This window comes from Balaenoptera ricei, chromosome 5 (assembly GCF_028023285.1).
Source record: "Balaenoptera ricei isolate mBalRic1 chromosome 5, mBalRic1.hap2, whole genome shotgun sequence".
In the NCBI taxonomy this organism is placed as follows: Eukaryota; Metazoa; Chordata; class Mammalia; order Artiodactyla; family Balaenopteridae; genus Balaenoptera; species Balaenoptera ricei.
The window spans coordinates 122,747,744-122,804,441 of NC_082643.1; the positions used below are offsets into that span (position 1 = coordinate 122,747,744).

The 56,698-nt window shown below is 40.4% G+C and overlaps 1 protein-coding gene across 1 annotated transcript; it reads right to left on the reverse strand.

Moving 5' to 3' along the window:
* Positions 1-14,597: 14,597 nt before the first annotated feature.
* On the reverse strand, positions 14,598-52,172 carry NDNF (neuron derived neurotrophic factor). The gene is made up of 4 exons (XM_059923523.1): positions 51,652-52,172; positions 23,686-23,873; positions 18,135-18,259; positions 14,598-16,496 (listed from the first exon to the last, which is right to left on the reverse strand). The coding sequence occupies exons 2-4, from the start codon at positions 23,871-23,873 to the stop codon at positions 15,103-15,105; spliced, it is 1,707 nt and encodes a 568-aa protein (XP_059779506.1). The 5' UTR covers positions 51,652-52,172; the 3' UTR covers positions 14,598-15,102.
* Between the last annotated feature and the right edge of the window lie 4,526 nt (positions 52,173-56,698).

The window sequence follows — 56,698 nt, forward strand, 5'->3', positions numbered from 1 at the left end:
GTCTGACTGCTCGCTGCTCAAAAGCCAATAAAGAGGCAAAGTTGGTGGAAAGGAAAGTTGCTTTAGTTCAGATGTCGGCAAGAGCTTTTATCGATGGAGGGAGGGGGCTATATACAGAAACAGCACAGTCAGCTCTGACGGTCATCAGAATCGTGGCAGCTTATGTCATGGCTACAGTCTGGTCATCATGCAATTAACTTCTTCCACCTGGTGGGGATTCCAGTATCTATACGACAGCTCACAGGATGTGGCTCGGAATATTATCTATAGCCCTTGAGAAGGAACAAAAAGTCCTTGACTATGCTTAATGACTAAACTGTCAATATTATTATTTAGTCTTGTTGGACTGTTTTCTTTTGTTTCTGCATTATGTCACTTCTCTGATTAAACTTCTTCTTTGGCTAAAGTTTTTCCACTGACAAAAGGCAGGCTGAGGATATGGGGGGCAAGGACCACAGGGTCCTGTTCCATTTCATAAACTAGGCAAAGGAAATCGGTTTTAGTTTCCATTTTTGTTTCAATTTTTCCCAGCTCTTTGAGGGAATGGGACGGTGACCGCTCTGGCTAATTTCTGCTGAAATGGGGGGTAGTGCTACCTATTTGGGGAATGGACACAGAGTTGGAGCAAATCTCAAGTTCCAAGCTTAGAATCAATATTTTCTATTCTGAAAATATTACCTCTCTCTTCGATTACTTTGTCATAGTACCTAGACAAACATTTGAAAATGAGTTGACCTATTACAATGAGAATAATAATCAAAATTCATCTTTGTATCGTTCTCTGAATTTTTTTTTCTTAATGGTTAAAGCAGGTGTACAATGTATGCTTAATAGGCCACAAACAGGATGTTTTCGTTAGCCTAAAGTTCAAATTAAATCATGTATAAGCCAGAATGACTTCCCCATACCTCAATATGTGAAAATTTCCTCCATCATTTTCCCCTTTTAATTGTAAATCTTTTCATAGAAAGCACTGATAATTAATATATTTTTCCAGCATTGCCATAGTGGCTCAGTTTCCACTCAGTGGCTCAATTCCTGTCCGTCAGTACTAGGCCTACTTATTTGTTTCTATGTTTGCCTAGTCATCTATTTTGGGGGAAAACTAATCAGACATAACATACAAGTATAAAGAGGTATGCTGATAGGGAAACATTTTATAGGCTATACATTTTGTCAGTTATACCCAATTGTCACACAGACTTTGTACATGTGCTTCAAGCAGTAAACTTAAAGCCAGCAGTGATACACATCATAAGTAGTTATATTCTGTGAAAACTTCAGTAGACAATTTTTTCATCTTGAACACTGGAGTCAAAAGTATGGTTAGAAGTAAAACAATAGCTTTCCATTAGAGTTCTTTAAATTTCTTACTAATATTTTTCTCTGAGATGCCTCAGGGGCCCTCTGGAAAACTCAGTTAGCTAGAGAAAGAAACTTACAATCTGTTATCAAAAGCATCTCAGTATTCCAGGAAAACTTTGTTTTCTTCCCATAGAGAGAAAACCAAATTCAATCTTGCATTAGTTTACTGTTAGTAACAAAATTCACTTACCTAATTAAATTCAATCTAATCTTAATCCTGACAACATACACAATTCTTTTCTCAAAGTTCCTTTTTCACAAACATTTTATGCTTTCTGGATCCATATTAACTTGTCCCTATTTTCTCTATACATAAGTAACCAGACCTAGGACAAAATTATTCTCCTTCTTTTCCCCCTCAACAAAAATATCTCCAGTCTTTATATCTTCTCTCGCCGGCAAAACATGTCCTATTTGCTTTACATACGGAAATGCTTCCCTTATCATTTTTATGTATTACAAATTTTAATCCTTGAAAACGTTAACAAAACCAAGAAACAAGTAATTGAACTGTCATACCAGCACTTTTTGATTGGCAAACTTAAGAACATATTTTATAACCTTTAAAAACGTACATTTTTCTCAGAGCACAATCTCTTTTTAATGTGATACAAGATACATGTTTAATAAACCCAAACCCTCTTTCTTCTTCTTCTTCTTTTTTTTTTTTCTGGCTTGAAGTTCTAGTAATTAACCCAAGGTTGAAGTCTCAGGCAAAGTGGGTTGTGTTTGTATTTCAAGGACATGATGAGTGTTAACTTTAAGCTTTCTCCTAGGAATATTTTTATTCTCTCAGAGTCAGAATTCTGCAAAAAGTACTTTATCAAGCCAGCTTTCTGTAACTGCATATGCAAAAAGAACCAGTTTTGGAGTTTCAAAAGAGTTTCAATTTAACCAGTTTTCTCTGGAGTTGGAAGGATAATGTTGGTGGCCACACAATGCTTAAAAAAAAATCCTTCTTTTTCTTTAGTCATAGTTTCATAGCTAAAATCTTTCTCATGAACAGAACCTGAATTTCTCATTTTACAAAATGCAACAAGAATACCAACCACACAAACGGAATACACATTCACACACCAGAAGACAGAAGTGTCACAAATCCTCTAAGACAGTGGTACCCAACCTTTTTGGCTGGCACCAGGGACTGGTTTCCTGGAAGACAAGTTTTCCGCGGGCGGGGCGGGGCGGGGGTGGGCAGGAGAGGGGCGTGTGGGTAAGGTTCAGGCTCCAGAACTTAAGAGCCTCCAGAATTGTGAGAAATCAATTTAAGGGTGGGCTGTGGGTGTGGTAATAAGGTTCAGGCGGTAACACGAGCGATGGGGGGCAGCGGATGAAGCTTCGCTCGCTTGCCCTACGCTCGCCTCCTGCCGCGCAGCTCGGCTCCTAACAGGCTGCGGCCCGGCACTGGTCTGTGGCCCGGGGCTCGGGGACCCCTGCTCTGAGAGGAGTCCCAAACAAACACCTCCCCAACACAAATGGCCCTCAAGGTCAGACACACGTCAGAACCGATTGGCAAAATGCCCAAATAGCAGTTCAGGGCTCACAAATGGCCCTCAACGTCAGACACAGTCAGAACTAATCGGCAAAGTGCCCAAACGACACTCAGGGCTCAAAAGTGAAGTTTGGGGCTTCCCTGGTGGCGCAGTGGTTGAGAGTCTGCCTGCCAATGCAGGGGATGCGGGTTCGAGCCCTGGTCTGGGAAGATCCCGCATGCCGCGGAGCAACTGGGCCCGTGAGCCACAACTACTGAGCCTGCGCGTCTGGAGCCTGTGCTCCGCAACAAGAGAGGCCGCGATAGTGAGAGGCCCGCGCACCGCGATGAAGAGTGGCCCCCGCTCGCCGCAACTAGAGAAAGCCCTCGCACAGAAACGAAGACCCAACACAGTCATAAATAAAATAAATAAAAAAAAAAAAAAAAAAAAAAAAGTGAAGTTTGCCCGGATGCACACCGGTGGACTTACTCGGTCTTGGAGCTCAGCAGCTCGTCCAGATGCACGTTTCCGTTCCACCAAGGAAAAGTGTAAGAAGTTGGCAACCAGTGCCGAGCCAGGGAGAGCCAGGGAGAATCCCGGAAACAAATGGTTTCAGCAGCTCCTACGAATGCCCCCCAAAATCTCCCTCTCGGGGCCAGCTAGCCACGAGCAGCGTGCTCCTCGCGGCCGTCCGGTCCGGGCGTGTCGTCACGGCTGCGCGCTACTCGGGAAGCCCCCGGGGAGCCAGCTGTCACGAGAGCGCGGCAGCCCCACGCCGGACTCAAAAGCTGTTCCTGAAAGTGGGGTCCGGCTGCTCGCTGCGCAAAAGCCCATAAAGAGGCGAAGTTGGTGGAAAGGAAAGCTGCTGTAGTTCAGATGTCGGCAAGAGCTTTTATCGATGCAGGGAGGGGGCTATATACAGAAACAGCGCGGTCAGCTCTGACGGTCATCAGAATCGTGGCAGCTCATGTCATGGCTGCAGTCTGGTCATCATGTAGTTAACTGCTTCCACCTGGTGAGGGGTTTCAGCGTCTATAAGACAGCTCCCAGGATGTGGCTCGGAATATTATCTATAGCCCTTGAAGAGGAGCTAAAGGCCCTTGACTTTGCTTACTGACTAAAGTATTATTATTTAGTCTTGTTGGACTGTTTTCCTTTGTTTCTGCATTTTCTCACTTCTCTGATTAAACTTCTTCTTTGGCTAAAGTTTCTCCACGGACAAAAGGCAGGCTGAGGACATGAGGGGCAAGGACCATAGGATTCTGTTCTGTTTCACTAAGACAGAAACCAAGATCTGGGTGAGAGCTGTGTTTATTGCCACTGGGGTGTCACGGCTTCCACACTCTCTCATTGACAGAGCATAGAAATACATGTGTGTATACTAATCCATGTATATACATGTACTGATAAACTTTTCTATACATAACCATCTGTATTTATATTATTCTAAATATGAGTTTATACTGGCATCTCCAACTCTATTTCATCACCATCACATGGATTCTAGCCTCCTCTCCTTGTTTATCAGTAATCTCCCATTCCAACGGTGAAAAGCCAGCTTCCCCCATCTGCCATACATTTACCCAATTGTCCAATTCCAGTATATACTCATAGCAGTACCAGAATTGTTAATACTTACCCCCATGGGAAACAACTTTGTCAACTGGACTATAGTGCTCATGTAAGTTTCTTTTGCTCTTAGTTTTACAAATTCCATTTCATTTCCAAAGTTACGTAGGTCAGCAATTCCCTCCCCTCCCACCCGCCCCCCAGCAAAACCATCCCCTTCAGTGGTGTGGTTTCACATACATTTGTAATACAATTAGATCCTCTGGCCAAAATCTGTATTCCGTTTTGGGATCCCCTGGCCTCCTAGATGATTTCTTAAAATTTACATACATTAAGCTGTACAGTTAGAAAATAAAGTGAAAATATATAAGCTAAGTGATCAACTCATGCAATTAAATGCAAAGAAAGCAGAAGGAGGAAAGCAATAGAGATAACATTAGAAATTAACAAAACATAAAACAAAGAAACAATTTAAAAGAGTAATAAAACCAAAAGCTGCTTTTGTTGAGAAAAATAAAACAATTGACAAGCTCTTGGGAAGATTTAAGAAAACAAGACACAAATAATTTAAAAATAATAAAGGAAATGAAATTAAAAGTATGTAAAATATTTAAAGAACATAATACTATGAATAAATTTGGAGCAGTGCATTTGAAAATTTAAGTAAAATGACAAATTTTAAAGAAAATATAAATTAAATTTTTGATTTAAGATAAAATAGAAAACTTGAGAGAATACTATCAGTAAATAAATAGAATAGTCACAACGCTCCAAAGGATAATAGAACCAGATGGTTCACAGGTGTGTTTTATCAAATATTCAAGAAATCAGTAACTCCTAATAGTATACAAATTGTTTCTGAGGATAGAGAGAGAAGGAAAGCTTTCCAATCAATTTTGTGAAGCAAAGAAAACCTTTATAAGAAAACCAGACAAAGGCAGTCTGAGAAAGAAAAATTAGAAGACATTCTCATTCTGGGACATGAAAGCATAAATCCAAGAGAAATATATTATGGCTATAGTCTATATATGGTTTTGTAAATAACTTTATATTCTCTGTGTATTTATATAAAATATACATAATGTTTTGTAAATACATATAAAATCAGGACTTGTACAACAAACCAGATGTTGGCATTAACTTTGTATTTTGTCTTACCCAAAATGCAGATGCAATAATCATTTTTATTATATAGTCTTTAAAAATACTTTCCAATTCTTAGTTCAGTCCTCTATAGATCCCTTGAGAGTAGTTTCATTTTACTTTTTATGGTTACTTCATTTAACCTGAATTTGTAATGAGCATGAAATGGGAATTTTAAAGGTATTTGCTCCAGCTCTTGTCAGAGAAGAGTGTCACGACATTTAACCCTGAGAGGATCCAGATACTGAACCAGTCTCTGCCCTTGTTGGTGCCTGCCATTCAGTCCCCTACCTGAACGCTCCAAAGAGCTGCCTGCAAAGGAGAAAGCCTCAAGGTGGCTTGAAGATGTGTGTCGTTTTCATCTCTGACAGAATTGTTTGGGAGCACTGGGTGAATAGATAAGAGACTTTCCTTCCTCACTATTCTCACCCCTCCCGGGAAACTGATTACGATCCAAGACACATGTAGACTGAAGAACTGCTTTGATTGAAAGGACTTGGTTCCTTGCTCTCATGGTATTAAGTGGGTGGGGTGGGGTAGAGGTTTATGAGGGTGATCGTAAAAGACAAGCCAGGGAACGACCTGCTTTTAACCCAACCTCTGCGTCACGTGGACTCAGGGACAATTTCTACGTAGAATCTCAGCTTTCCTTGCCAATGTCAACTTGAGTAGTTTGGATCAGAAACACAGATCCTCCCAAGAGTGTTAAATATAAATGTTAATATCACAATCATGTCAACTGGGCTTTAGAAACATTTCCTTTGAACTTACGTTTGAATATATTTGCCTGATTGTGGGTATCATGTGTGCACGGACCCCTAAGCAGTATCCCACACGGTGGGTGAGCACTCCCACGGAGATACCGACAAGGCTGAAGATGAAGACAAGGTCTGGAAGGAGTTTGCTTGTGCTAAAAAAATGTATTCTGATACTTGTTCAGATAGGAAGGTGGACTGTATTCAGGACGGTTGCAATAGGTGTAGGGACTGCTGCAGTGGGGTTTTGCAGCAAGGAGAGATTGGGCTTAACTCAGGATACAACAAAGAAAAGTAGGGATTTACAGCCAAAGAGCAGGGTGGGAGGAGGGGGTCAGCGGATGAAAAATTATGATGAGGGTATGGTGATTCTTGCTAAACTGACCTAATGGGATTCTTGCTGAAGGCAGGCTGGGGTGATATGATATTATCTGGGGTTGGGGGGCGGGGTAGGGGATGAGAAATTTGGCCAGATGTCCAGAGTCATCAGATTCCAGGGTGGGGGATTCGGGCTAAACTGATTTAGCAGGATTCTTGCTAAAACTGGGCTATGCAGGCCCTCCCAGGATGGACACTGGAGATCCAAGCCTAGGCAGCTCAGACCAGCCTGACTACAGGTCAAGGAGAGAGTCTGTCACTTGTTGGGAGAGGACGCCCGTATGCAACAATGAACACAGGAGAGGTCAGCGATGGTTCAGTCCTGAATTTGAGGATGGTTTAACATGTAACTGATGGAGACCATCATTGTGTGTTCATATGGATACACATTTTACATATCTGAGGAGAATGGGAAGAAAGGATGTTTGAAAAAGAATGGGATCAAGCTGACATGGAATGTGGGCCCAAATATCAAATTCAATGAAAAAAGCCAGTTGCAAAACTGTGTGCTTAGTATAATTCCATATTTGGTAAAAATGAATGGTAATAATAAATAGTAGTTTATATACAGGGAAGGAAAAAGTATTGGAATGTAAACAGAATTGTTAAAAACAGTTTTCATTGGGGAATAGAATTATAGTGAAGGTTCAAGTTTCATGGTATAGGTTTGAGTAATTTTTTAGTTGTTGTAGTTTTCTTTTTATAACAAACACTACCTTCGCAATTAGGAAAAAAATATTTTTTAAATGGGGGAGGGGCTAAAGGGGCAACAGAGCCCTCGTCTCTCCTTAGCACTGTCTAGGAAAGAGTTCAACCAAAGAAGTCATATCAACTAACTCACTGGCCCCAAAGGTGATGCTCGAACCCTGTCGTCAGCTGCTTTTTCCCCAGGCAGGACACAGAGTTCACCAGCTTTCAGCCTGCGACTCAGGCAGTGGCTGTGTGAGCTTCTTAAATGCCAGGTGCATAGGAAAAATTTATATGGGAACAAAGGTATAAGAGAGCGAATCAGGAGAATGTCAATATCAAATACTCAATGTGCCAACAAAGTTAAGTCCTTAGTAGAATGAGCACAAGTCCAGCAAACTTTAAAAGTAAATCTGTGCCAGTGGGTTCCGTGGGAAGTCAGAGGATCTTTCCCAAAGGCAGGAAATGAGAATCACCCCTTCCAGCACTGGCTTTATCTATAACCCTGGATTTGACACTGAGTTGTACCCCTTATTAGCTGTGTGATATCGGGGAAGTTACTTAACCTCTCTGACCCTTGGTTTCTTCATCAGTAAAATGTGGAATAATAGTATCTACCTCATAAGACTGTTGTGTGGATTATCACAATATGCCTCAGCTCGGGGGCTGGCATATAAATGAAGGCCCAGTAAGTATCTGCAATTAAAAAACCTATAACAAAAGAAAGTAAATATGTACAAAACAAAATCCCAAACAACCACAGACAACTCTATATGCTAAAACACAAAAGCATTAAATAAAGGTTTATTGGCATCATATTACAGACACATTTTATCTTATGCAAGCATTACAGCAAATTCTGTATAATGAGATATATAAGCAAATAGCAAGAAAGGTTGTTGTGATATAGTATAAGACATCATTAAATGGAGAAATCCTACACAGTAAAAGGAACTTAGTGATCCTTTGTGAATTATTTCTCTTTTGTCTCTAGGTCTTCATATTTATCCACGTCAAAGATAATTTGTTGATAAATGTCCAGGCCAACCTTTGAATATGTTTTAAATTTTCCCCATTTTAATCAATTGTCTCCTCATGTATTCTATTCTGTAAGTTCATTAATAAGCACTAGAGCTCACACCACACAAATGGAAATAGAAAGATGCATACATTTGGAGTCAGATGTATCCATTTTGTATTCAATTTGTGACCTTGAGCACATTATGTAATTTCTTTGTTCTTTGGGATCTTTGTTTGTTCAATGAGACTGCAATAATGTCTTCATCTCAGAGTTGTTATGGGGATTAAATAATTGTATCTCACATGCCTGGCACTCAGTATGTGCTTAAAGGTTGTTAGTTTCCCTGCTTTACCAAAAGGAATCTTAAGAGATCATCACCCTTCTCATTTTACAAATGAGAAAGCTCAAGACCACAGAAGTTAAAAAAACCACACATCCTGAGTTCCATTTCTACACTCTTTCCACTGCTGTCCTTTCTCTTATTAGCTTGTTTATCTTCAGTAGAGAAGAGAAAACTCAGTGGAATCAAAAAGTATTGTTTTCTTTTTTTTAAATATAGGTAAGCCACCAAGAGACTTTTAAAGGAGGTATACGTTTTATGAAAGGTAATAAGTAGTTTAAGAACCGTTTTAAATCCTCAGAGATATTAAAAACAGAAGTTCTGTTCTTCCAAGATTTCCATAGCAGAACATAAGTATTCTGTATGCTTTGGCACCAAAAACTCCAGCACTGAGTATTTATCTGCACATTTGAACTCAGGCCTTCAGAATGCTTGCCCATGGAATCCGCAAAGGAATTGGAGTTCAGTATTCAGAGCAGTGAAGTTTGTTCAGCACACAGCTGTATTTGAAGCCCAGCTCTCTTCCATTAGTCAACGGAACTTGCACAAAATGCAAGTAATTTAAATGTAAGTGCTGGGATCTTACCCTGCTTTCATAGCTTTGTCATCTTTTTCCATACCTGAAGATCACCTGTGGATAAGCCAAGAGAACCCGTGATCATGTGCGTGATGGAAAAAGTCAAAACTGGGCAACCTGTAATTTAGACCTTGGCCTCTTTATTTGAGGAAGAATGGCAAGCTTTATTTGGCAGGAAGGAGATATTCAACACTACCATTAAAAAGAGCTAAAAGAGTATGTTATTTCTTTAAAAACATGTTTTTAAAATGACATTTTACCATAGTAAAATTGGTTGAATTTTATTTGGTTATTTTAAAAATATTTGTACCTTTATTTGTCTCTCTCAGTTGTTTCACTTGCCTCTTTGCTGGTCTCAAGTAAAGTTCTTACTACATCCAGAAGCACCAGGAAACTTTAAATGTCACTAAGGCTACTTGTGGGATACTTGGAGACACAACCATTGGAAATGGGCCATATCAGTGACTACACCAGTTGCTCTTAGCAAATTGCTCACACAGCAAACTATATCTGTGGTTATAACTCTTAAACGGTTCAGCCACAATCCAGGTATTTTAACCATATGGACCCACAGAAGGGCACAAAATTGGTCAGTCAAATGCAGAGGCCTATGTGACATCTCTGTGGCTTTTGAGGGTAACAAACTGCTTCCAAAAACTGCTTGTTGATTTGGCATTGGGGAAATTTTCCAACCTGCACGGTAAAAGTAGCAATATGTTAATTTTATTTAATAGGTCAGAGTTCATTTTATAGGAAGGGATGAGACTGAACAGTCAGACTTCTAACCCTGCTATGTATTAATGTACTTGGTTCCGTTTATTACAAATAATTTTTCTCAGAAGCAAAATCCTGTCAGAATTATAATTAAATATGGACATTTGGGAGTCTTGTCAAGTGTATCTTAAAACAACTGTTTATATAATTCTGTGCTGCCTTATTTACACAATGTAGAAAGATTACACCAAGGGCTAACCATAGACAAGAAATGGATATTTGCTCCTTTCCAAATTATGACAATTTGATTGGATATTAATATTGGCAAGTATTTACACAAGCAGAGAGAGACTGGAAACATTTTGAAATTGCTTCTTAAAGCTCACTTTCTGACAATAGCACCGGACTCAAAAACAAAGCAACGCATTCATTGCTTCTCTTAGTTGTAAGATGGTTATTATTATTATTTTTTTTACTGTTCTGTCTGGATCTCATCACCCATAACAAGAACCCATCTGCTGTGACTTCTTTGTTTTACACCTTAGTCTCAATTCATAAAATTATTTCAAATTCTGAAGTCTTGGGACATGTCCACATCCTGGGAGCCTGCTTGATGTGCCCCTGCTTCAAAGTTTCTAGACTCTAAGTTTCTAACAAGTTTCCAGAAAACCTTACACTTTTCTGAAAATTCTCCCCTGTGGGGCAATGGCTTGACAAGTTACATTCATTCTTTTCTCTGTTTACTAAGGGGTCCTTTACTAGGATGCAATGTCCCTCCCGGCACTACTCTCTTCCCCCTCTAACACTTGATGCCACACTGTCTTCATTAGAATCTGAATAATGACAATATAGCAACATAACTACCCCTAAGGCCTTGCACTCTTCCATCTGGGAACCAGTTATTTTTCTGTGACGGCGATCAATAGCCTTCTATATATTTTATACTTTGAAAGAATATTGTAAAATATCTTTGAAAGAGGTATAAGGGTGGATATGAAAAGCCATTCTAAGTAATTTCACTCTAAACTTTGATTACTAAGTTTATTTCTCAAAGGTTGAGGAAGGGGAATGCAAACGAACAGAAATGAAGGAAATCTTACCCAGATACATGATCAACCATTCCTAGCAAATAGCGGGATGCAATTTTAATACAGTGGATGATGATCTATCAAATTTTCCAGTGTCAGGTTGTGTGTAGAACAGAATCCAAAACCTTAATAAAATTAAGCTGTATTAGATCTCTCACTTCCCTTGATCTCTCACACCACTTTGAGAAAGAAATTAGATAAAACTATACTTTCCTCCATGCTCCATTTCCTCTCTCTGTTCTCCTCTCTCCCATTTCCCACCTTCACAACAACAAAGACCAAATCCCAAGCTACTGCATATTCTTCTGGCCAAAACTCTCTGGGAAAAACACAATGCTGAGTGTGTCCTGATGTCTCCCAGGTCCTGCGGACAACTTCAAACAGAGGACAGCTGAAATCGGGCTGAAGTCACTTTGCTTGGTCCTCGGGGAAGGACCCAAAGGCAAGTTCCCAGCTGACTTTATCTCTATTGCGCCATATCTAAGTGGGGAAGGAAGTGGCTGGAGAGCTCCAAATGACCTTGTTCTTCAAGTCAGATGCTGGTTTTTGTTTTGAAGCCAGCCAGTGAAGAGAGACAAAGGTGCATGGTCTGGGTGAGCGGCTGCATGCCTTCTGGAGTGAAGAAGTGTTTAAAATGAACTCCTGGAGTGAACATTAAACTGGGAGTACAGGAATCTGGGTTCTAGTCTTAGCTGGGCCTCAATTTCCTCATCTATAAATTGAGATAGTTGAACTAGGTGATCTCTAAGAGGCATTAGTAATGTGTTGGAAGAGATTCCTCTTGGTTTCAGGTCCAACAAATTCCTTGAACTGTATTCAAAACGTGTGTGTGTGTATGTGTGTGTGTATTTTCAATGGTGTCTGGACCTCCCAAACTATTAAAAGTCATTAAAACTGATTTCAAACTCTAAAGTTCATCTGAGTGATTTTTTATTTGAAGTCGCTTCATTTGGCTTTTCAGGATACAAAAATCGTAACTTTTCCAAGTGCATTCTGAGTAACTAAAATAAGCAATGCATATCTCCTTTCCAGCACTAATCCTCTGATGCATGTTTAAAAAATTAATCTAGACTTTGATTATAACTTAAGCAAGAAAATCATCTGCTATAAACTTTTATAGATTCTGAATAGTTTTAGATTAAAATAATTGACTAATGAACTTAACAGCCTCAGTTTGTGTGTACATGCAAACCTAGATTAGAATACTTTCTGTCTCTAAAAATAATCATAAATTTTTTTTTCTTACAAGTTTGAAGTTGTCAGTTATAGGTTACACACACAGTCTTAACGAAATTTGAAATGGTCTTTAAGAATGAGTTGCTTTGAAGTCATAAATAAGATAAAAATTTTATTTCTTTTGGAAAATAATCCATAAGTGACTTCTTTTCCCTAAGAATTGGTGATTTATATTCTAGTAAGGATTTTGGAGTCTAAGCAATTCTATTGCTTATTTGTTTCGACTATGAGAACTTTCTTTTTATTTCTCTGGTATTCAATTTCCTTTTGCACCTGAAAAATAAAGATAGTGAACTCAAATAAAATGTCCTTAGAGATTCCTCCCTCCTCAATGATACTATGGCTATACTTGGTATTCTAAATGCCCTGTTCTCAATATAGCTATCCCGGAGCTTAATGGAGAAAAGGTGGTGCTTTCATATTAGCTTTCTAGTTCTTTTGTTAATTAAGAACAAATTTTTCTTTCTTGTCCTCAGTTTACCTGAATGCTCCTAAAATCTAAACACATTAGTAAATAAGAGAGCTTTATTTTTAATAGGTTTCTCTCTTCCTTTATGAGTGATAGAAGTTTTACAATGTGTGTTTAATTTTCCCATAATTTTTAAAAGGCAAATTTCACTGGGACCATGAAAGAATTCTCTGGTATATCCAGACTACATAGAAACTGCCATCCCAGTTGGCTAAAAAATAAAAGCTTGGTTAAATTGACTTGGCCTGGCTCCCAGCGTTTCCCAGGCATTTAGCAATATCTGAGAGTTAAGTCCATCACCTTCAGAAGCTGCAATAACTCTTTGATTCACTGTAGTCCCATTTAGCACATTGCTCTGTAATAATATATTGGTGAGTAATATGAGAAAGTTGATTCTCCTTCCAAAGGCACCGTATTTATAACTTAGGATAAGAAGGTCTCTGGGATATTGTCAGTTCTAAAGTTCTCCTTCCAAGTTGGTTGGTTATGTGGTCACTGGGGACATGAGCTTTCTTCCTTTTAAAAAATTATTTCAGGTGTCATAATGCTTCATACAGATATGATAAATTTTGTTTTGATATCTTAACACTGATGAATTGGATGACACATTTTTAGGGGGGATATTTTCTCCTACGGTGGTCCTTTCATAAGGACCACCACTTATACTCCCCAAGGCATAGTGACTTTATACTCCGTAAGAATGCTACTCATGTACGCCCACCACATGAAAGGTGGTGCCAGCACATAGGGGAAATGTAGTGGTTAAGGAATTACACCTGCCCCACTTGTAGTTACAGAAACACTTTCTAATTTAGAATCATAGAATTCTACAAAAGACAACGTCTCATGATAGAAGGTATCCTATAATATCATCTTATCCAAATCTATCACCACCTAATTTTATAAATGGGAAAGAGGAACAAGGGGAGGTAACAGATTTTCCTAAAGCCACATAGCCTAGTTGACTGTAAATCCCAGACTCTTCTGAATCCTCCAGTGTTTTCATGACACATCATGTATAGAACCTGTGGAGAATGAAACTATCTAAAACTGCCCTCTGTAAAGAGTTTTTGATAAATGAAGGTTTCTATTATTATTTGCCTAAATTTTATCTTACACCTAAATTACTTTTTGAAGATTCATGAGAAATCAAAGCTAAAAGTAACAGACTGTTAATGTTACAAAACAGCAGCTTCCATATTTTTCTCATTACTAATTACAGTCCTAATTGGTAGTTGCTTAGTTGCTCCCAGTAGAAATCAAAACAATTATTTTGCTAATATTCAAGCAGCTGGAAAATATTTGGCATATCCCAATTTTGTACTTAAAATAGATGCTTATTTTTAAAATAAAGGTAATATATTTTAGGTTGTTAAGGACGATTTGTTGAATACTTATCGAGCTACAGTATTTTGAGGCTTGTCTTATTCTAAGTCCATTGGTGCGCTCTCAATTCTCACAACAGCTAGCTCCTATTCAATGTCAAAATACAAATTTCAATAACTGTCTCTAATGCCACAGTAACTTTAGAGAGATGCAGCATGCCTTTTAACTATTAAAAGAAGGGTCAAACCTGGTGCAAAATTACATAAAGGCGCAGTTTGGGGGACAGAATAGAAATTGAATACACCAAGGTAGCTGCTTGGGAAAATGAACAGTATATAATCTAATATCTTTAATTTTATATACATGAATATAATGTATGTCAACTTTGTACATGAGATACATACAGTATTTAAACATTTTACTCAACAGATAAGAATTTACAATAGCAATAGAACTGACTAAAGGGCTGTCCACTTAATATACTTAGATTAGATCCGTACTTTAACAGGAAAAGAATTTAATAGTTTACAATCATAGAAACACTGACATTTAAAACAAGACTTTATAAAATAATTTATATATATCCTAGCATCTATTGAGAGGAATAATTTGCATTTGTGGATGTGTGCAATGAATGGCATATTCAAAATTTTTAGGTGATAAAATAATTTAGAAGCAGTTCATGCAGTGGTCAAAGCAAGGGATGGCAGTTCCTTCAAGATGTCCTTTCTCTTTGACATCAGTGGATATCAGATGCACACTAGGTACCATTGGGGCACACTAGACCAAGTCTCCTCCAACAATTACTTATATAAACATCAATATACACCAGTTGATATCCTTTCTTCCATAGTACAAGTACAGGTCACAACTTCTCTCAGCTGTGGGAGTAGTCAGTTTATACTTAAAGTGATTTAATGTCTCTCCTGGAGTTCTAAGTGATATATCTCTATACAAGGTAACTAACAGAACTTCCTGGTTTTCACAACTTTACTCTGATACTTCACAGAGTGCCCCCCATGTCCTGTGACATAAACATCCAGCAGGTAAGATTTTCCAGGCTGAAGACCTTTAATTGTTTCTGTGGTCACTGCTTTTTGCAGGTTTTGACTGTGGAAATATTTACAGAGGACCTTCTCTGATTTCTTCCTTGTATCTGGTCCAAGGCATTGGTTTTGCTCTCTTTTCTTCTGGTCTTCACTGTAATTATCATTCACTTCCTTTTTGTAGATGCAAAACTTGTTCCTTTCCTGGGTGCCTAGCCAAGCCACGGTGGCCGAAGAACAGGTACGGAGCTTGTCGAAGGCTTTGATGCGTGTGTCTTCAGGAAGAGAGGGAAATGACTGCTTACTGGGTCTGGTGGTAGCTAGTATTTTCAACATAGACGCTCCCTTCTTGTTTCCTTTCAGTCGAATGAGATATTTGGCTTTCGGTTTTCCTCTCAGCTGAAACTGTCGAATGCCTTCCACATTCTGAGACAGAAGAAGTTTCCCATCTCTTCTCACTTGGATTTGGACAGCGTCCAGACAAGAGTGAATAAAGAAGGTGACTTTTTGGTGAGACGAGACTGGAGCAAACCGTAGAAACTTTGCCCCCTTCCTTTTAACAAACACATCTGTAACTTTCCCATCTTTCAGCTCAACTGTCTTCTGTCTCGCTTCTTCCTTGGTCCTGGCAAAGGTGCCCACGTAAGCAGTGCTCATGTTGCTGTTGCTGTTGGCCACGAAGACGTCAAAGTAGTACTGCGTGTCGGGTTTCAGATCCGAGACGGTGAAGATGTTCTTGTTTCCTATGCAGATTTTCTGAATGTCAGCCTTGGGCCTCGAGTAGGCATGCCGCCCCAGTTTCGGAGACGGCTTTGTCAGGAAGCTGCGCTCTTTACCTGAAGCATCCGAAGCAAATCCGAAGTGGGCAAAGTCAAAAGGGCTGAAGTCCAGACCGGGCTTTGGTGCCATCATGAAAGCGTCGTCCGCACTCAACTTCGCTTCCACCGCGCAGAGACTTTTGAAATTGTGCTCCTTGTTGATGACCACACAGTACTGAATGGGCTGTTTCAGCAAAGAGGCCGTGGGGCTCGGTTTCCAAGCCAAAGTGACCGTGGTGCATCCCAGGGAGGTAACGTCGACTCTTGGGTCATAAGGTAATTCAGGGTAGGGCTGGTCCGACTCTGGAGTTGTGGTGGCATATACTTTGAAATGTGTGTCTTTCTCTGTTGAAAGAAGCTCCAACTGATATAAACCAGATGGAGAACTAGAAGATATGAAATATTCCACGTCGTTGCCTTTGTAGGAGAATAACTCTGTGCCTTCCACATTAATGATCTGCTGCTTCTGCTGATCTAGAGGCTCTGGATCCCCTAAAAGACACAAGAGAAGCACAGCCTACACGTCAGGGCATGTGCTGTGGCTTGCTAACCTTAGATTGTGTTCTTAAGACAATTTAATTGAGTTTTTCTCCATTATAAAAGGAATACATGTTCCCAGTAGAAAACTGGGAGATAGAGAACAAGATAAAAAAAATCATCCATTCATACAAGATCCAGATAGTCCTTTATTAATAGTTTGGTCTATTTCTATCAGTCTTCCTTCTACACATGTTTATGCAGTTGGTATTATTTTCTCTGCAACTTTATAACATTTATTATCATGCATATACGTACCTAGAGAAACCTCCATTTTTCTCACTTAATATTATATCATAAAAATAAAACTGTTGGTTAATTTTTGACCATTATAATAATGCTGTTACATATGTAAGGCTTTTCTGATTTTACATTATTTCTTCAGGATAGATTCCAGCTGGTAGAATTTTTAGGTCAAAGACTGCAAACCTCTTAGAGACTAATCCCTACTGTCAATCTGCTTACCAGAAGGATTCTATCAGTTTGCACTTGGGTGGCTAGCCATTTCACTAATTTTGCTTTTGTTAGTAGGACTGGACAATCTCATTAAAATATAGAATATAAAGCACCAGTAAGAGGACCTAATTTTCAATGTGTAGAACACGTGCTCAGGAGGAATATAGGGAAAGTACTGAAACTAAAATAATGTTTTCCATTTTTTGTTACTATTAATATCAGATATCACACAGATATCAGTGTTAGAAGACCCAGAGAAGGACTGTGTAGCCAGAGTGGGAATGGATCTTTTCCAGCTGATCACTGCAGGTTGAGAGTGAGGTATGTAGAATTTCATATTCCTAAACCACGCAATTAACACAATCATCATGTGACTATTCATTCTACCTCAATCTCATCACTTCCCATGTGCCCTTTCAATATTTTCCTAATTACAGTGTTCCCACATCACTGTAAGTATCCAGCTTGCTACCATCCTGTCATGGCACCAATCTCAAGCCTTCACTTTAAGCTAGGATGCCTTTGCCCCTTAAAGGGAGGCAGCATCAACCCAGGGCCTCATACAGACTCTACTCATTTCTTTGTATCTGTTATTTGCTTTCCATCATCTGCATCTTCTTGAAATGCCTGACCTATTCCTCCTGACTTTCTTCTCAGCCTGGACTTTCAGTGGTGCTCAATGCCCTTTTGTTCTCTCTTTGTGGCTTCCCTTTATTCCCCTGAGATCAGAGGCTCTTCTCCTTGGGTGCATATTAGATTCACCTGGAGGGGAACTTTTACCATCCCAATGTCCAGACCCCACCCCAGGGCAATTATATCACAACCTCTGAGGTAGGATGCAGTCGTCAGTAGCATATATAGCCCCCAGTGGTGAGTCCAATGGTTAGACAAGACTGCAAACCACAGCCAGGGAAGCTCACCTCTTGCCTTTCCTCACTCCTTCAGCCCACACACCTGTCTCTCTCAACCTTTTATTTTACCAAATCACCACCATCTGATGTCATTCTCCATTTCCCTCATCTCCATCCCCAAATCTCCAGCTTCCCCCATTTTTCTTACTAAGAGAAGGCTGTCCGTCTCATAAGCCTTTCAGCTATCCATCCAGAGGTCTGGGGCCAGATCTGCCGCGCCGCTTACCTGAGCCTTCCCCGCTCGCGTCCTCTGGCAGCTCCTGGAGGCTCAGCGTCCACGCTAAGGGCGCATCGCAGGGAGTCACTGTGACTGACAGTGGGGTGTTGTCTTCTTCAACCACAAAGAAATACCTGGGTGAAAGTGGACCACTTCAGACCGAGGTAATTCATCCTAACACTTACAACCAAGATTACTGGGGAAAATCGCTTGGTTTAATTTGTATTCATTTAACAGAAAATCAAACTGGCTATCTGACACAAATCATGATATTTTCAGCAGTAACCGTGGAAGTCCAATAGCCCAAGGTTCTGCGACCAGACTTACCATCGACACAGTCTGAGATAATTGAAAGACATTGAACCAAAACGTGGAGTTTGGGTATTGCTCGAGTTAAGAATCAACACTTACCAGTTTGGGGGTGTTATTTAACACCAGTGCAAAGTAGGTCACAACCAAGAGGAATTTCCAGGTACATTGCCCTACAGGTACTGCATTTTCCATAAATTTGACAATAAATTTATGTTACCCCAAGGGCACTCTAAAGCACCAACCATTCCAAAAGATCATTTTCACAGCAATGTCCTTCTAAAATGCATGTTGGTCTCTGGCAAAATAACACTGTATTCATGCTTTTACAATCTTGACTTTTGTTCACAGTTTTACTATTCCACATCCTTTTGGAGAGAGGTATCTAATGACCATTTGAGAAATATTTTTAAAAGGCAAAGATAACTGTGTCAGTCAGTGGAAAGACACATTTCTCTATCACTAAGATTTTCCATTGAATTAATAACCTAGTGATTTTAAAACATTTTATAAGAACAAAACATTCTCCTCTACGCTTTCCCCTTAGATTTTTAAAATGATGTCTCAAAAGAACGTTTAAGTAGAATAAAAATATTGTCTATGTATAACAATGCTATATACTCTTACTCTGAATAATTTAGATGATTCTGTTTATCTTTCAAAGCCCATAATCTTGCAAGGGAGGAAACAGTGGTTTCCTCACTGGTTTCACGGCAAAAAATAAGCAAGTTTCACTTCCTAGAGACTGCACCTCCTGGGTACCTCTTTGCCTCTCGATTCTCTCTATATCCACCCCAACACCCTCTCCAAACTGACCACCATGGTCACCTGCTCCATCAGTCTCCTCTGCAGTTCTTCTCACCTCCCTGACCTCTAACCCATGGGGTGAACCAAGGGCCCGTGCTAGGACACAGTTTTCTACCCGTGCTCATTCCCTGTGTGATCTCACCCAGGCTCACAGCTTTAACCTCTTCTATTTTAATGATTCCCCAATTTAAATTGTCAGCCTGAACTCTTAGCTAAATTTTAGAGACAACTATCTTCTCGCCATCTTCCTTCAGATATTACTGAAAATTTCAAACTTAAGATGTCTAATCCAAACTTCTCATTCTCTCGCCAAACCAACTTCTCCTGCAGTCTGTCTCTACTCAGTAAATGACAGCCCTAACCTTCCAGTTGCTCAGGACAAACGTTTTAGAGTCACTCTTGACTTTTTCTTACTCTTCCACTCCACATACACTGAATCAGCAGTCATTATTTTTTTTTTTGGCTTCATCTTTAAAATATACCCAGAGTCCATCACTTTGTTCCACTTTCCCTGTTACCACCAGATCAAGCCACCAGTTTTTCTTGTCTGAGCATTGCAATAGCCTTCTGACTGGTCTTGTTTCCACTTTGACCCCCTTAGTTTATTTACCTCCTTCCAGGAGGAGATGCCCATGTACACCTAAGTCTGAACACACTCGCTGCAAACCCTCCAGGAGCTTCTTGTCTCATTCAGAACTTGCAATGATTTGCGTGCCCAACCAAATCTCTAAACTTGTCTCCTCTATTCTCTCCCTTCTTTACTCAGCTCCTTGCTCTCTGTGGAATGACTATGGCACACTCTTGCCTCAGGGCCTCTGAACTTGCTGTTCCTCCAGCTGAGATGCTCATCTTCCAGCTGTTGACCTTACGTGCTCAGTCACTGCGTCAACTCTCTTCTCTAGAGTCGGTCACCATCTCGCCATAGACCGACTCTGACCCCTTATGTAAGATATCACCTTCCTACCCGTGAAGCTCTTCTACTCCTCTTCATTTTTCTTCAAAGCACTTATCACTACCTGATGTATTATATATACCTTTGTTTATTTTTTTTATTTTCCCACCTCCCCCAACTAGAATGAAAGCTACAAGAGGGCAGGGCATTTGGTTCATTGATGAAGACTTAGAGACTAAAATAATTATTAATAAATATTTGTTTAATTAATTAATGAATAAGTTTAGCTTTTCACTTTTGAGGAAAAGTCCTTAATTGTTCAGAGAGTCTACAACTTCCCCAGCAGTGGGGCCTCCGCCTACCTCACTGTCATGTCATTATCCCTTTTGCTTTCTCTGCTTGAACCACGTAGGGCTTCTTTGAGCCATATCATGATGTCATATCATCAAGTGGGATGTTGTTTGCTCTGCCTGAAATACACCCCTTAGTCCTTACTAATATTTGTAAATAAATAAATAAATAATTTTTAAATTGAAATATAGTTGATGTACACGCCCTTATTAATATTTAAATGTCACTTCTTCAGGGATGCCTTCTCTTACTGTTCTGGCTCAGGTTCTCTCACATACTCCGAGTGTCCTATACTTTTCACTTTGGGCACCTATTGCAATTTGTGACTATATATTTATATTATTATTCGATTAATGTCATTTTCCCAACAAAGGCCCACTTAGGGTTCATTTTCCATGTCATTTTATTCTCAGCATTTAGCACAGATTTCTGCATGTAGAAGGTACTTGATAAACTTTTCTTAATGAATGCATTACTAAATGAATAAACAGAACCCAAGAATCATAACACCTACCTTATTCTAGCCTTAGGATACCTACACTTAGTCTGTTTCTACCTGAAGATACTGAATCTGAATGGAAATACGTGTGCTTTCCCCCCTTCACTATTCCAAGATGAATTAGGAGCTGGAGGGTGGAAATAGGGCTGTGGAAGGACAAATAAAGTGAAGATCCTATAAAAGCAAAAAAGCTTGTTTGGAATATAGTAAAGTTAGACAATCATCCAAACAAAATAACTAGATGATTGCACTCTTTACTGTATGGAAATTTTATGGACTTAAGCATCCCTAAAGACAGGTGTCAGATGGTTTAATTTTCAAATTCAGTCAACTTTTGGAGAGTAGAATTTTGTTCCTTTGGCCAGGTTGCATAGGTGATATTAACCACCTAAACATGACTGAACCTATGAACATTACAAACAATTAGGTAAGACAAAATAATTTATTTAGCATCGTGTAATTTTAAAAGTATTCAAAACTTCTTAGTTTTGTTTGTTTTTGGTTTTTATGTGGGTAGCAGAGCTAACCAGTGCTGAAATCAATGGGCATGTTCATCTATTATCTTCTGTTCTCATTTCAATCAAGAAAGTAGTTTATTTCCCAAAGTATGCAACTTTGTCTTAGTAACTTTAATACCGGCCATAAGCAACCAATAACAGAGAAAACAATGCTTGCATTCCACAGGGTAATCATTATACATAGAAAACATCAGAGAGTCCCTCTAAGTCAACATTTTCATATGGAAGCACTTATGATTAGGGATAAAAGACAATCTGAATAAACTTTAACAATTTGACAAACATTTATTGTCTACCATGCACAGTGCACTGGTGGAAGGCAGCTGCAATCAGAGATGATAGGGCACGATCTATGAGCGCCAGGTATTTACTGGCTAGTGAGGGAGATAGAAATGTGATAAATATGCTCCAAATTATAAGGCCAGAGTTGAGGGATAAACACTTCATGAACCATTTAGACTTTGGAATTTATGTATAAGCATAAGAATAATTAATGAATTTGTTTTCTTTTGCTATTCTCTGCTTCCAAACTTTATCTGGAATTTCATCTGTAGTTGTAATATCAACAATGTCTATGTGTGTTCTCCCATCACATATTTTACCCCTAGAAATGACTGTGGCCACAACTCTTTATTTAACTATTGTTAACATTGCATCCAAATGTAGATATCAAAGTCTCCAATCATGATTTGTGGGGGGGAAAAAAACCCAAAAGAATGAACAAATGAAAGAAATAAAAACAGAAGGAGGAAAGGAGCATGTGTTGTTTTGAAATGTCTTATAATAAAAACATGTTGCTTCAAAGAAAAAAAAATGTAATTTTAAGACAGCGCTTAGAACCAAAACTTATTTAATTTTTAAGAGACTGGAAGATCAAAGATAAACCGTTTATTTGATTAAGTGAAATGATTACCTAATGAGGAATGCTGTATTTTAAAGAACACTGCAAAGCAGTGCACAAGTACATTTGGGAAATCAAAGTAATTTTTAAAGAAAAATTTGGATTCACTCAAAAGTTTCAAGAGACAAAAGAATATGACAAGCAAAATGGTTCGGCATGAATTCAGCTGATATTTAAGACTAATTTGAATCGTTAAAACTGCCTCCTCTACCCTTCCTTGTTTTCACAGACTAAGTCTCTGTAAATACCAAGACATCAAGTTCCTTTAGTGTAATCATCCTTGCATTTTGTGCCTTCACTCTTATGAATGTCATTGAAAGAGTCATAATTATTTTATATATTACTGACAAATCAGTTCCTAATCTATTACATTCATGCAAACAAATAATTTCATTCAGATGGTGCTGAAATGATACCCAAACAATAGGTCACACCCATCAAAATATGAAAACTGATTATCTACTCTCACACAGACTGACCGGATGGTAACATGTCTGTGCCATTCAGTGGAAGAGGAGCACCACGTTCCATTCTTATTGTCAATTAAAACTGAAGTGACAAGAGAAAGACGACAATAATTTGATACACCTCAATCTTTAGAAAATGGATTATTGATGATATGACATAGTTTTATCCTTTGGAATGCCAAGGTGCCCTAGGTTAAAAGGAGAAACTGTTTTTGAAATATGATAAAGAGGAGTTTGGGTACTGCAAAGTAAGTAACTTTAAATATAATTAGTTTATATGATTGATTGATTGATTGATATGATATGTTGATATATGTAAGTTTTAAAGGCCAAAATACTTAGAAGCATTATGTGAGTTCAATATGTTGATGTTGGAGTGAAGATAAGCGAGAGGCCAGTTTTTATCTCTGCTTTGTTTGATGCTTTCAGAACCAATCATATTGATCAAAGAAATATTATCCTTACAAGCCAATGCAAACCCTTGAAGGATCATATGTGTTCAATTAATTTCATTAATCCTGTAGAGTCATTCTTAGAAATTTCCTACCATCCCGAAGAAAAGAAAATGATCATTCCAAAACGTTAGACATGCAAGGACTTCTCTCTCCACCCAAAAGATCACAATCAGCGAGAATCAAAGAGCTGTCTAACGACTAGATGTTGCACTGCCATTTTATTTTCTTACTTAGAGAAAAATAGGCAACGCTATCCAGAGGTTGATTGCAAATTACCTAAACTAAGTCTAAAAGGTCACTTTCTTTTTCAGAGACACCCTTTCTGAGCTTATCGATAAAGGAAATACTGCAGGGAGAATACCTTTTAGGTGTGTCTCTAAAGAGATAACTGCTCATTTCAGCTCCATCTGGAATTACTGACGAATCATGAAAAAACGCCTTGTCCCGAATTTGCATCTGAAAGAGCTCCTCGTCTCGGGTGGGTAGCTTCTGGGTCCTGGAGCTGAGTGGTAACAGCAACCACAGCATACACCAGTGGAGAGGCACCATCTTGGGGCAACAAAAAGAATTGCTGACATTAATTTTACAGGCAAAACACTTGGGCAACTTGCGAACTTTCTGAAGGGTTCACACTATTTGGTTTTGACAGAAAGAGCTGTATTATGTATTTTGGATACATGCACATGAGCTTCAAGGCAACTTTCCAGTTCTTTTTTTTTTCAAAGTATTTCAACAAGTCGATAATGAATTCACCAGAGTTTCAGATATTAAAAAGATTTTGAAACAAAAGGACTCTTGGTGCATTAACTTCCTCGGGTATTCGGAGAGAAAAGGCCCCCCTTCGTTATGGCAGAAGCCAATATGGTCATTGTAGACATCTCCATACAAATGTCTCAAAGCTTGAACCATAACATACGTCACAGAGACCCACTGAGAGCCAGAAAATTACCACTACACAGTTACTTTTCTTCTTCCTCAAAATTTGACGAAGGATCATATATAGAATTATTCTGCAAATCAGATTTTCATAAATCAGAGATTTTAAGAGATTATAAAGTTTAACTTTCTTATAGGATAAGCAATTTGTCCAAAATCCCGAGGTGAGTTATTTGCCAGTGTCTAATATTACAGATTTACCAGACTCTTCAACACAACACTTATATATAAACTTTTACCATATTAAAAAGTGGGCCTGGATTCCCACTTCAAATCAAGAAAGACCACTGGGGACTTCCCTGGTGGTCCGGTGCTTAAGACTCTGCGCTTCCAATGCAGGGGGTGAGGGTTCCATCCCTGGTTGGGGAACTAAAATCCCACATGCCCTGCGGCGCAGCCAAAAAAAAAAAAAAAGACCATTGGAAAGTTCTATACTTAGGTCATTTGTCTTAACCTCCAGCAGAGTTATATATTTACCACTCCAGTTTTCATTGAGTTACATTTTGGTATTTATCACTGACTTTCATAAAAAATCCTATAAGCAATCATGGATCATTCTCTAGGGCACCTTGCTGTAGGGATGTTTTCAAGGACACCATCTTCTACATGTTTCCCTTTCCCAACAGGAAGCCGCAGGTAGGCGAGTTCTTTTCACCTCAAGTGCTAATGAAAGGCTTTGCTTCCTTTGAGGATTTGGTGCCTGTTTTCCTCACAGAAAAAACTAGGTAAGGAGTTGTTTTCCCTTATCTCTTTGACAACGTACATCAGGGAATTCAAGCATTAGGGAAATATAGTGTTTTTACATTGAAGTACTTTAAATAGTGAGAACGTCAAATGCAAATATTTGCTATAATTTGAAATGAAGAGAATGCCAGTTTTATTTCTAAATAGTCATTGCTATAGCTATGAGGTCACCTCTACTTAAACCATCACTTGACTTTAGTTTTTCTTTGAGTGCTACCAAAAATAGATTCATACAACTGAAAATATTTTTTTGAAGGGAATAAGCTTTTCTTTTTTCTATGAGAGTCTGAGAAGTAATTTTTCCCAGTGAGCTTGCTCAGAAAGTTCCTTTAACTTACTTTTTCAAAATTTGCTTTCTGCCATGTGCTCTGCAATTTTCCATATAAATATCTGCAGTAATTAGGAGTTACTATGTGCAAAACACGGTGCTAAGTTGCATTTAATATTCACAATAACCTTGTGAAGTAGGTGCTATTCTTATATAAGTATCAACCTCCTTTAACATAAGCAGAGAAAGGATATAAACCCAAGTGAATCTGACTACAGAGCCCAAACATTTATTTCCATCCTTATTTCTCAACTGTATTGCCATTGAATGAGAATTTGACTGAGAGCTAAGAAACTTGACTTTTTAGTTTCAGCTCCTAACTAGAAGTGTAATCTTAGGCAATTCACTTAAAATTCTGGACCTCAATTTTGTGAAGGGTTTGGATGGATGACCTCTAAACTCTGAAAACAAATGATGATTCTGAGACTGAACACTAAAATCTTCTTCCCAAATAGCTAGCAGTTTAGGAATAAGACCAGGCCTCTTTGAGTTTCATTAAATAACCTGTCCCTCAGATATCCAGGTGATTGTCAAGGTGGAATCCAAGGAAAGTTGGGGATATAAACAAGAGCTCATGGGAGTTACTAACAGCAAACAAAGGTTATATCTACAAAAGATGGCTGGGGGGATCAAAAATCAAAGCTTAGTGAACCTATTCAAAACAAATAGGGGGTGCTTCCCTGGTGGCACAGTGGTTAGGAATCTGCCTGCCAGTGAAGGGGTCACGGTTCGATCCCTGGTCCAGGAAGATCCCACATGCCGCAGAGCAACTAAGCCCATGGGCCACAGCTGCTGAGTCTGTGCTGTAGAGCCCGAGAGCCACAACCACTGAAGCCCGTGCGCCTGGAGCCCATGCTCTGCAGCGGGAGAGGCCACCGCAGTGAGGGGCCCGCGCGCCGCAACGAAGAGTAGCCCCCACTCACTCGCCACAACTAGAGAAAGCCTGTGCGCAGCAGAGAGGACCCAACACAGCCAAAAATAAAATAAATAAGTAAATTTATAAAAAAACAAATAGGGACATGGTGGAGTAAACTGAATGGGACCTCCACTCACGACCCTCAGTCCCTCTCCTCTGATGCCCTTCATCCTGTAGCTAACAGAAATGGAAAATCTGAATAGAATTTGATATGCCGCCCCTATAAAGAAATACTTATTATTTCAGCATAATAAAACACATTCAGTTTACTTTGTAGTAGCGTCTCTGAAAGTTTACCTCCTGAGAGCAGAAGAGGCCAGATAATAAAATATGTCTCTTTAGAAATGGTTAGAATTTGGCTTTCCATATTTATTAGGAACTTAGAGCAAACATGCCATGGCAGCACTTGAGTGTGAGATACTTGGGCGTATTTGCCCTAGAACCACTCAAGGGCAGCCTTCTCTCATTAGCCCCATATTTGCCCTCAAAGCTGTCAATTGCACAGTACCACTGCACAGCTGAACAGGACAAGCCGCCCAATGCCCCTGGGTATTTGGGATATCTAGGTCAGCCCCAGAGTTAGAGAGCTAGCAAGTTATGACTGGTGGGAATTTTCCCAGCATCCTCAGCTGCCTGTGGGAGGAACCTTCTCTTTATTAAATCAGCAAATAAAAAGAGATGAATTTTGAGTTAATAACAATATTAATAAATTTGTTGTGTATGTGCTGCACTCTTCTAAGTGCTTCATATCTATTATCTCATGAATGCCAGCAACAAGCCTATGATGTAGGCCCTATTATTTATCTCATCTCATCTCAAAAATGATCAAACTGAGGCTTGGACGCGTAAGAACACATAGTGAATACAATATGATATAAGAAATATAAACTATCAGGAATGTGGTAAATATGATTATTATATATTCCCCCACGTCAGCTACTTAGCCATGTAATATTTAGTAAAGTGAACAACTTCAGATGATAGGATTATGCAGAGTTAAGTGTTAAAAAGACAATTCTTCATGGGTTTCTGTGCTTGTTTGTGCATATGTGGGGAGAAGAAGAACTGACTGCCTTTGTTCCAGATTATCTTTTCAAGGATGTTTGTGTAGTAAACAGCCTTGGAAGATAAAGCTTCTGGAGCAAAGAGCAGGCATGATTACTACCCATTATAAAAATCTGGGTTCCCTAAGCTCAGGGCTGCTCTCTTATAATAAACCCCGCTCTATGGGCTGATGCCATCAGGCCCCCTTTGCATCACCCTACGAGAATTGGGGGGTCAGGCAGTGGGAGAAAGTGCTGCCGCTGTGGATCTGTGGCTTCTGCTATTGTTCTGTGTAATAAAGTCCTTGGTCACTGACCCAGGAGTCTCATGCCATCTAACATCCGTGAAACTACGGCAGGCTAACTTGTTAGCTTGCAAGGAGGGTAAAATCTCATACTCTTCACAGTTATTGACACTAAGATTTTACTTGTTAAATTATTTTACTGGCTTATGGACTTTACTGGCTCAGGTAGACATTTTTATTTAGATAATCACCAATAGGGAACAGACTAAACTATCTTTTGCTTTCTTTAAAAAAAAAAAAAATCATATATCCTCAGCTAAAATTCTATCAGGTCACACTTTCTGTTTCTGAAACAATTTTAGCTATTTAAATTGCCACATCAACTATGGGCAAAACAGACACTTTTCAGAAAAGTGTTTAAAATTAGTATGATCCCTTTTCTTTTTATTGTATCTACAGGAGAAGCTGGGTGTTAACTGAACTTATTGTGGTAACCATCTCACAATGTACGTAAATCAAACCATCAGGATATATGCCTTAAACTTATACAGTGATGTATGTCAATTATTTTTCGATAAAACTGGAAAAAATTAGTATGATTCCCCAAACACAGGACTTTATATTCTGTAGGATTATTGTTTTCAAAATGTTATCTAATAACATTCATGTATTGCTGGGGAAAAACATACTCAGTTTTTAGGGAAACCTAATAATTTGTTCAATTTGATCAGGTTACAGGCAGCATTTTTTTAACAAGATGTACTTAAAAGCAGCATTGAATATGGCTAATCAAAAAACTATTATGCAGACATATTGTGCATGTTTTTGCAATTTATATTCACTTATTCAAATTTAAAGCTTTATGTAAGTATTGTTTAAAGGATGGAATTTTACAGATTTTTTTCCCTACCAAAAAAATGTTCTCTCTTAGCTTAAGAATTAGTCACTTTTAAATAAACAACTGAAAATACATTCTGCTTAAGAATAAGCCTTGGGTAATCCAGTCTATAAGAACAGACTTTTCTTCTAAGATTACAAAAGTGCCCTCTAATGGCATAACTTTTCCTCTCATTTCTTTTTGTTACTTCTAGGTATCTAGAGCTTATCTAGGTTTAAAATTTAAAGTAAAACTTCTCATTCAGCGTTATTACTTCTGTCATTGGCATCTTGTGGATAATCTAGGAAATGTGTCTGCACAGCAAGAAATCTTGCTATCTGTCTACAGTCAAGGGTCTAGTTCCAACAGAAGTAGAAAGTTGCTAGGATGGTTCCAAATATTTTTATTTTGCTAGGCAGATCAATCAACTTGGTTGCACAATGATTTTCAGCCCAGAAAAACTAGGTGGTTTTATCCTATTACTGAGAAGACTGACTTTGACTGTTTCGATTGAAAAGTTCTGGTGAATCATGTTCATAGATGCTAATCTAAAACTCTGAGATTGTTCATATTGTCAGAGGCCTTCCCCATATTTGAACATTCCTTCCTATCCTACCAAAACTGAAGTGAGAAAAGAAAAATGACCTAATGATTTGATATACCTCAAACTTTAATCTAGATTATTGGGAATCTAGATTATTGGAGATATGAGGTAGTTTTATCCTTTGGAATGCCAATGTGTCTTAGATTAAAAGGAGAAATTGTTTTGAAATATAATTGTCCAATGAGATGAACAATGTATTCTATACCTGGAAAGGTAGAGAGAGGTTTGGGCACTGAAAAGTAAATAACTTTAAATATTATTAAAGTTTATTAGTTTAACTAATAAACTAAACTATTATTAGTTTAGACTATATACACACACACACACACACACACAGATATTTAAATTCAAGCTAGTTAGACACACTATATGGATCCAATTATGATGTTAAAGGTACATGAGCAATGGTTCTAAAAGAACCTTTTATATATACAATTTTATTTTTATATTTGCTGCCCACTCTCTGGCGAGCGAGTGAACACTACAGCTCCAGGAGGGTGGAGGGGGGCTGCTTTTGAATGTTTGAGGACTGTGACGGCTGGAGCTGCTTCTCCCATTCGCCTCCTCCCCTGCTGGGCCCTCTGCTGCCCTACCCCACAGACAGAGCGTGGAGGAGCGTGGACCGCGGTGGGTGAATTGAAGACCAGTTTTAAACAAAATGCCAATGTAGAGATATAAAGCATTTGTATTGTCCCCAAATGGGTAGGGAGTAGAGCAGCTAATGGGTAACTGAAAACACATAAATAATTCTAAGACTTTATTTTCAGCATTAACTTGACCTTTTTTTTTTTTTAAATTTATTTGTTTAATTTATTTTTATTTTTGGCTGCGTTGGGTCTTCGTTGCTGCGCGCGGGCTTTCTCTAGTTGCTGCGAGCGGGGGCTACTCGTCGTTGTGGTGCGTGGGCTTCTCATTGCGGTGGCTCCTCTTGTTGCAGAGCACGGGCTCTAAGTGCGCGGGCTTCAGTAGCTGTGGCACTTGGGCTCAGTAGTTGTGGCTTGCGGGCTTAGTTGCTCTGCAGCACGTGAGATCTTCCTGGACCAGGGCTCGAACCCGTGTCCCCTGCATTGGCAGGTGGATTCTTAACCACTGCGCCACTAGGGAAGCCTGAACTTTTTATTCTACATGGCTTTTAAACAGTCAAACTGACCTGGCACATCCTTTTCCCACAAACCTGTGGAAATGCTTGAGAATTGTAAAATGGTCAAATGGTAAGCAAGAAAAAATATTAAAGGGGCCTGGAATAATTTATCAGTGTACCAACTAACCACCCAGGATGACCTCTATCACCACAAAAAAACCACAATAGGCCTAAAAGCAAATAAAACTTTCCCCAGGGAGTCAGCAGCAGCTCTCCTACCGTCATTTTGCAAAATTTATCTTCAGTTACATAGTCAACTTATCATCTTGGTTAATCCACTGATTCACTTAGTGAAAATAAAAATTTATTATTTGAAACTGTGTAAACAATGATAGTAAGTAAATAAATCTGGTTAATTTTTTTTTACTTTGAAATATGTATTAAATGAATTTAACCACAAATCCTAATTGAGACTCTTGTCTTAAGAGTAGGGAATATTTCAAACCATTAAAATGCTTGCCTTTAATATTTATAGACTGCTGTTTAGTTACATTATTTCACTAATCTAAGAAATTTGCAAGGCTGGTAAATAAAACGTTCTTTATGGTTTTCATGGAACTTCCAAGGCTCTCTGAATAGAAGATGTCATATAAATTAAGGCATTGCAACCTTTCTCAGTTCTGTAGTTTCCTCAGAACAGCAGCCAACAGCTCTACCTACCTGTGAGTAATATGATCAAAGCAAATTCCTCCATCCCTTTACCACCAACCACCAAGATCCTGCAAATTCCTTGTAGGACATGTGAATGTATTTGTAAAAAGTGTCATCAAGCTCCTATAGACATTACATGGTATAAAACTTAATAAGATCAGATTCATCAGGATAAACAGGCCACACATAGCATACAATTAAAAAGAAAATTCATAGAGTCATTAAGATGCACTTAAAAACTATCCAATGCGCCCAATCGTGTGTAGGCCACAAACATGAAATAAACTTACAATGACCAAAAAGAAGGATGGGGCATTCTGAATTTACTTGAGACAAATGCATCTGGAATAAATAAAATCTAATGTTTAATTACAGAGAGTGGAAAGTGCATGATTATAATTTAGTGAGGATAATTTCAAGGAATGGTCTGCCGCAGAGATTTCTGTTATTTTCTTTTCCTTTTTAAGTGCAAATATTTAGTCTTTTAACTTCTATTTTTAAACTTAAGGGCATTTGTTTTTGTTTGAATCATCCATGCCACATCTGATAATAAATCTGAAGCATCTGATCTAGCTGTAAAGAAAAAAAAAAATGTAGCCTTGGTCAGGGGCATGGCCCCCGTGCCTGCCAGGACGTGATCTGTGAGCAAGGAGAGGTGGGTGGGGCGTGGGGTCTGTCTATGCACTTGACGCAGTAGAATGCCCAGCCTGGACCTATAGATTCCCTCAAGGCAGAAGAAAATGAAAAAAGCTGAATTCCCAGAAGTCGTTTTGTTCTGCTGTCTTCTGCAAACAGTGAAAATGTTAACTGAAATTAGTTGGTTCTTCCTATAAATATACAAATAGCCTCTACTATGGTTGCAAATTTGAGGGAAATAGAGCATTCTGTGGTTTGGTATGTTTCCATAGTTGAAAAGGGTGAAAGAAGCAGGTAGAAGTCAAGAGCTTCTGGTCTGCGCTAAGGAGTGGTTTCCTGCCCGAGCTGGGTGAGCTGCAATATTTCTAACGCCCATAGCCCAACAGAGCAGAGCCAGCATTGGGCACAGAACACATAGGCTAAAGCTCTCTAAATGCAGGCTGTCATTGCAGAGTGGAATGATTATTAAGGGTTTTAGAGTTCATTATGTCAATAATCTATGGATTAGGGACCTTCACAGGCATTTCAGCTGCAATGATTCCAACCTCCTCTACTACTTCTCTAAATGATTGCCAACTTTCATTCTGGAAGGAAATTAAATTAGTATGAAAAAGCAATGTAAAATTAAAACATGCCAAAGATCTGAATAAAGTTTCCATTCTGTCATCCCCTTCCCTCTGATCCTCATGGTGTGCAGTTCACAGCAGGGCCAAGGCTAGGGCACTCTAATTTTAAAAGATGGCCAAGCCTACATAATACGAACAGCTTGAAAGAGGATAAGGTTTTAAAGGAAGTGACCCTGTATTCCTACCATAATTAATGCCAATGGAAGGAATAATGAACAATAGAAATGGCCAAAATAAATGTACTACAGATAGAGAGTAGTCTTTGATTCAGGAAGCCAGACTCATTTTACTAAAGGAAGGAGTAGATCACCTAAAATGTATCTGTTAGTTAGGTGATTCGAAGATATGATACATTCAAAAGCAATTTAGAAGATAATGCAAAATAAAGCTGGAACAAGATACTGAATATCCCCCTCCTATCCAAATTTCCTCTGTAGGTGCAACTGAGATACCTGGGCTCATTTCCACCGTCTTAGGAGAAGCTAATGATTCCTGGAATAATGAAAGCCCCTAAGGGAGGAGGAATATGCTCGGTTGCTTTTCTTACTTTAGTTTGGCAACTAAGCCTTATTTCCTGTTGATCTGCAACAAAATGGAAATGACTTCCTGTGCAATGTTCTCCAAAGCAGTTAATAAACGACACACGCCATCCTCAACAGAAACCTAGCTAAGATGGAACATGGCAATGTACCAGCAGCATCTAACAGCAGCACATATCAGTCTCAAAAGTGAATTGTCATGGTCAGCAGAGTCCCTGCTGTGTGAAACACGCTTTAAAAATACACTGAGAGTACAAGAATATTGAATACACATCCATATCGTCCGACTGTTTACCATCGAGTCGAGCGGACATTAATCATGCATAAAAGTGCCCTCCAATGTAAGCTAACACATACCAAGAGGAAAAGGGTAGCTGAGATAATAAGTGCTTAACAGAGTTGGAGTGAAGAATCACCAAGAGCTGGTGAGGACAGAATGGGACTCAGAGTGGAAGTGGGAAGAAGGGAGAAGAATGAACTAGATTTGGGGAAGGGAGATGGAGGTGGGGGAGGTCAGGGAGTTGAGGCAGAGAAGTAGAACTGCATCAGTAAACAAATGTCAATTGAGCCCCCTCCATGTGCTGGACACAGAACAGTGTGCCAGTAACACAAGACATCCTCTCCTCTTGAGGTATTTATGGTCTAGTTAGAAGTAAGGAAGAAAATATTCTTAGGCAGAGGTAAAGAGAGATCAGCAGGGAACTGCATTCTGAAGAGGGTCCTTAAAATTTCACATCATGTCCCTAAGATCACAGAGAAAGACTCCAGAGGCAAGGACAAATATTTCCTCAAGACAAGCTACTTTTTCGAAGATCACTGTTCTTTTCCACACAAAGTCTCCCGCCACCCCCAAGGTCAAGAAGCATGGTTCAGTGGAAAATTCACAGACTGAGAGTCAAGACACTTCCACTGTAGGCAGGAGAACTATTCATGTTGATGGCTTGTTGGCCCAGGTGTTCTCCAGGGTACCCTGTAGCTGTGAGCCCCTGAGTCTAGGGTTAGTTCAGCCTGTCTCTTACAAAAGCTGGTAGCATAGGGCAGAAACTAAGTTCCTCAAGGACGCAATGCAACTTGGGTTCCTCTGTATCTAATTCTAAGATAAGAAATAACAGGTTTAGGACAGAAGTAAAGAAAAATCAACCTACCTTTACGGAAACATGTACATCCATTTCATGTACTGAATGGTTATTGTTGTAGGTTAACCTTGAGAAAGGGTTTCCACAACCATGGTAACACCACAGAAGAATATTAATGTGAAATTCTACTGGCAAGTAAACCCAATTCTACTTTCTTGGAAATAATCGTTAAAACACTGGAGGTGAGTTGGTTGTAGCCCTCCTGGAGGTTGGGACTATAGTATATCAATTATAGATTTGATATTTTTACAGTTATTTTATTCAAGAAGGGAACTTTTCAGTAAGATACTCCATAGATTTCTTAGGATACCAAAAACTAAATATGGTCAAAAGAGCTAAAAATCAAGAGAATAAGAACTTTCCAAGCACTGACTCCATATTCTAAACTGAAGTGGGTGATATAAGGGCTCAAAAGAAATATCCTAGGAATTTATAATCTACTCATAAAGACAAGGTTACACAACCCAGACACCAGAGTCCAATCATGTCCGTATCACTCATTCACTATTTTGTTACTTAACATATATGTAATGAATCCTTGCTACATGCAAGGCCCTCTTCTGGGGACAGGGATGATCTCATGAATCCATGTTCTCATGGGGGTGATAGCAAGACACAGATGCATAAGTAAGAAAGCACTATTGGCTGGTAGTCATTGCTATGCAGAGAATTAAAAGAAGCCTGTGTGAAAGATAGTGTGGGGAGGGCCACTCTAGATGGTATATTTAGAGAAGATTTCTTGGAGAAAATGACATTTACTCTGAGATATGAAGGAAAGGAAGCAGTGAAACAAATGGCAGGGAAAAGAGCATTCCTGCAGAGAAACAGCAGGTGCAAAGGCCCTGAGTTGGCAGTAGGCCTGGGGTACTACGGAGAGGAAAGGCTATCAGTGTGGAACAGAGTGGGTGAAGGGGAGAGTGGAGGTCAAAGGGTAGATCACACACAGCCGTGCAAACCATATGAAGGAGTTAGGATTCTATCCTGAGTGTGATGGAAAGCCCTTTAAGCAGGCCAGGACCGTGATCTGGCCCATGGTTTTTCGGTGTAACTCTGTCTACTGTGTAGAAAATGGATTTTAGGGAAGGGATCATTGTCAAAGCAAAAACCAAGCTCATCTCTGTACAAGCAAAAAGATCAGATGAAGGCAAGGCTACTACAGCTGTCCACGGTAGACGTGCTGACGGCTTAAACCTCGGGGCAGAGATGGACAGTAGTGAAGAGACTGGGGATATGTTGTACAGGCAGGGTCACCAGAGCGTGCAGGTGAGTTGGAGGTAAGAAGTGAGGAAAAGAGAGGAATCAAAGATAACACCTTGATTATACGAACACAGGTACAATAAAACGACAAAACATAAGTAATGAAGAGATGGAAGAAAACAGAGGGAAATGAGATTAGTCAAGCAGAGTTTCCAGCTGGCATCAAATAAGTTTTTGAGCTGCTGGCCATCTTGATGCAGTTTTTCAAAGCTAATTCTTATACTGGATAAAGTATTAGAAAAGAGGAGAAAAGAGGAAAGGTGTTCTCTTCGTGTTATGAGAAACATAAAGGCGCGCAGGCCAAGGTGGGAAGTAGCAGGAGTTCAGTTGTCAGGGTGGGAAATGGGATCTGCTGGATACAGGGAAGGTGGTGAGACATACTGGGGAAAGGCAACACACACACACACACCCCAGTAGTTGCTTCAAAGGAAAGGATGCATGAGGTCAACTAATTTGTCAAAAGTTCTGGTAAGGGGTTGTTTGTGGTAAGTGAGCAAGAAACTAAGAGAGACAGATACAGAAGTTATGAAGAAAATTTGACAGGAAACCACTGCCATTTGGCATATATGATCAGACCCCTTTATAAGCTATGTCCCAATGGAGAGGCTAGATAAAACTCACGAACTTTCTGATGAACCCACACCTGCCAAACGTCACATAGCGGAGGCTACCAGGCACTTTTCTGGCGAGCAGCACCACGAGAGGAATCCCAAGACAGGGGGATAATATGAGATGGAGGTTGACTACACAGGCGTGGGCAAGGGAGCGGCAGGCCGCGAGCGCACCAACAGGCAGGAAAAAGCAGCAGAGAAAGCAAAGATGTGACCTCGGCAGGGTCATTAGGACAGACACCCAGCTCTGAAAGATAAGAGTCTAAGGGAGAAAAATTAGCAGTCATTTCAGATGTTTTGTAATACACAAATTAAGTGTTCACTAAATATTGACTGACCAATGGGCCAAACTGAATAATCACTACATCTTCTGAAATGAGATCATTACTGGTTTTGTGTGTTAGTGACAGCAAGGATAAAACTAAAAGACAAGAGCAAAATACTGTAGCAGGAACAAAAGATTCTAAAAAGTGATCAATCTCTTCACTCATCCATCAGCAACAACCTTGTCTATTTATGTCCTTTCCATCTATCTCAGGGCGGACATACTACCTTCTCAAAGGAACTTCAAAATCTAAAAGGCTTTTTTAGTTCTATTCACCCTACTAACAAAATCAGGTACTTAAATTATTCAAGTTCAAAGATATTCCTGTTCTCAGGACAAACCTGGTTTTACAACTTGCTTTGGGGGCTTCCTTGGTGGCACAGTGGTTAAGAATCCGCCTGCCAATGCAGGGGACACGGGTTCGAGCCCTGGTCCGGGAAGATCCCACATGCTGCGGAGCAACAAAGCCCATGAGCCACAGCTACAGAGCCTGTGCTCTAGAGCCCACGAGCCACAACTACTGAGCCCACGTGCTGCAGCTACTGAAGCCCGCGCACCTAGAGCCTGTGCTCCGCAACAAGAGAAGCCCGCACGCCGCAATGAGTAGCCCCTGCTCGCCACAATTAGAGAAAGCCCGCGCGCTGCAACAAAGACCCAACGCAGCCAAAAATAAATAAATAAAATAAATAAATTAAAAAAAAAAAAACTTGCTTTGGTAATTCTGCCAGCTATGTCTGCTGAACACATGGGCTGCATCTTCCATAAGTTTTGATCAAAGAAATGTTTTATAACCAAGCTTCTAGTGATGTAATAAAAAGCGATACTCATCCACAAGGCAATGACAACAGAAACTTTTTTTTAGGACAGCAAGCATGATGGAATTGCAGATCTCATTGGCTGATTCAACAAACAGTTTTGGGCACTTCCTCTGTACCAGGCACTGCTTGAGATCTAGAAATACAGTAGTGACCAAGACGTGTGCACAAGGTTCTCATGTTTGCAAAGCTTACACTTCGGCGGGTAGGAGAGAGATGATGGATAAGTAAATAACTACACATACTGATTCCAGAGAGCAGTAGCACTACGACGAAAGTGAAACCGGTGACGAGGCTGGAGGGGAGCCACAGGGAGGGCCGAGCTCGGGGGACAGAGCGATTCTAGGCTGAGTGGTCAGGGAAGACCTCTCGGAGGAAGTGACATTTCAGCAGGGGCTTGAATGGAGAAAATAAGCCATGGCAAGACACAGAATGTTGGGACTAGAAGGGACCTTTTACAGATGAGGAAACTGAGGAAGACAGAGGGGAAGGACCTATTTCATCTCCTGGGCTTCACACCCGGGAATCTGCCTCACCTGTGCATTAACTGCGACCCTCAGCAACCAAGAGGCTTTGCCTCCACGCTGGCAAGCCTTGGGGACCAGAAGACAGGCACTGAGGCCTGTGACAATCACATCAGGTGGGGGACGACTGGCCAATGTTAAACCCAGGGGGTGCGAGGAAGGGTGACACCAAATATTTTTAAGGCCCCTTAGCAGATAAAAGAGGGATTAGAAGCCCTCTGGCCAGCCCAGCAAGTCCCAGTGGTTGCCATGGCATTACAGGGAAGGAGACTGGGACTCAGTAAAATAAGGATTTCTCTGATACAGCCATTAAACTGAAGGGCAAAGGCGCAGTTTAAAAAGTAGGAGGTGTTCTGACAGAGGAAGGATGCTGCCTGACTTTCCCCAGGGAGATTCTTAATAGGATTGCAGCAGTGTGGTGTTTACTTAGATGGTTTGTTATCTGAACTCTCTCTGTACACTGTCAGTAAATGAGCTAGTGTTTATTAAGTGCCTATTGTAAGTTCCCTGGGGACATCAGAGGCGGACAAGGCAGAATCACAGCCCTCCGGTGAAACCAGAGACTTTGATTCTTCTGTACTTGATCTCACTTGAATTATAGCTATTTTTATATTTTTTCTCATCCCTAAAAAAAAGCTCTTCAGGAGGCTTACATAACATGAGTTTACTCAAGAAAGTGCCCCTTAGACAAAGATTACTTTTTTACTCTTTAGATCCCCTGCATAGACTTTTTTAGTTCTTGCACAAAGTAGGCACTAAATAAATATTTGCTTAATTATACTGTTTTCAAGAAGCTTATAGGAAAGAGTAAGGTAATCAGAAATGTCTCCCATCAGAAAAATCCCTAAATGTTTTGAACTGTGCAAGGCAGTTGGGGGTGGTTATTGGCCAAACCCTCAAGGCTGATTGCTAGCTCCAGACCCATTTTCCTTCCTTTCCCAGGCATCTAACCCTCAACGGTGTGGAGTGGCTCAGGGCTGGCCTCGCCAAGCCAGACTCAGGAGTCAGGCTCGAATCTGAATCTGGGTTCCTTCCTCTGTCGGGACCCCCGCGTACCATTGCCACCGTGGGCGGATGAAGTAAGCGGAACTGCTCTGAGCCTTGGTTTCCATGTTTGTTGTCTGAAATGGCACAGTAGCTCCTGGTGAGGCTGCTGAAGGGCTACCTTGAAATCAGTGCACGTTAGTATTACCTCAGCAGCCCGGTCCTGCCAGCTGCTAAACTAGAACCTCAACGTTATCTGATTTTTTTGATCCCCGTGTCCCATTACCCGTCAAGTCCTGACAATCTCCCTGCTGCATCTTCTCTCAAAGTTGCTCCCTCTTCTCTATCCAAATGGCCAATGCCTCAAAGTGTCCACTTGCCGCATCTCCCCTGACTGTTCTCACACTCATTTCCTGCATCTTTGCTCTATCGTTCCGCACAGCACTGTACTGTCCCCTTTATAAATGGAATCTGTTTCACTCTTCTGCTTAAAAAAAAAAAGTCAGAGGCTTCCCATGAAGTACAGAATGAAGGTCATGCATGCGAGGTCCTTTAGGTCCCTCCTCACTCTACGAACTCACTTCCTACAACTTCCCCGCACGCTGCTCACATCCCCAGCACGCGGAGGAGCTGCCACCTCCTTTGCCAGGATGCCACTGTCCCCTCTCTGGTGGCAAAGTCCCACTCATTCTTCAAGACTCCAGCATCTACAGCCACAGAGAAATTTAGTTGTGCACTAAATGTTCCATGCTCCTACTTCTATTGCAAACCATTCTGAATTCTTTGTCCGTATTCTTGAGACCTCCCACCCCCCCCCCCCAGGGTGGCAAGGACACATGCTCTCTCTACAACAGTGATATGCTGATCACGGAACCCAGCCCCTAGCAGATGCCCATGATGTTTCGTGAGTGTGTAACGAATAAAGGGAAATGAAAATAATAAAATTGACTGTTGTTGCTGATTTATGGAATCTGCTTCACAAGAGATAATACAAGCTAAACAGGAAATAAGTTATGGATGCTTTTGACAATTTTATGGGCACTAGACTTATAATAGTTACTGTGTGAAACCTAAAAAGTTGGGAAGAATAGCTTTAATCTTTTGAGGTGCACATCACAGACATCTGCTGGTGTGGCTGCCACGGACAGATGGTGTGTGCTAGGCAGTGCAAGGACTTCGTGTAAGGATGCATTTCTTTTGTCCTTAAGAACACAAGAATGTCCTGGTAAGAATAACATAGCGCATTACTCAGGAGGGCCTCTGTCTTCTGCAAACATGTAAAATATGTTTGGTTGGGATACATTCTGATCAGAGAATAGGAGTGGTACAGACTAGTGCTTCTCAAACCTCATTATGCACACACATCACCCAGCCTCCCTGGTAAAATGCAGATTCTGATTCCAAAGGTCTGGGGTGGGCCCTGAGACTCATCCTTTCCAACAAGCTCCCTGGAGATGCAGGTGCTGATAGTTCAGGGACCGTACTTTGAGTAGCTCTGACTCTTCCAATCCTATTATCCGGTAAGAGCAGCACTATGATTTTCATCTCCAAGATTTTCATTGTTTGGACTTTCTGATTTCTAATTTTCATTCATTACCAAAGTTTAACATTTTAAACATCTATTTAGGGAGAAGCATGGGTGAAATAGAGGTTGTCCACATCCTCTCTTCCTCTTAACTCGAGAACTATTATTATATCCACACAATTTCACAGCTTTCTCTTTTCTCTACCACCTTTAAATTAAAAAAAAGAATGACAGGCAGGTTTATTCCCTTTGGGGAATATGTCTAGGTTTATCTTAAAGCCCAATAATGGACTAGTGGACCACTTACCATTTGGGAAATTGTGAGAAGATTCAAAGTTATACCAAAGTTTCTAATTTGTTCATATAGTGATACATACTGGAGTTGGCAAATACAGTCCTAGTAAATAAATGCTATCAAGAAGAAATTATTTATTATTACCATAGAATAATAAATACCATAGACTAGGAAGGGGCATTTGATTCCATGGACCCAATCCCATATTTTCCCAAATATCTGATGGTCCTGAAGCTTTACTCCTTCCTCTCCCCTGGCAGTTGTTTTGATATGACAGCATTAAAGCCTGTCTGCTACCAAAGAGGATTTGAAGGGGCCTCCGGTGCCAAAGCCCAGGACAAGATCAAACAGCGATTTAGAAATAACTGTACTCACGATAATGTAATCGAAAGAGAGATGAGTGAGATAGATATACCAGGGACCTTAAAGAGTCAAAATGGTTTAACCCTAGATTATTCTTATTTCCAGAAAAAAGGGGGGCACACGAGTATGTTTTTCTTGTAAAAAGAAATAAGTTAAAGTTTTCAAACTGTTTGGCCTTAAAATCCAAGGCCAAAAACAAACTATAAACTTAGAGCCATGTCTTTGGAGAGATGAGATAATATTCTCCAAGGACACTGGTTCCTGACAATTTAGTAATTTAGAGATTCTCTCCTGTCTTTCTCTGTCTCACCCTCCTGTCTCCTGTCTCAGTGTCTCAGGTGACTATTCCCACATCTTGGGCTCCTATCAATTCAGGATTGAATGTTTTTACAAAAACTTGAATTTAGTTTTTGGTTTGTTCTTTATTCTTATCCATTCTCCCCCTGTCATGTAATTTTTATGTATGTATTAATTTATTTATTCAAGTTTGGGGACAGTTAAAAGGCTGCCAAAATTTCTATTTAAAATAGAAAACAATCACTGGACTTAGAGTAAGAAGATCTGGGTTGGAGAAGTTCTGACCAAACAATTATCGGCTTTTGTTCTTTGAGCAAGTCTCAATCTCTTTGAGTCTCAGTTTCCTCATCTACAAAATGAAGACAATTATTCCCAGGATTGTTATAAGATTAAAAAATCATAGACATGAATGATCTTTTTAAAGTAAAGAAGGCTCTATTTATTTACAAATACTATAATCCAGCTACCCAACTAGTTGCAAAATTTTATTCAATGGCAAAAGATACAGGTTTTGACTTGCTCTTAAAACAAGATATGAGATATGAGAAGGAGTTTCAACATCAGATTATTCTACCTTTATTTACCTAATCTATCAGGTAAAAGGTTAGGTTCCTATTTAATAGAGACTGACTAGAAACACGGAGGAAAGGCCAAGATGTTGGGTTTTTGAAAACAACCACACAGACAGTAGAAACTCTTAATATTCGTTTTGTTATCTTTGATATGCCTTATCTGAGGACATCAGTATTGTTTAATAAAAACAAAGCTGGATTAAAACTGATTCAAAGGTGAGTGTGCGCAGGCATTTTAGGCACTAGATCCAGCAAAGGATTTAAGATGCATGTGCTGAGATTAGAGAGTCGAGGATTAGGCTCAGTTCCTTCGACGTTCTGCATTATTATTTCTGGATTAAGAGATGATTGAAGAACAGGACAGTCAAAAGGCAGACGATGTGGACTGATCTCACAGTCACTTTTAATAAAGAGTTTATAGCAAATTATGATGAAATAATACAAACATATAAGCCTGCAACAATTAGGGAGATGACAAACCACAAAATACTGACCCAATATGGGTATTCAGACCCACAATTATTTCATTCCTTTCCTCCCCGAAAAGTAAGATGTATAGGTAGGTGTGTTTTTTATTCTTATTAAAAACTTTTTAAGGGAAACATTGAGGAAAGGCTGCAGCTGGTGAGTGTTGGGGGTCAACAGTGTTCAGTGCTCATTACAGGACAGAACCTGCCAAGAGAAAAAGATGTTTCCAAACTGCCTCTTTGTGGTCGTTGCTTTGTAAGTGTGAATAAACTTTAAATGTAGAGACTTTTTTTCAATTATAGACTGAATCTGGTGGCTGAAGTGTTAATATGGGGGTGTGTATAAATACTTTCATTGTCTGAACTTACTTATTCCTCATTGTGTTTTAAAGGGCTTTAAACTTTTTGGATATTTGGAACATCCTATCATATATGTCTATAATAGCTCTCATTATTCCATTGAAAAATAAAATTTCATCCAAGATTTTGGGAAATCACTGTTTAAAAAAATCTTAGCACTGAACTAACTTGAAATCTTACCTCTCAAAAATGTCACATTATTAATGGAATAATAAAATAACTGTAGTGCTGAATTACTATTAATTACTACTAATTTTAAAAGGGATTCTTAGCTTATTGATTTTTCAGTACTATACCTGCCATATATACTTGGAATATGTGTCAAAATCATAGGTTATATGTCTCTAATACACTTATAACTCATTTTTTAATCCCTAATTTTCTTATTAGACTCCACTTTCTGAGGAAAATGTTTTGTTTCCTTTTCCAGACAACTTGTCTCTAAAGTATGTTAAAGACTTTGTCTGTTATACACACACACATACACACAGACACTCACATACATACACATCACATGCAACAAATAGCGTATCTTAGGGCATTTTAACACCCAGGGTTGGATTGCTGGTCAGTGAGACTATAAGAGGAGAGCTGAAGAAAGGAAAAGAGATGTGCCTTCAAGAATTGATTCCATGGCTATATGTAGACTTAATAAAGCAAAGTGATGAACTAGTTTGCCTTTTGTGATTGTGGTAGAATCTGTGCAAACAGAGGTTGGGAATGTGGGGAGGCGGGGCAGGTTTACACCAGAACTTACACATATGGTCAGAAATCGATACCCCATTTCACTTTCAAAAATTCCCCTTATTAAAAAAAAAGTCTTTCACCTTCTAGAAGGACAGGTGTGGGGCATTGTTTTTCTATTTATCCTTGCTGGACCTTTGTGTTATTTTCAACTAGAATGTGTTTATTCTCAAAGAAAAGTTGTTTAGGCATGACCTTAAATAATGATTTAAAACTGGAAAACGTAATCATTTTCCCCTAAAAGATTCCCTAATAAGTTAACTATTATCAAAACAAACAAACATTTAGCACATAAGCAGCCTACGATTAAAGTCTTGTGGATTTAGACTAAATTAATGATATTTTTGAATCATTATATTGTAAAAAAATTCTAAGCAAATTGTGTCCTTGCAAATTAATTTGGCAATTAATCTAAATTTAAAAATTTTAGACATTTCCATCAATTTTCCTTCTGAAATCAAAGAGTTATCACTTTATTTTAAAAGTGTGTGTTTCAGTAAGTCTTTCATCCGAAACTGAGTCTCAGATTTCTCAGGAGAGGGAGGATATAATAACTTCCTCACTGAGTTCCTGTGAAGATGAAAGAAAACGATGGATGCGGAAGCACCTTGTAAACAGTCAAGGGCTATAATATTATTAATAAATAGAATCTTTTCCATTCACACTGTGAAAGCCAAAGCACAGAAACAACTTTAACACAGTTAATAACTAACTATACTGAAAAACAATAAAATTTCAAATAAAAATTTCAATATACATTTTTATGAGAGCAGTAAGAAGGTTAGATAACTTTTTTTAACTCTTAAAATACTGAAATTTCAGAATTCAGTATATACGGGAGAATATACTGGATATATATATCCAGTATATTCAGAATATAATGGAGTATAATATCTAATTATCGATAACAGAGGACTTGTGAAATGTTTGTACAAATAACTAAGAATACTCTTGAAGATAATGGCGGCTAATTTAATCAAGGGCTCTTTCAGCTACCTGCCCACCTCCTTTCAAGACCTCTGGCTCTGTAATGGGTTGTCTCCAAATCTCTTAGAATTCTGATTAAAATATATAGACATATTTCATTTACATAAAATAACTTAAGGCATTCTATACTGGAATGAGTATCATAATTAATTATAGCGGATGAAATTGTATATTTCAAATTTTTTTCTAGTTAATCTGTGGCAAGGGCTGACTTCCTGTAAAAGCTGATTAGAATGTCATTTTCACTTTGTCTTTTTACATCATAGAAGCTGTCACCTCTGCCATGTTGTTTTTATTGTTCAATGACCATCTGATATGCTGAGTAAGAGTGACTTTTTCAAAAGATATATTTAAAATAATATTAACAAAACATTTTCCTTCTTTATACATAAAAGTAAATATAAATAAAGCATCTGATATTATCTCCTTTCATCATAATGAGACATCGTGTGTTCTGTAATGAGGGGAAAAGGACACTCTCTTTCAGGGAATTTTGCTCTACAAGACTGACACTATTAGAAGCTGGATAACTATTCAGTGTAATTTTGGAGGCAATGGGAAACCTTTACCTCAAATTGTTTAAAGAAGTATCCTGTCGCTTTCATTTTAGTTAAAGACACGTTTTTAAATCAAATATTCACTGGACCTAACCTTGTAAAAATAATCTCAAATGTCCTTTCCAATTCCTTGACATTAAGATTCTGTCTTAAATTCACACCAAAGGAGAATGAAGGTGACTTACATGATTTGTGGGACACAATGCAAGATTTCTTGTTCATAAATTAAGAATTTCAAGATGGAAACAGCAGAGTACTCAACTGAGCACGGGGGTTCCTCCTAACTGCAGCCCATGAAGCTGGCCCTGAGTATAACTTATACTAGAGTATAAGAAACTGAGAATCGATTATCAGAGGAAGAGACCATAGGACAGGTACATACTAAGGGTAGGTTGTCTACAGAAGGAGAGGCTAAGAGAGTCCAAGATATACATCATTCCTCTCTAAAATTCTGACTAAAACTAGCCTCATTTCAATCTGGCTTTATCTAGCCATTAACATCTTTGGAAGATGTTGGCCAATTGCAGCTTACCCTGTTTCCCATCTTGGGGATATTTTCATATTTATAGGGGACACTGAAAAACAAAATTACTTTAAAAATGAAAAATCATCTTTTTTCAGGTGGTGTTTTAGTACCATGAGAGACCATACTGACATTTGGGGCAGGGTCCCAATACCTCTCAGGCCATCTCTCAGGAGACCCGTCTGTTGGTTCATCTACTAGTACCGTTAATCCTGCTACTGCAATTGTTACAGTGTTAAATTTGTATCTCCTATTTAAGAGGCAGTTTTATTTTTCCATTAAAAAGTAGTATATTTTCACAGCAATTTTTTTAAAGATTTTTTTTGATGTGGAACATTTTTAAAGTCTTTATTGAATTTGTTACAATGTTGCTTCTGTTTTACGTTTTGGTTTTTTGGCCGCGAGGCATGTGGGATCTTAGCTCCCGGACTAGGGAACGAACCTGCACCCCGCTGCATTGGAAGGCGAAGTCTTAACCACTGGACCGCCAGGGAAGTCCCTCACAGCAATTTTAGCAAATTTTGAAGGATCAGCCCTAGAACTGAGACTTGGAGAGGCCAAGAGGTAAGTGATTGCTGTCTCTTCTCAGTTTGCCAGGTGTTTTAGCCGGCACTGCTGTTTCTGATCTCTGTCACCACTGTTGGCAACAAATATCTCTCCAATTACAGGATCCAGTTACTTCTGAATCAATCTCTATTTGAAGCTTTTGATAATATCAGTGAATTTTAGTGAATGCTGTAATTTAATATGAAATTACAACATTTACTGAGTGTTATCAACATATGAACAATATTTAGATTTAAATCATGATAGATATACTAGTATTTACTATTTACCTTTAAATGTATTTTAAACAAGATAACTAAGAAGGATCAAGTACATTTATGTTCGTGTGTGTGTGTGTGTGTGTGTGTGTGTGTGTGTTTGGTATGACTGATAATTTAATCAGAAACACATTTTATTACTGGAATAAAATGCATAATGTTACACTTGGCAAGGCCTATGGGCTTAGAGTACATATGACCTGAACAAAAGAGAGTAATCAAAGCCATCTCCTAGGTTCACATGCATTGCTAGGGTTTACTTTTCACGGCGATGTGCTATAAATTGTAACCATCTATACTCCAAGAGGCACCTATATTGGAGAAATTAATCCTAAATAAATCAAGCCCTTTTACATTAGATTTTTCCCTTTTAAACATAATATCTCCAAGTAACTACCACAATGTTTATCATTTTGTCAACTGTCTAGATATGGTATTATCTATCTTTGCATATAAACACTTGTTCATAGTTTCTATAACTTTAAAACTAATCATGGTAATTTCAAAAAGAAGGTGTCACACCTCACAGATCTTTCTAATTATGGGCTCAGTTTTTACTAATTATTTTAGAAAATGATAAATTTCAGTCTTTTATTTTATTTAGATCTGTGTATATAAGGACGTTGCCTCAGCGAACAAGATGTAGTTATGATAATCTTTTGTTGTTGGTAAAACACTCATTTGAATATAGCCCATATTTTTTGGCTATGTCTTTAGATTGTGGAATATATGCTCTTTGATCACACAGCTGGAAGAAGAGGGCGTTTACCTTGATTTCATGTTAGGGAGAAGAAACACTAACAGACAAAAAAACTTACGTAGTCACCATTTACTTCAGTCGGTCTCCACTACTTGTGCTATTGTCTGAAATCATTCCAACTAGAAAACAGACACGAGTGCATGACTTGATTTTTTTGTTATTCGGTTATTATATATAAAATCTCCACGCTGCAGAGGCAGTGTCTAAGAGTTCCACTCAAATGAGCTGATTTTCAATCATGTGTAATCATGTTTTTTGTTGTGCTCCTTCCAAACTTTATATAACCCCGTTACTTCTAAAAATGTTTTTTCTTTTCTCATAACTATATCAAAGGCAGCAAATTCTTTCAAAAGAATAATTTAAAGAGATATTTGATAAGTTAACCATATGCATTCTGCCACATTTTTCTTTTTCAAAGAAAAGATTCATTTTAGAGTTTTTACAAGTGAAACTAAAAATAAATACTTCAGAGAAATATATGAAACATTAAATATATGTCATGTCCAAATTTGCTACAGGAAAAAATTAACAAATGAAAACCAAAAACTATTCACCAACTTACTAAAATAAATCAGTTTCCAAAGGATCCGGAACTTATTGAAGGAGTAATAACATGTAATTTTGGAAGTTTCTATACTTATAAACTTGAGGTCTGCAGACTTTAAAGTTAAGTTTAAATCAAATCTAGCTTGGTGAGTTCTTTAAAAAATTGACATTGTAACAGGACCCAATATCCAGCTGTTCTGTGGTCAAATCTGTTTCTTCATCCCAAAGGGAAAAGTCTGCAGAAACATATTGCTAGTTTGCTTTTATTCCATACTGATCAAATGCTTCACTCTTACTTTTTAAAATGCAAAGCAAGCAATGCGTTTTTTATTTGGGGTGAATTAAAATTATATATTTCACATGTTCCAAATATTTCAAAAGACTAAAATGTGTGGATTTGTTGGTTTGCAGTTTTTGGTAAAATACCAAAATGAAGGGGAAAGGTGCAGATATAGCATCTTTGGGTTTAAGAAGCGTGTTTAGGAAATAAGCAGCCACGAAACCACCTTCTTCCTATACTGGCTTGGGCATTGGTGGGATATAGAACAGCAAATCTCAGGTGTCATCTCAGAAGTGGCAATAGATATATAAGTCTGTAGGCACATCCAAACAAACACAGATTCACACTAAAAGGGTGCTGGTTTTCCCAGCAATATAACTGAATTTATGGTCAATATACCACTGTGTGATTCAATAAAATATTAGCAATTCTGCTTTTCCATGTCATACTATACGATTCTCTTTTTTTTTTCTTTAGCCACAATAACAACAGCAGTATTTACTTTTCTTCCTAGGTAGAAATTAACATGTGGAAACATAACTGCGTGTATCCTAGGTGTCAATTTGCATTGTAATACAGTGGGAAAATAAAGCAGAATTTAGCCTAAATTCAGGATTTAAATTGCAAAGTAGTTTTAAATGGGGTATTTAAATACTGGAGGACTTTAATTTTAAAATCAGTCTTCAAAGCACAGACTTGGTGTGAATGACTATTCAACTGTAACTTTTAAAGCTATTGCTTCTGCTAAATGATTGTGAACCAATGGGGAAGAATAAGTTACATTCTTCAGAATAATCATTCCAAAATAAATATTTAGAGGTATTCGATATCATTGCAAGGTCAAATGAATAATCTGAATGATTCTTGCAGGTTACGCTTGCCTTTGACCCAGTACAGAAGATCACAGGAAATGCCTTCTTTCTGGTGACTGTCTGATGGCAACTGACCCTGGCAAGTTTCATTCATTACAAGGCTGCTACTATGGATGTGCTGGTGCCCAAAGCAACACCTGACAAGAAGACAACGAACAAGTAAGTGTCAGAGAACCCTGCTTGGTTACTCGAATCAACCACATAATCATTGGGAAGACTAAGGAAGAGGGATTAAAATAATTTCAATCAATGCAAATTATGTGGAATCACACTGCTCCCATACTATCTGTTAATTCAGGCATAACCGTTCCATTTCCAATACCTACTCATCCATCATAGCAACATGCAAAGTAAGTTCTGTCCTAACAATGACAACAAAAACACAATCGGTTTTAAAATAAAAATTCTGACCTCTAGATAGACTGAATAGAAAAATGAACATAGGAAGATAACAGACAGTTTACGCTTTATTTCTACCTTTCCCCCCTTTATTTCAAATAACTTGTTGGAGCTTTACAACACATTTCCCCCACTATCACACAGAGAGCCTGGTCAGTAAATCCAAGTGAGGAAACTAAAATCTGAATCACCAGGCTCATGAAGCCAACTGAAAAAGTTGCTGCATTAAGTTATCTGAAGACTGACCCACTGTGGCTACTTCGAAAGTAGCATTCCCTCAGCATGCTATTATTCTTTACTCTTTAACATTCATACTTCACCACACGGATGTTCAATAAACCCAGGACAAATAAACTGAGGGCGGGGGCTTCCCTCATTCTTAGAAGGGTATTTTTCAATTATATATTTTGTTACATTTTAAAGAGATAAAAGCTGTATCTGCAAGTGATTAAAAGATGTTTTATATTCATGGTTTCATTTCTGCTGAAATAAATGCGTAATTTAAACCACACATAATTCATAGCAATTTAGGCCCATTACAGAGTTCTAGCTTCTTTTTTTATGATAGCTACTAATTAAAACAGAGTGTTATCGTCACGCTGAGCCTGTGACTTCGACATACAGGTTAATGAATAAAACAGTCTGACATAAAAATGAAAACAATAATACAGACAAAACTGCAAGCTGTTATGTTCCCAGTGTGTGGTAAAGGTTAAGTAGATTCACTGAAGTTAAGAACTGTGCAGAGAAAAAAACTTGTAATTTCTTTTTTTTTTTTTTTAAGGAATTAGTGAAGGATTTTTGAGAGAAATCTGAAATAGTATTAATTTCTCTAACTTCTGGGCCCCTCATTCCCAGCTCCCCCTCCAAGAATTTAAACTCATCAGAGTCACTTTTAAAGGATAAATGATGGGATAGTTTAATATAATCCTGAATATAGGTTTAGATTGAAAATGGGAATTGGGACCATAATTAATTATGTTGCCAAGTTTTTTGAACTTTAAGGAGACAGATTGAGGCAAATGAGGACATTTATAAGACTGCAACCTTATAAAAGTTCATGGGTTAAAACTTTGGTAAAACGACAGTATCTTTTTGACATTGATTAATTCCATGTGCAGAATGAGTGTGAGGAATTAATACCCTTTCGGTGTTTTCACTTTCTGAAACCACTGTAATAAGAGACTGACATAAAATTAAAACCAAATATAAACATAGTCTTCCGCCAGGGTTACGGCCTTATTATCACTCTTAATAAACAATAATGAGTAATAATAAATACTGATCGCCCTCAGTACCCTCTGCTCTGCACGCATATTTGCTCTCGCATCCATCCATCACGTCTTTCAGGATAATAAAACAATTCAATCCCATCAAATCCTCAAAACCCCTCCCTCGGGAGGGATGTTTTATCTCTACTTCTGCGAGCCCAGGGAGGATTTTACTTGTTTGAAGGGGGCGGAGAATGGAGCGGGGTCCTATTTATTTCCATTGACGACTCCCCTGGTTCTCACAGGCGCTCAGGGATCGGGTGGGAGGAAGAGAGGAGGGGGTGCGGAGATTCCCTCCTTCAGAAAAGAAAAAGGGTTCAGGAAGCGAGGCAGGAGGAGGAGGGGTGGAGGGGGGAGGAGAGGGTAGCGTGTTCGGAGAGATCGGCAACGAAATGAAGATATACACATACGTATTTTGCGTGATGTAGCGGGATCGAGGGATGAGGAATAAACATTTACAACCCAACTAAGTTGCTAAAAAGAACTTTGTTAAAAACACACAAACAAACCAACCCAGAAACATTTTCTCAGGTTCATTTCCCGCTCAAGGTCTTGGTGGTTTCAGGGAACTACTTTTACCGAGCAGGAGATGGACAGCGCCCCGAAGGGGACCGGGAGAGAACCGCGACCTGACCCGAAGGACAGCTCAGCGGCAGCGCCGAGGTGCCCGCGGTGAGCTCCAGGGGCCTTGGCGACCCGCGCGGAGCGCGGGCTGGGGGCTGCGGGGAATTCTCCCGCCTCGACCTCTGGGGGCGGGAGTGTGCAGCGAGGAAGGGGTACGAAGGGCGCACGAGGAAACGAAACTGCACCCCAAATTCAGCAGTTTGCGAAGCGCCCCCAAAAGAACAGCTGGGACCTAGAGCCAATCGTTCGGATTCCTGAGGGTCGGAGCTGCCCCGCCTGCAGTCCTGAAGGTAGCGCCAGACTCCCGCATAGACGGTGCTACGGCCGGATGCCCTGTCGCTCCAGCTGGGGCGGGAAGGAGCGTCTCCTCGGCGGCCGGTCTGCTTTCCCGGTAAAAGTAGGATCGGGTCCCAGGCCACCCCGCTGAGCTCCAGGAAGTTTCTCTAATGATGCTCGCCTACCACGCAGAGGACAAACGAGGAGCCAGAGCGGTGGGGGGTCCGCCGGGCGAGGCCGGCAGAGATCCCAGCGCCCCCGGGGGCTGCGCGGCTCCGGACCGCCCGCCAGGAACCTGCGCCCGGCCCGCCGGCGGGCGAGCCCCGCGCGCTGTCCTGACTTCTCGCTTCTCGCCTCACACGCAGACGCGCCCTGCAAGACCCCAGCCCCGCAGGCTTTCTCCAGCGGCCGGCGGAGGGCATGAACCAGGGGAGGGAGGCAGCAGCCCTCCCGGCGGGCGGGCAAAGAAAGTGTCCAGGCCGAGTCGGGGATAAGGGCTCGGGGGCGGCTCCCCGGACTCCGCCGCCCCCTGGGCACCGGACCCCGTGCCCCCGGCCTATGCACTCTCTGCGTCTCCTCCCAGCACCGCTGGGGCCGCCCAGCCACGAAGCCAGCCTGGAGAACTGAGGGAGACCTGCTCCACGCCCCTCACCCCCTCGGCTCCTCGGGAGCCGGCGCCCTCGCCCAGCTGTGACCGAGAACTTAGCGGGGCCCCACCAAGTGAGGAGACGCGCGCCTCCACCCCCATCCCAGACGAGCCCTCGGGTGCGAACGCTTCTTGCGCCAGGTCTCGGGTGGCGGGCTAACGCGTCGGACGTCGGGGGTTTGCTTTTCTCTCGCAACTTACCTTAAAAAACTGTTTTCCTGGGGGGAAGAGGAAATATCCCTTCCCGAGGTGTGATGGGGCCACGTCCCCGGCTCCGGCCAAGATGCTAAGCACCAGTACTCAGGAACCAAAGGGACTTGGGGGAGGTGGGTGGAGGAGGAGGCGGATAAAGGAGAAAAATGAAATGGGCCGAAGTGTCTCAACTTTGCGGCCGGCGCTGCAAACTTCAAAGGCGGGCGAGGGCTGGCGGCGCGCGGCCGCCGAAGTTGCTGCGAAGTGGCGCGGGGAGAAGCGCGGAACTGGGGGGATCCCGGGGCAGAGCGAGGGAGCGGCGGAAGGTTCTTTTAAAAGGCAGGGAGCGTGCGGGGCCGGGCGGCAGGAGGATGCTGCCGCTGAGCGGGGAGCCGGCGCGGGCTCCGCGGGCGGCCGCTCTGGGCACCGGCTCCAGGCTGGAGCGCCGCGCGGGGAGAGCTGGGCGCACGGGGCGGCGGCGTGTGAGCGGCTCGATTCGCTCCGCTCTCTCGCGGCTCGGAGCTGGGAGTGTGTGATCTCTCCCGAGTGTCACTGCTGAAGCCCGGAGCCGCTCCCCCTCCCGCCCCACCGCTGCCCGCCCGCCCCCTCCCTCTGCCCGCTGCCTCCCGCTCCGTTCCTCCCTCCCTCCCGCTGCGCGCCACCGCGCGCGCGCGCGTACACACACGCGCACACACACACACACCCTCCCCCCCTCCCAAACGGACCCTCGCGGGCGGCATCGCGGGGGGCGTAGTCCCCTCCTCACCTCCCAACCAGCCGCGGGGAAGCAGAGGGAGGCCCACCGAGACCCCCTCAAAGCTACGAAACCCAGAGAGACGCATAACGGGACCATCGCCCTGTCTGGGAGACCTGGGTGCACAATAAGGGGGAACTCGGGTTGATTTGAGGGCGGGGTGGGGAGACTAAATGGAGAAGGTTGGAGGCGGAAGCAGAGTGTGCAAACTGTGCATTCCTGTCCCACTTTTCACCCGGCCGCCTGCCTACCACAGCCTTCAGCCGGGGAGCGCTTGCCCCTCGGCGCGCTCCGAGCTTCCTCGGGTTTGAAACTCAGCAGCTGTTTTAACAATTGAAAAGCGGCCCTGCAGGACCAGAGAGACTGAGCGGAGTGTGTGAAGCCATTAAGGCTGACTAGGTAATTATGATAAGAAGTTACCTAATTTGCAACCTGGCCTGGGCGCAGGAAAACGCTGCGGGAGGGCGGGGGGCGGGACTAAGTGACTTCACTTCGGCAACTTGGAACCTAGTTTTCGGCTAACCTGGTTTGTAGACCCTTGCACTTTAAGTTCTCAGAACATATAGTTTATTACGATATAGTGTCAGGAATGAAAGCAGGAAAAATACTTGCCCGCTTCTCGTTGCCACAGAAAAATGAAGATGAAAATCAACCTTACCGAGGTAATATTCTTGTTAAATACCTGGTCACAGAGGGCAGCCCAATGCAGCTCCTTAAGTTTTGTGGCTCTTGGATGAGAACACTGCAGTAGGTGGATTTATGAAACCGATTTACTCCACAAAATCGCTTTATAAAAGCCTTAGAATTTTTAAGCGCTAAAAGGGACGTTGAGATCACTGTGCAAACGTTTTTAGCAGATGAGACAATGAGGTAGGAAAAAGGGATCTCTGGATCTCTGCTCAGAAGATCTGGAAGAGTGGCTTCTGCACTTCTGAGATATGGCCCCAAACAGGTCATTAGAGAACTCATTAACAAACATTTATTAAGCACCTACTGTGTACCATACGTGTCTTGGTGCCAAGATTTCAAGGTAAGACATAGTGCTGGGCCTTTAAGAAGTTTATAGCCTGGTGGGGAGACAGAGGCATCAATGAAAATGTGATTAGTGCTATAATATGTGTTTGTACCTGTTCCTGTAGGAGCATGGAAAGGGAAGCAGCTAATTCCCCTTTAGAAGTTACTCTTGGTAGAGATTTTAGTGTAGCGTTCTGAAGGATGAGGAAGAGAATGCCAGGCAAACAAGGATGGGGGAGGAAAGGGCTTCCACAAACAGAGAGAAGCAAGTGAAAAGGTTAGAAACTTGTCAAAGTACACGGTGTGTCCTGGGAACTGGGAGAAGTTAGAAGTGGCTGAATTGCAGCTGAAGCAAGCAAGGCCAGGCCACGCCACACACTTCAGGCCCAGAGAGCCAGAACTTTCTGGAGGTGGTGCGTGGTTGGGAAACTATTAAGGGTTTTAAGCAAGGACAGAGTTTAAGGTTTTCAAATGTCATCAAATATGAGTTTTGGAAAGTAACCTCTGGAATCATGGTGGAAGACAAATAGATAACAGTGAAGAGGTTATTTCCAGAGGAAAAAGTAGGCCCTAACTAAGGCAGTGAAAGTACCAGTTGGAAGATCGGGACAGCTCTAGAGATATTTAGGAAATAGTATAGCAGGACCTAGTGGTTGATTGCACATGGAGGGTAATGGAGAGGAGGAGTAGTCTAGACTGCCTCCCAGGTTTCTGGCTGGGGCAAGCAGGCAGGGGACGGTGCCATTTGTCAAGAGAAACAATGTATAGAGAGGAGAAATTTTAGGAGGAATGGGATGAGTTCTGTCTTAAACTTGTTGAGTAGGGGGTGCATTTGGGACACCTGAGTGCAGTACCTTGTAAGCAGCCAGAAACAAAGTTCCTAGGAGAGAAGATCCAAGCTGGAGGATCCATCAGGAATTATCAGCATTCAGATATTTCTTGAAGCCAGGGAGAGGGGGAAGGCAGCCAGGGAGAGAAGACTTAGGAAGGAACATGGCAGAACATCAATGTTCTAGGGCTGGATGGGGAAAGAGGAGCCTTTGAAAGAAACAGATGGAGACCAGAGAGGGAAGAGGAGACCAAGGAGGGAGCAGCATTGATGAAGCTGAGGAAGGAAAGGACTGGTGACCAAGGTGGAAGGTGGCAGGGTGAACAATACAACCAGGCTAAAAAGCAACTGCTACTCTTTTCAGAATGTCTCAGTGATCTTGACCCAAGCAATTGTAGTTTCTGTTGTATGTGTGTAATAGATCCAGATAATAGCAGGTAGAGAAGGTGAGATCATGGGGACAGAGAACATAGCTCATTTCCCTAGTCCTTTGGCCCTGAAGGGAAGGAGAGAGATGATGAGAAAAGCATTTTTGTAGTCGTACTTTTGTTTGTTTTCCTTATTTGATATACCTGGTCTTAATTGCACAATGCTGAAGGAAAAGCAGGTGGAGAGAGAAAGGCAGAGAAGTCTATGAAGTTCTCTGAGGATCTTTTCCTGCCTCAGTACAGTGGTGGCACCAATATCTACCTGGTGAATCTCACAGTGTTGATGGGAGTTCAGATAAATCAGGCATTAAGATAGTGCTTTAAAATTGCCACTGGGAAGAAACTGAGTCCAAAAGACGTTAAAGTGACTTATTAAATCAGCCAATTAATGACAGACTGAGTAGTCTATGGGGAAAGTTCTATAAAAACTCTGAAAGGTATTTTTATGAACGTTCCCCCAAATATCCCTGATTTTGAACATCAGGATTTGCGTATATTAATATAGCTGTCTTCTCAAAAAATGTGCCATTAGTAAAGCCAATGGCATTGTGTGTATTTATATTAATATATGTACGGATCCTCAGTGTGTTTTGAGAGACTTGGGAGGTGTGCCATATTAGTTAGAACATGCATTATTTAGTCAGACAGACTTGTATTTAATTCTAAACCCTGATAATTATTTGCTGTGGGACAAATAGGTTAATCTCACTGAGCTTCAGTGTTGTTTTTTCCAATATAGAAATGGAACAAATTATAGCTGACTTACAGATGTTTTGTGAGGATTAGGTACTATACTGTATTCGTGTTTGGCAGATATTTGATTACTTATATTTCAATTTACTTTTTTTTTAATATAAATTTATTTATTTATTTCTGGCTGCATTGGGTGTTTGTTGCTGCACGCGGGCTTTCTTTAGTTGCAGCGAGCGGGGGCTACTCTTCGTTGTGGTGTGTGGGCTTCTCATTGTGGTGGCTTCTCTTGTTGCAGAGCATGGGCTTTAGGCACGCGGGCTCAGTAGTTGTGGCTCATGGGCTTCACTGCTCCACGGCATGTGGGATCTTCCTGGACCAGGGCTCAAACCCGTGTTCCCTGCATTGGCAGGCAAATTCTTAACCACTGTGCCACCATGGAAGCCCTCAATTTACCTTTCAACTATGAAATTCATAAATATTCAGTCAATTGGGAAAAAATTAAAAGTCCAAGACTATTATAAACTTAAGAGTGTAATTTAAGTCTATTTAAGAGAAGTCCTAGTTCAAGCCCTTGTCTTAAGGCAGCAGTCCTCAAAGTGTGGTCCACAGAACCATGGGGGGGTGGGGCATGAGACCCTTTCAGGGAGATCTGTAAGGCCAAGGTATTATCATATTAACTTGAAGATGGTAATTTGCCTTTTTTACTGTGTTGACATTTGCGCTAATATCAATAGTACAAAAGCGATAGCGGGTAAAACTGCTAACATCTTAGCATGAATCAAGGCAGCGGCACCAAACCGTACTAGTAGTTACTGTCATCTCCACTGCTACAAATGTCAGTTTCTCCTAAGAATGCCTTTGATGAAGCAGTAAAATTATTCATTTTACTAAATTTTAACCCTTGACTTTGTCTTTTTTTTTTTTTTAAGAGCTCCTGACTTATTTATTTATTTTTTTTGGCTGTGTTGGGTCTTCGTTTCTATGCGAGGACTTTCTCCAGTTGCGGCGAGTGGGGGCCACTCTTCATCGCAGTGCGCGGGCCTCTCACTGTCGCGGCCTCTCTTGTTGCGGAGCACAGGCTCCAGACGCGCAGGCTCAGTAGTTGTGGCTCACGGGCCTAGTTGCTCTGCGGCATGTGGGATCCTCCCAGACCAGGGCTTGAACCCGTGTCCCCAGCATTGGCAGGCAGATTCTCAACCACTGCGCCACCAGGGAAGACCGACTTTGTCTTTTTAATATTCTGTAGAGCAAAGTGAGAGACACATGTAAAAGTTCTCTTCTGCATACAGTGTTTGTCCTGAATTAAGACCCTTGTGTAATTGAGTTGTGAACTAAACT

Bases quoted from the DNA above. Each gene is read 5' to 3' on its own strand.
- NDNF (XM_059923523.1), bottom strand. From the start codon at position 23,873: ATGGTGCCTCTCCACTGGTGTATGCTGTGGTTGCTGTTACCACTCAGC. The intron at 18,260-23,685 runs GTATTCTCCCTG...ACTTTCACCCAG, and splicing joins TTTAGAGACACACCTAAAAG to GTATTTCTTTGTGGTTGAAG. The intron at 16,497-18,134 runs GTAAGCGGCGCG...TGTGTCTTTTAG, and splicing joins CGCGAGCGGGGAAGGCTCAG to GGGATCCAGAGCCTCTAGAT.